Source organism: Camellia sinensis, chromosome 8 (assembly GCF_055761805.1).
Source record: "Camellia sinensis isolate YWXY chromosome 8, ASM5576180v1, whole genome shotgun sequence".
NCBI classification, from domain to species: domain Eukaryota; kingdom Viridiplantae; phylum Streptophyta; class Magnoliopsida; order Ericales; family Theaceae; genus Camellia; species Camellia sinensis.
Genome location: NC_138968.1, coordinates 119,578,081 through 119,650,169, shown reverse-complemented (window position 1 = coordinate 119,650,169; position 72,089 = coordinate 119,578,081). Strand labels below are relative to the sequence as shown.

The window sequence follows — 72,089 nt, the reverse complement described above, 5'->3', positions numbered from 1 at the left end:
GTTAAAAATGAGAATTTTGCAAGAAACTTATAGTTCCAGATTTGCTGTTCATCCAGGAAATACCAAGATATACCAAGATGTGAAGCAAACTTTTTGGTGGCCGAATATGAAGACAGAAATATTCAAGTTTGTGTCGCAACGTGTGTATTGTTAACAAGTGAAAGCAGAACATCAGAGTCTAACCGGACTTCTTCAACCTTTATCGATTCCCGAGTAGAAATGGGAACACATCTTCATGAATTTTGTTGTGGGTTTGCCAAGGATGCAAAAAGTTATGGATTCGATTTGGGTAATAGTTGATAGATTAAATAAGTTAGCATACTTTTTACCTATTTAGACTACATTTAATGTCGACCGACTTGCCGTATTGTATATGAATGAGAATGTTAGACTTCGTGAGGTACCGATATCTATTGTTTCAAATTGAGATCCAAAATTTGTTTCTAGATCTTGGCAAAGTTTACAAAGAGCTTTAGGAACTGAGTTGAAATTTAGCACGACTTTTCATCCTCAGATCGATGGGCAAATAGGGAGAATGATTCAGACACTTTAAGACATGCTAAGGTTAAGTGTGTTAGACTTTACAGAAAGTTAAGAGTTACATTTGCTGTTAGTAGAATTTGCTTACAACAATAGTTTTCAAGCTACCATTGGCATAGCGCCTTATGAAGCTTTGTATGAGAGAAAGTGTAGGTCGCCGATTTGTTGGATTGAATTAGGAGATAAAGCATTGATTAAGCTTATTCAACAAAGGATCAAAATCGCTCAAAGTTGACAAAAGATTTATGCCGACCAAAGAAGAAGAAAGTTAGAGTTTGAAGTTGGAGATCATGTATTCTTGAAAGTTTCACCCATGAAAGGAGTTTCAAGGCTTGGAAGGAAAGATAAGTTAGCACCTCGTTACATCGGGCCATTTGAAATTCTTGAGACAGTTAACCCCATTACCTACCGACTTGCTTTGGCACTAGAATTAAGCCAAGTCCATAATATGTTTCGTGTTTCGATGTTGAAAAAGTACATTCGGGATCCGACACACGTAATTGATTATCTTGGGATTGTGGTTAATTTACGAGAAGAAACCGATACAGATTATAGATAGGAAAGTGAAACAATTGAGGAATAAGTCGAAACAAATGGTGAAAATTGAATGGAAGGAGCATTATGGTAAAGATGCTACATGAGAAATGAAAGAGAAGATGAAAATCCGATATCCTGAGTTGTTTTTAGGGAAAAATAATTTAAGTTTGGCGAACCAAACTTCTTTAAGGGGGGTAGACAATAACAACCATCATTTTAACTTAGTCATATTTAGGAGAATTTACATGATTTTGGTTTGTTAAGCTTGCATTTTGTAAACTACAATATTTTGTCTATATGTTTGATCCTGTCTTGTTTTGATGCTATTATGCTTGCCTAAGTGTAAGATCCATGTTTTGCTACTTATCTTGTGTGTTGAACCTAGCTAGGTCACACCTTTAAACCTCTTACATCTAAGTCGTTGAGCGTCAACACCTAGGACTATTTTGGAACCATCTTGGTTGACTTCCACCTCCACCCTTGCACCCAGGTCGAGGTGTGCACTATCTAGGCTGAGGTGTGCATCACCTAGGCATCCGAAATCCTTGATCCTTAAACCTTATAGTTGAGTTCGGACAACGTTTTTCCAACTTGTGCACCTTAGCCAACACCTAGCAATCTTGTTCCATGTCTTGTACAACCTAGGTGGAGGTGTGTCACACCTAGGCCAAGTATTACCCCTCCTAGCCGAGGTCAGGGAGACCTTACCTATCTGAAGCCTATGTTTTGATTCATGATCCTTGTCTTGTTAGAAGTATCCATGCCACCTTACTTGTTGTATACACTTTAACCTACTCTTGTCCTTTCATTTAGACACCTTTTTGAGAAGTTTTGAACAAATGATGCCTCGTGTCCCAGTAGTGGGTATTAGTCAGTTAGTAGTTGAGAACCCATATCATTTTCCATATCTTTGTCTTGAAAAAAGAAGCTCTAGGAAGAAGAGGAAGTTCTTGGAGGAAGCTAGATTTTACCAAGCTTGATTTTTAGACTTTGAACCATTCGATTTGTATTTTGAGGTTAGATTCTTGATCTACTTTTTTTTTTTTTTTTTTGTGTTAATCTGATCACATTGCGTGATCTAGCATGATTCATGAGTCATGCATTTATTTAAAGATTTGTTTTAGAGAGAGAAAGTGATGTTCTTGTGTTATTAAAGAAAAGCTTTGTTTTGATCTAAAAGTTTGTATCAAATTCTATGTTTTTCTGTTGGTTTTCATGAAATCTTCAAGTATGGGTACCTAGGTTTATGTTTTCAAACTCATATCATGAAATCCCAGATTTTGAATAAGAAGTTATGATTTTAGCATTCATGTTCTTCATGCTTTTCAAGGAAAACCCAGATTTTCAAATTTCATTATTCCCTAAGTGTGGTCACCGAGACCCACTCTTGTCTAACTTCCACAACTAGGCCAAGCATCACATGTCACCTTGGCCTACCTTGCATAATCACTTGCACCTTGGTCTACTTGGCATGCAAACCTAGTCTAACCGCAACGCATCTTTACTGACACCTTATTACATCCCAGGCGGGCAGCCCATATCTCGGTAAGGAGACCACACCTCCGCCAAGACCTCCTGAGTTCACCTAGCCAGGCCATTTTGACCCAGCTTATTTATATGCATCCACTTCTAGACCTGATTATTTGTACCCAGCATGCCTTTCCAAGAAGAAAAACACTGACTTAATTTGCAGAATATGTTTTGCTCTGTTTTGACTTGATCTTGGGAAGAAATGCCAAGATCTATTTTACTTATTTGAAGCTTGTTTTGAGAGTGCATTGCATAAACATTTTTGAGCATCTCTTTTTATCTTCTTGAAGTGCATTCAATGGGATTTACCATGTATTTGTAGGTCTTGGATCCTTGTGCTAATCTCCACGTCCGAGGAGCCATTGTGAATGGTATTTTTAATAATGTTATGTTATAATGTTTTGGATAAAAGTTTTGTTTTGTTTTGGACAAATGTTCGATCAAGCATGAATGATTATCCCTTAGTTTTGTATCAAGTATAATGTTTGTTTTTTATGACATTCTTGAAAAGTCATTGTGTGCTAGAGGACTTTAATATAACTAGTACCTTTGTTTGAGATATCTTCTTTGCCACCAACGGGTGGGCTTGTCTAATCGATTTCGAGTCGGTTAACTGTGGCTTGACTTTCGTGTTCCTTTTAGATACGATAACCCTACAATTCGGACTCCTGTGATTCTGAATCTGATCTCAGAAGTGCAATGTGAAATAGATAAACACAAAAGAGTCCAAGTCCGGCAAATCTTTTGGAAAATCAATTTTGAATCAAAATGCCAAAAATGGACTGCTTTGCCAGATACAGAGTTGCCACCAAAATATTTTTGGAAAATTTAGCAAACCCGAGACTCGTGCCAAAGGCCACTTATCCGTCATCACCAAAGTGTCTCGGCTCGAGAACTTAGGTACGAGAGGGAAAGGTCATGGATTGAGCACCCCACTTACCCGATCAAAGATCGGCCTCTACTAATTATGATATGATTTTTATTTACATTATATGGTCTTGTTTCGATTATTAGACTATCATTACTATGTGTTGCACACAAGTATAGACTAATTTGCAAAAGTTGGAACACTTTGATTTCATGTTTGTTTGAAAATTGGTTTTGAATATGTACCACTTGAAAAAATGATCTCATATGCACATTACTCAAAATTATCCCAATTTAAGCAATTAGCCTTCATCCACAGGCATTTAAAAAGATATAGCACTTAAGTACTTAGCCTCACGATAATCATGCTTGACATGGCAACAATCACACGCATGCGATATGCTAAAGCAGTAAAGCTTACCCCAATTCCCGAGGCGAGCCAAAAGAGAGAATAAAAAGTTAGAAGAATGCATGATCTTAACTGATGAAATGTGCCTAATACAACACATGCAATATGCAATGAATAGGCTCGGCTACTAGTATGACATGTGAGTCAATTTGATAGCATGCAGTTTAAGCACGTTTTCAAAGAAGTATTTAAACGACAATGCTTGGTAGCTTGATGCGCCGAGCCTAATGCATGCAAGACGAATGGATGCTTTATACATGAGAAATGCTAAATGAAACATGATGTTCTATTATAACCATCTTAAGCGAGTAAATAAAAGGGAGAAAGACATGGGGTTGGAAGACATACACACATTATTACATATTTTCCCTCGCGCAAGAGGGTCCGAATGAATGAATTAGCTAAGCTACTTAACTAATTATTACAACACCGAATTTAACTAACTATTCTAGCTAATTAAATAGTTACAACACAAAATTAAATCAACTAGCTACTCTAACTAATTAAACTAACTAACTAGTTACATTGCGAAATTAATTAACTAAGTAATTAATTACAAGTTGTACAACAACATACTACTATTACCACAAAAAAACAAAAACAAAAACAAAAAAAAGTTTAACGGGTCTCGAGGAGCTAGGAACTGGCTTATGCATGGACATGAATTCCTCCCCCGAGAATGCCTCTACACTATTTTGGCACCTCAGCCTCTGCTCTGCTCTGTGAAGGAAGTGGTACTGCCTGGCTGAAAAAGGTGGCCAGCAGGCCAGAAGTGATGGCCGACTGCCCACTAATAGTGGCCTACCACCCAGTAAAGGTAGCCTGCCGGCCACTAATGTTGGGTTTCTCTTGCTGCAATAGAAAAATAAACAGAGCACAAACAGAGCGTCCTTGAGGGATGTTTGTCCACCCTGTCTCTTCTTATCATCAAACAGCTCAAAGGGGGGTAAACTTGATTCGCAAGCCATCAATCGACGCAAATTCATTGCGTGATAACTTATGAAACAAGGGATGCAAATTCAATAAATGCAAAATTAAAGACTCACGAACCCCCTCCCTATTATGATATTGATCAAGGAAAGTGGTTGACGTTGAAACTTGAACCATTTTCATCACTAGTTAGTATAAAATGCTTCAAGACTCAACGGGTTCAATTAACGTCCGATTGAACCCCAAACTATTTTATTATCTTACTCCAATTTTAACACCTCTTTTAATTACCTTTCCATTCATTAGTCATTTTAGTCCAAAATGAGCATTAAGTCCACTAATGGGGAGGAGTGTCAAACAAAGGGTTGTTTAGACATGAGAGAGATGTCATGTCGTTGGTAATGAACATCCGAAGAGATTAAACCATTAAGCACAACGATCTCTATCTCAAGCTTAAACAAACAATCGATTTGAAACGACTCTCAAAGAAAAGAAAAAGCCAAGAAATGAGAGAAGTTGCAGAGGTGATTATGTATGAACACAAGTATGGAAAGCATGAAATAAATGCTGTCAACTCAAATATGTTGGTGGCTAAGACCTAAACCACCAAACCTATGAGGAACACTACACTACAAGCATGCTATACAAAGCATAAATGAAACTAACACATAAAAACAATCCTATATTATCTCAAAACAGTGTTGGAATTAAAGTAAAAAACAGCTAAAAAGAAAGCTAAAATAATGGAGCAATTAAGCTAGCAAACAAAGCCAAAAGAGGGGTGGCTAACCCCTCCATTTTTGGGACTTTAAAACTACATTTTTAGCCTCTGAAAACCAATAATAAAAAGTTGGAAAAAAATTGAGGAAGTGATGGGAAACACAAGGGGAAAGGCTTAGGAGACAAGGTACAAAGAAGAGTGATTAACCCCTCTACCTTTAATAGCCTTAAACCACAAGCTTCAGCCCATAAAAACAGTTGAAAAATAGCTCAAAACTAGCAAGAAAAGATAGAGGAGAAGTTGTGTAGAGATGCTCAAAATTATACCTCTTGAAGCAAGGTAACTCTTTTGTTAACAAACCCACAAGTTCTCACACTCAAGGGCTGAGATTTGAGCTCGAGAACCTCAGCAAGAAGAGCTAAATTTTTGGTTTAGGAAGTGTAGAGAGAGAGTGTGTAGGTTGCAATATATATATATATATATATAGAGAGAGAGAGAGAGAGAGAGAGAGATTGCCAAGAATTTGGCCTTAAGGGATTTTTTCTAACCTTAAAAACATGAGGGAAGGTCAAGTATATATAGAAACATAAATTGATATCTCGGAAATATCCATATAGAGACAACTGGAGTGGTGCATGCATCTGTGGAGATAGTTATCAAAAATATCTGGTTTTTGACACAAGTGGCCAGTAGGCCACTAATAGGGGGCATTCGTACATTATTAGTGGCCGGCAAGCCACTAGTGGGCAACTAGACAAAAATTTGCTTCCAGGCTCGACTTCAAATGGGTATATCTCCCTCATCTAAACTCTGTTTTAGGTCAGTCTTGAGTCAAAATTGAAGCCCCAAAAGTATAATTTCCAATGGTGGTGGCCTTACAACTAAATTCTAAATATGCAAACAGATATGCCTATTTTAGTGAAGGCTTATCATTTCTATCATAACAGATTGATGCCCAACTTCTTCCACAACTAGTTTTCTTCCCATTTTCTTCAACTCCAAACCTATAAATAAGATGTTTTTAAATATTTTTCAAAGAGTTCACCCCCCCTTTCATTTATTTTCACATTGTCCTTACTCGGTTTACCGAAAAGTGTAATATTTTAAACGAAATGTGAGCCTCGGAATATCGTAGAAACATTTGAAAAAATATTTTGGAAAAGAGGGTTTTAAGGTCTAAAATAGTTTTGGTCTAAAATGGTTGTGGTCCATAATGGGGTGTAAGGTTGGGATTTGGAAGCTCTTCTTGTTGAAGAAATCGAACGTTTGTACAGCATTGTAGACACCCCATTTTTGACGGCCTTTACAACTTGGATGTTTTTTCAAGTACGCCCGATGACAAGTCTGTTTACTCGCCAAGTGCTTGAAGTCCTCAGTGGAATGCCATAACTTTGAGCCTTTCAAACCTTGCATCCTTTTTGTCTCATTTTTTGACCATGCCTTGATCTTTCCAGCCTGCAACCTCTGGTGGCCTGCTGGCCATCCCTAGAGGCTACCGGCCATCACTTTTGGTGTACCGGCCACTAATGTGGCTTGCCAGCCACCACTGATGGCCGGCCGACCACCAGTGTTTTCTGCAAATATTTTATGCCAACTGTGCCAGCTATTTGCAACAGATACATGCATCTGTCCACACGTGGAGGGCTGGATCTCCTTGTAGAAATTTCATGTTGTCTATATATAGGGACCCTCTCTCTCATGTTTTGAGGTTAGAAAATTTTAGACTCAAAAATTTTCCTCTCTCTACAAATTTTCTACACTTTTGCCTACAATTCCTACACTCTTGCCTATACACCCTTAACCAAATCCTCTCATCTTTGAGCTGAGGTGTTCTTGAGCTTGGTTTGAGCTCTAGAAGGTGTATTTGCTTGGAATTGTTGCTTGGAGCTACTCTTCTCTTCAAAAGGTATAATACTTGTCTTATTAGCTTGTTTTGCATATTTGTTTTCCTATATTTTTCCCACTATTTTGGGCTGTTTTGAGCTATAAAAATACTCTATTTTTGTGGGCTAAAATTGGTGTTCTTGGCCATTTAAGGTTAGGGGGTGGTTCATCCCTCTTTATTCCTTGTTGTTAAGGCTATTTCACCTTTGTTTCTCATTTTGAAACCATTTTTTTTGGGCCTTTAAACACTGATTTTCAGAGTATTTTAAGTGGTAAAAATTAGGTTTTGAAGTCCAAATTTGGAGTGGCTAACCTCTCATCCTTGTGTTTTGTTTGTTAGCCTAGTTGGTGCTATGCTTTAGCTTATTTTTCTAGCTTGTTGTAGCTTTATTCTAGCATGCTTTAGGCTATATTTTGGACTATTTTAACTCTGTTTTGGGTTGATTTTTGCATTTGAGTCTTATATTGCATAGTTGTAATGTAATAGTCCTCACAAGTTTGGTGCTTTACGACTCTAGACATCACTTGTTTAAGTTGATTGCATGTTTTTAGTGCTTTTCTCACTTAATTTCAACACTAATCTTCTCTGCAACCTCCCTCCTTTCTTGGCTTTTAATTTTACTTTGAAAATGGTTTCAAGTCACTTGTTGGCCTAAGTGTGGAATTGAGGTTTCATACTTAAAGGTTTAATCCCTTAGGGGGTTCATTACTAACGGTATGATACTTCTTTCATACCTAAAGCAACTTTTGTTTTGAGCTTTCTTTCCATTAGAGGACTTTAATTCACCTTTAGACTTAATTTGATTAAAGGATGGTTGGTAAGTTAAAATGAGTAACTAAAACTTGGGACTAACAGATGAGCAAGATAACAACTTGGTGTGTTCAATCGGACGTTAATTGAACACATGGAACTTGGACCATTTCATACTTGATAGTGATGAAATGATCCAAGTCTCCAAGGTCAGCTTCTTCCCTTGATCTTTCATGAAAAGGAGGAGGTTTGTGTCTCATTTTGCATTTATTGAACTTGCACATCTTGAATCACAAGCCATCATGCAATGAAATTGCTTAAGTTGGTGGTTTGTGGCTTAAGTTCGCCTTTCCTTGGATTTGTTCATGAAAAGGAGAGGTGAGTTGTGCAAACAATTTGTGAAATACCTTGTATATGCTCTGTTTGTCCTCTGTTGCAGCAAGATGAACCAGTGCATCAGTGGCCGACAAGCCACTTTCTATGGTCGGCAGGTGGCCGGCAGACCACCATCCATGGCCGGTAGGTGACCTGCAACATTCACCAGTGGCTGGCTGACCACTAATGTAAATCTCAGCAGAGTGTTGGTAAGGTGGAGTAAAATTGTTCTAGAAGTGTTCAATTATGCAAACAAAGGCTTTTGAGAGCCAAACGATGGTCTTTTCGGGTGGAGATCGAGCATGCACATACACATCCTTCGCTTCCCGAGGCAGAGTAGCTAATTAGCTTAGTTTAGTTACTTAGTTTAATTATTAGTTACAATTGTTTTGTAATTATTTAATTAGTTAGTTAGCTAATTAGTTCATTTGTTGTTGTAATAATTAGTTTATTAGTTTAATTAGTTATTCATTTTGGCTTGTAATAATTAGCTTAAATTAGCTTAGTTTAATTAGCTTAGCTTAGTTATGCATTCAGATTCTCCTTTGTGAGAGCAAAATGTTGTAATAATGTGTATGTCTTCCAATCCCATGTCCTTCTCCCTTTTATTTATCCGCTTTTGATAGTTAGATTAGGGACATATTTCAATTAGCATACCTTATGCTTGCATCCATTCATCTTATATTGCATGCACCGAGGCTTAGCGCATCATTCAAACTGCATTGTCATTTCAATACTTCACTGAACACGTGCTTAAACAGCATGTCTTGAATTGTCTCATATGCCATATTAGTAGCCGAGCCTAGTAATCACATAACGCATGTGTTGCATTAATTATTTGGCATAGTTAAGAACATGCATTTTTCTAATTAGTTTTCTTTTTTTTTGGCTTAGAGTACTAGGTGCGTTTTTAATGCTTTAGCATACTTGCATGAGTGTGAGTGATTACCATGTCTAGCATGCTTGCCATGAGCCTAAATGCTTACTTGCTAAAACTGCTTCAATGTCTGTGGATGAAAGCTTGTTGTTTAAATTGGAACGATTCAATAAATGTACGTTTTAAGCCCACTTTGTTGAGCGGCAAATTCGCAAACTTTAAGCCCACTTGAAGTGGAAAAATCAAACCCTTTTCGCAAAACAAACATGAAATTGCATTGTTCTAATTTGAGCAAACTAGTCTATGCTTGTATGCACGCATCACGTAGTAATGCTAGCCTAATAACCGGAACAAGAGCACATAATGTTGACAAAAATCATATCATGATTAGTATGATCGGGCGATCGGGGGTGCTTAATTCATGACCTTCCCCTCTCGTACCTAAGTTCCCAAGCCGAGGCAACTTTGGTGATAACGGACACATGGCCTTTGGTACGAGTCATGGGTTTCTTAAATTTTTCCAAAATAAAATATTTAGGTGGCGACTTTGTATCTGGCAAAGTAGTCCAATTTTGGCATTTTTTATTCAAAATCAATTTTTCAAAAGATTTGCCGGATTTGGACTCTTTGGTGATTATCAATTTCACATTGCACTTGTGAGATTAGATTCAAAACCGCAGAAGTCTGAACTGTAGGGCGTTCTTTTGATCTTCCAAAAGGGGGCGCGAAAAAGTCGAGCTACAAGCATAACTTTCATCATCGAGTGATCAACCTGAGATGCCCAAGTCTTAAGGGCAGTCAAAAATGGGGTGTCTACACTTTGTTTTGTCAATGAATGTTCATCCTTTGTATTATGTAGATGTTAGTAAACATCATTTGAAGCTTTGAAAGCCTTTGATTGATGAACTTGGTTCAGCCTTTGCTTTTGTTATAAGCTATGATATGTATTGTTTTGGTAAAATTTTGGATATCATTCATTCAAACCTTTATTACTTATTTCATTCACTAAGTTTTCAGCTCACCCCTCTCCCTTATATATATTAGGTGATGAACAAGAAAGTGATGTTGCCTAAGCTTTGTAAAAGATGTGTCTTGTTTCATGTTTTGTATTCATCTTGAAGATTATGTTTCTTAGCTTTATAGATCATTTCTTTTGTATGTTTTGGCTTGAGAAGCCTTGTGATCAAGATGTAATATCAAGCTTTGTTTTATTTTTATATCCAAGTTGTAAAACCATGTTAATATGTATGTCATCTCATTTAATCTATGCACACCTCTTATGGACTAGTTAGATTTAAATTTATTATTTTCACACATGTATATTTGTACTCTGTATGTGTGAATCTTTATAAGTTGGCCTTCGATAATCTAAGATTGTTGGCTATCATGGCATCATTTTGTTGGGGGCGAAATGGGGTCATGATAAAAACTCAAGGGCATTATCCGAATGAAAAGTCTTGACTTTTACATTAAACTAGGTGTTCAGTTGTGATATCCCAAGTCCTTTTAAAGCAAATTGAGTGCATTAATTGGTAAATTTCGTCTCTTATGTTGTCTTCATCATTGTTGAACCTTTTGAGTTTTGTGTGGTTATCCATTCTTCTTTGTGGTTGTTTCAGTTGGTGAAGCTTTGCGAGTTCTGAGATGTTTTCTTGTACTTTTGGGTGTTAGAGTGAAACTACAAAGGTGGGTTATGTTTTAAAGATGCTTTGTCTCGCTTCAAGTTGAGACCGCTAGAGCGGTCTTTTGGTCGCTCGAGTAGTGAAATCAACCTTCCGGTATCTTGTTTGCAGTCTGAACTTCTAGGAGTAGGTGTTCTTTGCTCCAGCAAAGTTTTAATAGCTCGAGCAGTCTTTTATAGAGGGGAGTGGAGATTCTGGGAGTTAGTATTTTTCGCTTGAACACAGGTTTGGTAGCTCGAGCGGTCTCCCAAATTTGAATTGTTTACTCGAGTGTAAGTTTGGTCGCTTGGGCGGTCTGTCCGCAGTCTGCTCCAAAAATTGTGCCAAATCACTTCAAAAGTTGAGTCTTACGCACTTTTCTCTCACTTTTCACGCCACACTCACTCTATAATAACTCTTACTCTCTTTTCTCTCATCTCTCTCTCTCTCTAGAAACCCTCCACCCATTTCATTTACTCCTTGATCTCTTATTATCGATTGAGATTTTAACCTTCGTGTTTTCTTTAATTTTGGAGAGCTCGTCAAGGGCTACGTTGTGTACAGTGGAGATCAAATTTTAACGCCATTGATTTCGGAACTTTTTATTTTCTCCTCTCAAAGTTTTAAGGTAGGGAGTTTCTTTGAATTATATATGATTTAGCATGTCTTGTTCATTTCCTTACAATTTCAAGTTCGGATTTTGGGTTTTAAAGTGTTAAATCTAGGAAATGTTCGAAAAGTGATTTCTTTCTCATGAATTTGACCCAAGATAAATTGTTTGTGAATTATGAGCCATCTAGGGATGCATGTACGAGGACATTTTGAACATGAAGGAAAAGCCCTCTTTTGAACAAACCCTAGATTTTGGGGCAATTTGGGGAAAAGTGAAATTTGGAAAACATCCATGGAATTGTTGTTAAATCCTTAATTGAAGAAATTCTTACTTATGTTGTTGTGTAATTGAGATACTCATGAAAGGGGTAAGAGATGAGGTTGAGTAATTATGATAATATGTTGTGCGTATGTTTAGAGTATGGAAAATGAAAACGATTGTTGATTGTGAACATGAGTGAATGTTATATGTCACATAGATTTGTATTATGTTATGATTTTTTTATTTTTTATTTTTTTGAAAATTATTAAACAATGCAAGTTTACTTGAACAAGTGTTGGGATTTTGGAGATACCTTATCTAATTATCCCTTATTTCATTCATTTGCATCATCTTGAATATTGTTTCAATCACAAGCATGTTTTGATAATTAAATTCATTGGTTTGAGGAAACAATTATTGTTATGGAAACTTTTCGGGATACATATGTTTGGTAAGTTCAGATAAGGGGTGTAATTGGTATTGTTTAAGTTGGCTTGAGTGTCCAGGGTGAAAGATCGAAAACATACTCAAGGGAGGTACCACGTGCCTTACGGTTAGGAGCCAGTAAAGTGGGGATTTGGTAATGCTTGTTATGCCTACTTACAAACACCAGCCTAGGGATTACCTCAGTCGTATTTACTACCCCATTGTCTAAATTTGAATTTCATGAAGAAAATGAACTTTTGAATGAGACATTGCATGTAGTTTCAAAAGAACTGGAAAAATGTTGACATTTGGACATGGCATGGCATTGCATTCATGTGTATGGACTGCTTAAACATATATACTTTGTTAAGAAATCTCTATTGGGTTTTGTGCTCACCCCTAATAGATTTGTGCAGGAGAAGATGCCGTAATCCTGCCTAGTTAAAGGCGTGGAGTGTATTGAGGGCAAGAGGCTCTCCTTTTGTGTGAATATTGGCAAGCCAAGGGCTTAATATGTTGGGTTGACACCTTTTTTGTATAACTAGGCTTAAATCTTAGAATTTGTAGCCTTTGGGCATTTACCTTGTTATTATTTCTTCCACTTTAATGTGATTACACATGCTATGGGTTCATCTTTTTAGGAGCTTGAATATTTATTGCATATGAACACTTTCGTATACTTCCTTTATTAAATGAAATACATTTGGGGAAATGATTAACCGAGGTTGGATAGTCCATTTGAGAGATTTATCATGTCCAATTTTATTTTATTTTTTTGGGACATTACAACTTGGTATCAAAGCTATCGGGTTTGAATACTTAGGCTCACAGGAAATGGTTTTACCACAATGGGTTCATTTCGCAAATTAGGAGATGTTCCATATTTCTAATTGTTATGTGATAACATGTTTACTTGACTAGATGGGTATGGGATTGAACTTTTACGATGTTGTTTGCATCTACTAAATCCCTTGAAGTCTCATTAGAAGGGCACTTGATCAATGCTCATTCCAATAAGAACTATCGGTGTTTTGTGGGACCAACATTATCTTGAATGGGTAACACGTATATGTTTATGTGACAAGGTACTTATGTGGAGTGAAACTAAGTGTTGATGTGAATTAAGGCATAATAAATATTTGGTGGGATGCGTGAGTTTCAGTTGTGGGCACTGCATGAATGGGTAGCTGAGGTTGGGCAAAATATTGAGACCTTGGCTGATTTTATGGAAAGAAACACTGTGAATTTCGCTATTGCCCACTGTAGGGTTTAGGCCGATTTTGGGGAGTTTGAAATTTTTGACTCACCATTGTCGAATCTTCCTGTATGGATGGAATAGTGGTGACAAGGGGTGTAATTTTTGTTTGTTCTTCCACAATTAATAAGCCATGAACCTTCCCAAGGTTAGAGATCGGGTCCATAGCGAGAATCTAAATGCAAAGAACATGATAAGGTTTAGTGAGGCCCATTAAAAGTTGGTATATACGTTCATTCAACACCTTCTTATGCCATGCCCATAATAGTGCTACATGTACATTTCGGAAGCAGATCGATATCATCAAGTTGGTTCCAAAGTGTCTTGAAGGTATTATAATAATTGGTGATACCAAGATTACCTTGTTGAAGATTAGTGATCTCCCTTTGAATTTTGAAGATGGTATCATGATTGCCTTAGTGAACCTTGACTCCATATCACACCAAAGATCATATGACGTGCAACAATCGGCTAAACTTGGTGTGGTCGTGTTGCTGATGTTGTTAAGCATCTATGAAAGGACCATCTTTGATATGCATTTCCAAAGAGGTTGAATATCTGGATTTGTGGGTTTCGGTAATGAGTAGTCAATGAAGCATAATTTATTATTTGCATAAAGAGCCATGGTGACAGCCTGACTCCAAGACCCATAGTTGGTGTAGGTCAAGGCAATGTTAACAAGGGTAGTGCAAGGATAATCAGCGGAGTGTAGGAAATGGGGAGAAGAAAGATCATAAATTAATTTCTGCACCTTCTCTTGAGCGTCACCCATGTCGGGAAAGACGGACTGAAGGTTGAAGTTGTGTTATTCTTCCAGTTTGCAGAGAGTGTTGTCTTACACGGAAGAACAACTGCGAGAACATAGACCTGGCTCTAATACCATGATAAATGGTATTTCTAATGAATATGATTTTATTTCTATGTATCTTAATGACAAAATATGGCTACACATACATAGGAAAAACATACGACCAACTATGATGAAAATGGAATGAGAATAGTTATATATAATTATGGAATAGATTTAATCCTAATTGATTATTGCTGAATATAAAGGATTAGCCCTTGATTGTCGCTAATAAATATATAACAGATTGTAATAACCTCGAACTGTGATTAGTCACTAATCCATGATTAAGAGTACCTAATCAGTAATTAAGAAGAAATTTTGAATTAATTGCATATGCATTGCATTATTTGTGTTATTATCTATCTGTTGTAGGAATATCTGTTCATATTTCTATTTTGTTCTGCGAATTGACAGCCTTATCGACATCCGAACATGAAATTGACTTGGTTTACGTGTTATTTGGAATTATTAGAAAATTCTAGAGGTTTAATTGGAATTCGATTTGGAATGAAATAATTAGAACAAATAATGCTCATTTGATTAGTAGTAAGCCTAATTAATTAATTTCCCTAATCAAGCTTATATAAGGCTTATATACCACTTGGATTCATCTCATCTTAATCTTTTTGAGCCTACTAAACGTGAGAGAGAGGGAAAGAGGAGACTTTATCTCAATTAAGGGAATTTGCTAGGAAGGTAAAAGAATTGAAAAGAATTTGAAAGAATTAGCTTGGAAACTCAAACAATTAGCCACCTAGAGCTCAATTGAGCACCTAAGGTAAGAATTCAAGCCTTTAGTTATATAATTGAGCTAACTAATGCATAGATTCAAGAGGTTGAAGTGTTTGAGTATGAGATTTGAGCTAGAAAATGAAGAATTTAAGTCATACTATACATGCATGCATAATTCATGGATTTTGAGTTTTTAATTTCAACAAATCCTTACATGCAAGGACTTATTTTTGTTCTATTATGGAAGCTCATTGTGGTTTTGCACTTTAACACTCCATTTGTACATGATTTGGAAGGTTTGAGTTCATATCAACACGTGCATGATATGTATACATATAATTCAAGCTTATTTTCGAATAATTCACTTACCTTTGGGCCTTGATTTTGTGTAATGATTCTTAATTCATGATGTTTTGTAAGTTTACAAGTATTTTCTTAAGTTTTGGGCCCAAATAATGTGTTTTAAGGCTTTGAATTTAAGTTTTGCATCATGAACAGCAATCTGGAAATTCTAGAATTTTGCAGACTTGCTAGAGCGATAGAACCTGCGCTCGAGTGACCACCATTTGTTTTGCACTTCCACTCGAGCGACGAAAAGTTGGCTCGAACATAAAATTCATGCTCTCAGAAGTTTTGTAAAATTTTACAGACCGCTCGAGCGACAAGAGTTACGCTCAAGCGAGGACCCTGTTTGCTCAGTCTTGCGCTCAAGCGACCGTCGAATGGAAAAATCGCGCAACCAGTACTTTTGCAGAGTTTATAGACTGCTCGAGCGACCAAAGTTGCCCTTGAGCGACCACCCTTATTTTTGAACCTCCGCTCGAGTGAAGGAAGTTGCGCTCGAGCGAAGACCCTATTTTCAAAAATTTGACCAAGTGTTTTAAAATACATTTTGGCATCCTCATTGCATCTTAGGCATTCTTAAGCCCTAATTAAGACATGATAATAAGGTTAAAGATTAGAAACACATCTAGACAAAGAAAAAATGAATTAAACGAATTCCGACCGTGAGTTTCAATATGTATCTGTTCTGTGTTTGTGTAGGTTACACGCCGTAGGCTACCTGGTTATCTACTCTGTTTGTCTACTATTGGAGCCAACTGTGAGTAATAACTTTGTAAAGCTATGTTCAATTATAAGTATTTTCTGAACAAATGATCTATTTTCTGAAATATTATTTTCTGCATGAATGAATGGTTGTCCAATATTTCTGAAATGTATTTGTGGCATTCTTAGTTTCAAGTGACATTTGGTGTCTATTCTGTTACGTCCCAATTACGGGCTAACTGTACATCTCATGAGCCAACAGTACCGTCTCCGTGCACGTGAGTCAACTGTATGGCTTTATGGCTGTCCCTTTATGAGTCAACTGTTTCTGATAATACTAATAAATGTACCACGTAAGATTAACTACAAATTCTGATTATGAGTATGATTCTGAATCTATTTTTGTTATAAATTTTGATTTCTGAACATGATTATGAATCCCACTTCTGTTAACTACCGAATTCTGATTTCTGTATCTGTTATGAACAACATTCATTAAAACCCTGCACTCTGTTATTATTCACTGGGCTACAGCTCACTGTATTATTTATGTATGTAAGTAATCAGGCGCGTGACCAGGCTTAGTGATGATCGCCTGGACTTCTGTTTTGTCAGCCAACCATTGTGCCTCCCGAAGAGCTTCCAGAATGAGTCAAGTGGTCGAGTTTTGTGAACCAAGTTTTCAGATTTTGTTTTTTTTTTTTTTGAAATGTGAACAAGTTTCTGTTTATCTATGCACTGGGCTAAGTCCCACTTTTGTTTCATTTGTATATGAGAGTGACGTACAACTAATGTATATATATATATGATGTCACATGTGTGTTTATAAAGTTTTAAATTATCTGTCCCATTTATGTCTGCACAGCTCAATAGACTATGTTTTATATATTTGCTTCCGCTAGCCCCTTATTTATATATTATTCTGTATAGAGGTCTTTGGTAATCCATGGATTATTGGCCAGTTACGACGCTAAAATTATAGGGGCGGGTTTGGGTTGTGACATAGATTTTCAATTCTAAAGTTCAGATAAGGATCGATTAATAGGTTACATTATATTTTCTTTTATTATTAGTTTTCAATTTCTTTTCTTCAAACATATAATGTATTGGGTGGTTCTATTTACACAACACTAATACTCTCAGTACACACTATTAGTAGATTAAATTTATATTCCAATAATATTCTTTAATGAAATGACCCTTAAGAACAACATGGGGTGTATTCTACCTATTCAAAAATTTCATATTTAAAAATACAAAATACTCTTCACGCACCATCATCCATATAGGGTTTAGGGTTTTTAACATATAAACATTGTATTTTTTCATCATCTTTACCATTAACATGCACTCATGATATCGTCCATTATCAATTAACTCACTTCATTCTCTTCTCCATTATACTTATTTTTCAAAATCAAAACACTATTGCCTTTGAAAATTTAAGAATATTAAAATCAATTAGTTTTGAAAAATTGCTCACCATAGATGACACTGAGATGGTTGATTCTGATTGAAACATTGAAAACGTTGATTTGAATATTGAAAAAAGTTAGCTTATGACTTAGCATTTTAGTTTTTTATATATCTCGTTCATATATTAGGAAAATGAGTTTGTTCGTTGTGCTCGGATAACTAATGTTGAACTTTTACACAATGTTCGATTATTTATATTTGAACAAAATTATTTTATTCAAATTATTAAGATCGACCACATATTAAATATTCATACATAAAAATTTAGACATTTTAAGTTAGTTCTGTTAAAATAAATTAAACTTTTATTCGTTGTCAAGATATAAATTTTGAACACATTAAGTTTATTCAACTCTGTATTCTTGAACATGACTAATTTGATGAATTTATTAAATTTTTTACAGAATTTTATACCCACCCAATGTAGGAATGTTAAAACTAATTGTGTTGTTGATTACAAAAGTGATTTTTTTACTAAAGAGGTACGCTCATATTTCATGATCTTCACCATCAAAATATACTCATGAATCTAGGGTGAGAATGGCAATTTGAAATGACGACGAGAAATGAGAGTTCAACACTAACAATGAAGATCAACATCAGCAAAGATGGAGGCCGAATAAAACATTCCGCCGACGAGATGAGACACGACAAGAGTTCAACACTAACTATGGAGATTAACACCAGCAAAGATGAGGGCTGAATGAAACCTCCGCTACGATGGAGATCAAGACCGACAAGGATGATCTCTGTTCTAAAGATTGTGGGGGTTTTTGTTGTGTGTAGTGGTGAAGATGAAAAGTTTTTGATGTGTGTAATGGTATGCATGTAAATAGTTAGTGGTGTGTTAATATAGGGTAAGTAATAGAAAATTAAGGTGTGAAATAAGATACTTTTAAACCCTAAACATTATTTTGCGTATGTACTAAGTAATAGTGTGTACTGAGAGTATTGGTGGTGTGTAATGAAATCACCCTAATATGTTATATGTATTAGACAGACATGTATATTTTTGAAGTGTCCAAAATATGTTCAAATCTATTTTTTTTTTAAATAGTAATATTACGAATTTTTTAGAATTATTCAAAATGTATATCAATTATTTAAATTCATTTCATATGTGAATTTCATACCATATTAATTTAATTTTCACCATATAATTCACTTTATTCCAAAAAAAAATGTTGAAAATATTCCATGAGGATTGAAAAGTATCATACTAGAGTGGTGTCTGTATTGGTGTATAGAGCCCTCGTTTGGCATCTTAGTTGGGAGGGCTATTAGGCTAAAATAGTCATAAAAAAATAAAAATAAAAAAATAAGCTAAAAGTCAATAAAATAAAATGTCATATCCAAACCACAATTATTTCATCTTTTTTCTCACAAAAGTCAAAAAACCTAACCCAAACGAGGCTTTTTAACCCCATGCTAAAATAGCCAAAAAGTTAAAAAGCCAAAAAAACCAACCCACTTTCCAAACGAAGCCAGAACTACCAACTTTTTCAGCTGATTTGTCTACATCACTATCATTTAATAAATAAAAATTGCCCAAAAAAACTTTAGTGATATATATTGAGAATGAAGGCCCCGTTTGTTTTCAGATGTAGATTGGAGGGGATTGATAGTGATGGGATTGATAGTAAGAGGATTAAGTAAAATTGTGTTTATTTTGATGATGATTATTAGTGTCGGAATTGTTAAATTATTTTTATATAAAATAATAAAACACCCCCCCAAAAAAAAAAAATTAACAACTTAAGCCAAACGGACTATTTTCTAATACCACCTATTTGTCCAAACTCGTAATCTGCTCTACTTAGGCTTTTCATAGTCCAAAAGGACTACCAAAAACTCCATAAACCAAACAAACATGATTTACAAATACTATTCATCACTAGGAGTCCACTTCACACTCCTACAACTGGAAAATAAACAGGCCGAAGGTTATTGTTGTGGAGCCTAGTGGAGACTTGTTTCACACTTATTTTAATAATTTCAATGGTTTATATTGTAAAATTTGTTGAGTAAATTATTTATGAAAAAAATTAAATTAATTAGATATATATAATTCAATAACAAAATCACATTTAAAAATAATTAAGACTTGATTATGGAGTTATGTATGTCCAATTAATTTAATTTTTTTTTATAAATAATATGATTGACAAACCTTATAATGACCCTGTTTGGTAGAGTTTTTTCTTAAGTTAAAAATTGATAATCAAAAAAAGCTATCCTTTCTTAGCTTGCAAATAATTTTCAACATATTTAAGTAATTTTTACCTAATAACCTAAAGCAGAAACTAAACTAAACAGTCTGACTTACACTCTCAAATAAAAATAAGCTATTACCTTCTAAAAGCTATAACAATAGTTGTGATAATCAAATTAGATACAGAAGAGCCCTCCTCCCATCAACAACCCTTTATCCTATATATTGATGCTATTTGTTACAGCTTTTAAAAGGTGTTTATAACTTAATCTTAAATAATTATCAAGCATTTTCATAATACATGACACTAATTTGCATAATAATATATATATAACACCAAATAATTTTACATAATATTTTTCATGTATATAACATTAGTTTATAATAAATTTCACATATTAAATCGCTCTCGTACTGTATTTTACTTTGATATTTCATTAGAGGTAAATATATATGTGTGTGTGTGTGTTAACTATAGTAGAGCGGAACAGTTTCAAAGATGGGCTATAAATTCTAAACCGTGGTTCAAATTAACCTGCAGTTAGCGAGTGAATTGGTACAAATTGAGCAAATCAGTGTAAATTATGAGATATTTTACACAGCTCTACTTTCGAAGGTGTGTACATAGCATTACCCCAAACATATATATAAAACAATGATTCATGTGATTAGATGGAATACAATTATTTTTAGGATAAACTATCAATAGATCTTAATAGTTGAACTTGATTCTCATTAAGTCCTATTAAAAGTTAGTCCTAGTAAAATAGTCGCTAAAAATAATATTTTGTGACGGTTTTTTGCATATGTTGCAAAAAATTGATAATTAGTGACTTTTTTTATCACGATTATTATAAATTATCCCTAAACTTCCAATGAATGACGTTTTCATATGACGAATTTTTCAAATTGTCGTTGAAAGTTGAAAATTAGTGACTTTTTTATGATATTTTTTTAAAACTGTCACTAAAACTTATAATTAGTGACTTTTTTTGTAACAATTTTTAAATTGTTGCTGAAAATTAACAATTAGTGACTTTTTTAATAGTATTTAATAACGATGCCGTTGATTATCATAGAACTCATTAGACAATAAATCTATCTATCAGAATTTACACGTAACCCTTTTTTTATTATTATTATAAAGATATGCATTATTTTCTAGGTTAAACAACCAGTAGATATTAATAGTTAGACTTAATTCCCATCAAGTCCTATTGAAAATAAGTCTTGGTAAAATTGTCGCTAAAAATAATTTTTTTTGTGATAATTTTTTTATATATGTCGCTAAAAATTGACAATGAGTGACTCTTTTTTGTCATGATTTTTATAAATTGCCGCTAAAACTTACAATTAGTGACTTTTTTATGACAAATTTTTCTCATAAGACCTATTAGATAATAAGTCCACTTATTAGGACCTACACACAAGTACCCCATATTTCTTTTATAATCCGAAATCTTTGGTGCAACTCCTTTCCAAACTAAAAGCTTAAAAAGCATTTCCCTTTATTTTTTTAATAATTTTATGAATTTATTTAAGTTAAATTTACACCATAAATAAAAATTACATCAAATATAACAAAACAAATTGTCGAAATCAAATTTTTTTTAAAAAAAAAAGACATAAGCAGCATCAATAAATTACAACAAACAAATTAATATACTTTTTTTTTTGGGTGTGGATAAAGTACTAAAAACTACTTTGTGGTCTTTGATTTTTTACGTTTAAGAGTTTTTTTTATTTTTATTTTTATTTTTATTTTTACAAAGATAGCGTTAAAGTACTGGAGATTATTTTGTGGCCTTTGATTTTTTAAATTTAAGATTTTTTTATTTTTTATTTTTACAAAGAGCGTTGAAGTATTGAAAACTATTTTTGACCTTTGATTTTTTAAGTTTTAGAGTTATTTTCTTCTTTTTTTGTTTTTTTTTTTTTTTTTTGTTTACAAAGATAGTGTTAAAATATTGAAAACTATTTTGTGGCCTTTGATTTTTTACGTTTAAGATTTATTATTATTATTATTATTATTATTATTATTATTATTATAAAGATAGCATTAGTAAGGCGTTCACTGCTAGTCCATCAGCTCAAATCCTGGCCAATACCTCATCATATCCGAATGTGTGACTACTAAATCATTGGGCCAAAACCCAATTTCTGTTTAAGAGTTACTTGAGTGAATTGTTATGATGGTTACTATATCCTAAGGGGTTGACTGAATTATAAAGACTTAAATAAAAAATTTAATGATATATTATAATTAGGTTCAAATTTTTTTAAATTAGTAATTTCAACTTGAGGGAGTATTTGAGCATAGTAAGTTCATTTTGAGGCTCACTTCGGCGATCTGAATAATTCACATTTTAGTATTCGTTATGTAGAATATTCATGTAAAAATTTAAGATGATCAGACATTTGTAACTATATATTTAAATTATATTTGTATTACAAAAAGTTATTCTTGAAATTAAAATTGCCGTCCATTTTTTTTTAAAACAAATATCATTCAAACATATAGCTACTAATATGGGATCATATTAATTTTTTGAATAAATAATCTATTTAAAGAGTTCTAAAAAATAAACCATTTGAATCAACGAGGCCCAAGAATCGTCATTTTCCTCCTTCTCACTCCACTCTGCACCAATTTTCCCAACTCCAATGAGGAAGTGGGGTCGGGATGTGCTTTCCCCTGCCCCGATTATATTTATTAAATATATTTATACGTATATAGTTAATTTTTTATTATAATAAAATTAAAACACTAAAATATTATATTTAATATTAATTTTTTGGTGATTTATTTTATTTTTATATTTTATAATTTTGATTAAGTATAAATCATTATCCGTAATATACTATATTATCAATAATTCTTATTAATATTCTTATTCTTCAACTTACAAAATTAACTTATCTCCTGACACACACCCGCCATCCACCGATTTACCCTACACTCAATATGATACGGGGTAGGAGTAGATTACTATAAAACCGTTTCACACCTGACCCGTCACCATGTTACTACTGCCGGCTCCAAAATAAATTTATCAAACCCAAATGCTATCTCAAGTTCGATGGCCAACGTAAGAGAATCCAATCTCCCTATAATTTGTCCACAATCTTCTTGTTATTAGGATCGTGTATTCATTTAGCTTTTACTATTAGTTGGGCGCATGACCAACATAAAATTTTTAAAAACAAAATAATTATTTCCTAACCGTTTCACTTATCATTTTCTTTTCTCTTTCTAAATTCTTATTAGAATCTATGATCCAAATACAACTTAAAAAGATATATATATATATATATATATATAACTAGTAGGTCCCAATAATTTGACCAATAAGAATCAAATTAGGATAATACCTCAATTTACCCAGGAGCACCAAATAATTTTCCCTTCCCTCCTTTCCTCTCCTATAAATTTTGAGAGTTGATCATGAAGGTTTTAAAAGTGAAATTCTGCAAGCAGTTTTATTTAGTAGGGATAGTTTGTTTTTACAGCATTTGTTTTTTTCTTTCTCAAAATTGAAAATTGTATGCTTTGATTCAGCATTAGTTTTTTTATGTCACACTACAACATCCATTTCGAAATTGATTAAAAGAGATTTTGATTTTTGCATTCAGGGACTACTCCGTTGTATTGTATGTTTGTTGAAATGGGTGACGAAGAATCGAAGAAATGGGTATTGATGGTAACAGCCCAGGCGCCAACCAATATGTCAGTGATAAAGTACTGGGGAAAGAGGGACGAAACCTTGATTTTACCCATTAATGACAGTATCAGTGTCACTTTTGATCCCCAACATCTCTCCACTATCACCACAGTCTCTGTTAGTCCTACTTTTCTTCAAGATCGCTTGTGGCTTAATGGCAAGGTACCTAACTAACTCTATTGTATCCCAACTAGAATAATTTCGAGATCCATGCAAAAGGCTCCTTTTATCTCAATCGGACAAATCTCGAATAGAGTTCGCCGGCGTGTCCTAAGGAATTGATAGTATTTAATGGAAGTTAAATTTGAGACCTAGAAGAAGTACAATCTTAAGTCCTAATCTGCACCCACTAGACTAACGATTGGGTTCAATATAATAGTATTAGTTAACAATTTACTTCCTACATATATAGATTTGCCACCTTTAAAAAATTTAGGATAAATTATAAATGTAATCCTTTAAATTTACTCAAAATACGGATTACTCCTGTAATTTTAGAAATTATAAGTACCCTTTATCAAAAAAAAAATTATTTAATAGAACTAATACCCAAAAAAAAAATGAAATTCCTAACTATTTTCTTGTTTAATAATAAAATTCATGTATTGTTAATTGAAATATATTGTTAAAAAATATAAAAATTGTTAATTTATTAATAAAATAGATAATTTATTATGTGAATGAAAACTTGAAGTGAGCAATTACTATTTTAATCAAACAGAAGATGGTCTATTTATAATTTATTCAAAAATTTAATACTCGCCCTCCGAAGATATTTGAAATCATTTAGAGCAAATATTTAAAAAATGATAAATTATACTTACCTCCTTGAGATTGGAAAGTTAGGATAAAATACATTAAACTTGGCAGTTTTGAAAAGAGGAAGGTCAGTGTAAATATGATCAATTTCTTTTTGTATGTTGTTGCTGGCTAGCGTAGGAGTTTTCTCTTTCTGGTGATAAATATCAGAGGTGCTTAAAGGAAATCCGGTCCTGCGCTGGTGATGTTGAGGATGAGAAAAAGGGTATCAAAATCACTAAAAAAGATTGGGAGAATCTGCATCTGCATATTGCTTCTTACAACAATTTCCCTACTGCTGCTGGTTTGGCTTCCTCGGCTTCCGGTTTTGCCTGCCTTGGTAAGGGACCATCTTTATATGTTTTCTTTTATGTGGATATATATCCACCCCAGAATTAACAGTCATCTCATATAATATAAGCAGATTAAGAAGATTCTTTCTTAAATCCGTCTGTACCAACAGTTCTATCACAGCTAAATATTAATATATGATATGAACAGTTTGTATCTGTTCTGTTGATTTTGTAGACTGTAGAGTTTTACTCGTGGTTACCAAAAAACACTAGTACTCTAACGATTTACGTCTAGAATACACATTAAAAACATGGTGCAAATTACAATTTTGTTCCGAACACTAAATTAATGTCCAAAGCGATCCAAAAAAATTTCCCTATTTATTCTGCTAGTATTTTTTTCCTAAGAAAAAAGCATCAAATACAATTGATTAAAATTTCCAATCGGTCTATAGTTGTATTTTACATGATTGGTTACTGTTAAAGTTACCCTACAGCTGTTGTTGCACAGGTTGACTATAAGAACTATTCTTTGTTATTTTCTGTTTGTTTGTTTTGGTGGATAGACCACTTCTGTATTGAAATCATTTTTTTGTGCCCCCACCAGATGAATTTACAAGGCATTTAACCTATTGTCAAACTTTATATTATAAGAGTTGATATTAGTTTCCTGAAAAATATAAATGCATTTTGTGCATTTTGTTTTTGCAGATGGAATCACATAGTTATAACTTTCAATCATCTGTGCATTTTCTTTTCATCTGCTTAAAGATTTTTTTTAAAATCCGCTTTCTTGTTACAGCTTACTTCCTGATCATTAGCGTATTACACCCAGAATTATTTTGCATGGGTATAACTGATAATTAGGTTGCGTTTGATAGAGCTTTCTAACTATGATTTGAGAGTAGGAGTTGTATTTTGAGTTTATGAGTTTTGAAATTATGATTTGAGTGTGAAAATTTTATTTGGTGAAAGAGTTTTGAAAAGAGTTTTGAATTGAATGGAGAATTTTTGATGTGACATATGATATTTAATACAAAAATTTACAACTCATAACTCAAAATTCTATTAAAACACGTAAAAAAAATTTAAAAATTCAGAAAATATTTTTTTCGAATATATAAAAATTAACATATGTTAATTGCAAAAAAAAAAAAAAAAAAAAATTGCACTGTTCCGCCTTTGATAGAGTTTTCAAAACTGATTGTGGAATTACATTTTGAAAACTCTAAACCAACGCCATGTGCAAAACATGTAGGACAATCTTCACTGTATTTAAATAGATTAAATTCTGTTGTGTACTAAACAACGACAAGAATGTTAAGACATAAAGGAAATGAGAAAATTTGTTTGATTACAAAAATCAAACTAAAAATAAATAAATAAATAAATAAAAACATATTTTATTTTGTTACAAAAACAAAATTAAAATCTGATTTAATAAACAAATAAAACCCGAATAATAAATTAAACAACTTACTTGATTAATTTCTTCTAATAAATATCTGATCAAATCTAGTGTTTGACACTGTATCCTTAAGACAGATTCGTCCTCTCCACGATGCTTTCAGAATGTGAACGTCTATCTCCCACGATGAAATGATCAACTACAAACAATAGTAGCACTACAAATTGTTTGCCTAACGAACACACTAAGTGTTTACACTCTTTCTTTTAAAAATTAAATGCAGCAAAATGTAGAGATTTATAGCAGAAAATGGAGTACAAAAATTGGAGTAGTAATCCAAATGGGGGGCTAGTCTATTTATAGGCAAAATTGTGGCTATTAGTTTTGAATTAAACATGTGCAAAACCTGTTCAATTTAAACAGATAGGCACTGTTTGGACAGGTTGAAAACTATTCGGTTTTAAATTTAAACAGATTTAAATCTGTTGGGTTCAAAAAACGGAAGGGACCTGTTTGGGTGTACAGCAAAAAATCGGACTAGTTTATTTCCGGTTTAAGTTGAATTCTGGATTTTATTTTACCAAAAAATAAAATTAAAATCAAATGTTTTTGGCCCAAAAAAATAGGTATTGGGCCGAACAAGCCCAACCCAACCACACACCCAAGCCCAACCCACCCAACCGGATGGCGGCGCGCGTGTGGTGATTTTTGGGTCCAATGGGTCTAGCCCATAACCTCCCTCTCTAAAACACTTGGGTACCCCTTCTGGCACAACCCAAGTTCCAATCCCATGCCTTATAAATCCACTCAAAACTTCCTGCCAAATCAACGTGGGACAAGCCTTATTCAAACCTTTAAGGATTTTCCACCAAAACTCCATTTCCATGGAGCATATTTTGACTTCAATTTTTCATTCACTCGGTATTGGTTTTGAGCAACCAAATATACCACGTGAATCACAATGCGGCATAGAACGTGTTATCACTTTGGCCCACGAAAATCGACGCACGGGACCCACCTAAAAAATAGACCAAACTTAGAAAAAAATTCTGGTTTTACCCAGAATTTTCCAACCATTTCCAACAAAACATGGGGTGGAAATATATTTAGAGAGGCTAACATTATATTTTCATTTGCAGTTTTTGCCCTTGCAAAGCTAATGAATCTGAAAGAAGATAATGGAAAACTTTCTGCTATAGCAAGGTATTTATATATTAGTTGATGTGTATCATGTGTTAATGGTTTGGTCTGACTGATGTGTCTTGCCTTCATGTTTTCCAAACAATCTAGTGCAGCTCTTACATTAGTCTTTTTTTATTACAGATTCTCACTTTACTGCTTTATGTTATTGTTGTTAGAGGGTTTCGTCAAGGTTTAACATCTCGCAGTCGATGCTCTTACATTAGTCTTCTTCACCATTTGATTTTATATTTTCCTTTAATTTGTCTAGTTTCTCATATATCAGGATACATGGATGCAAGTAGATAATGGTAGCCTTTCCTAATATTTTTTAACTCATATACAGGCAAGGTTCAGGTAGTGCGTGTCGCAGTTTGTATGGTGGATTTGTCAAGTGGTTCATGGGAAAAGTAAGTTTAATTTCTAGGGAAAATTGCAATTAAAATTATAAACTATTCCATGAATTTATAAATATTTTATGAAACCACCACTGATTGTAATTTTCCCTAATTTCTAAGGTATATGTTTGGCATCAAGCTTTTGAACAATTATTCTGACTCTTCTTTTCCTTGATGTGTCAAGAATGACAATGGAAGCGACAGCTTTGCTGTTCAACTTGCGGATGAGAAGCACTGGGATGATCTTCTTATTGTTATTCCAGTGGTATGTGCATTCTTTTGTTTGAAAACTAAGGTGACTGGTTTTTTATCAGTGAAAATCTTCCCTTTTTTTTTTCTTTTTTTGTGGCGAGAACGACTGTTCATAGAATTCCTAGCAGGGAGGGTCTTTGGTTTAAATGTCCTACCGTGAAAGTTGAAACAAATTGTTGCAAGGCGTAATTATTTTTATTAGGTTCAAGATAATTATAATTTCTTGTGTCATGTTCCTAGCAGGTGAAAAAAAAATCTCCAATTCTTCGTCTTTTAGTTTCATCCAACTTGAGTGAAAAAAGAGTAGCGAAAAATTTGGTGAAAGATTTTATTCATGCCTTATTTGATGCAAGTTTGATGAAAGGATTTGATTTCATTTTCACCATAATTTTGATCAAATTTAAGTTTGATGAAGTATTGGAGATGTTCTTAGATGAGGGTTTTTTTAATTTTTTTCATTTTTTTTTCCCCTCAAACCTTTTTTGATTTTGTAACCAAATGGTGCTTCTGTTGATTCAGGTAAGTTATCGACAGAAGGAAACTAGTAGCACCAGAGGAATGCGTGAGAGCGTTGAAACAAGTACGCTCATACAGTATCGAGCAAAGGTATTTCGTGGTCCTCTGACCTCTCAATGACACTTGAATTATTCTCCTTAGATTTTCCATAGAGAAGTCCTTGCAATAGCCCGAGCTTATGGGTTTTACATGATTCTAGATTTTTTCAGTTATATTGTTCAACCTGATAATGCATTATGATTTTATGGTCTCTTTTCCTTTTCCATTTTTTTTTTTTTATAAAATTATTGTAGATGAAATTTTCAAAGAATGTTGGCAGTTATCTTGGTATATTTTTGCATCCTTGTTCTGGAGCAGGAAGCAGTACCAAAACGCATTGTTGAAATGGAAGAAGCCATAAAAAATCGTGATTTTCAATCTTTTGCACGTTTGACATGTGCTGAAAGTAATCAGTTTCATGCAGTCTGCCTAGATACAAGTCCCCCTTTATTCTACATGAACGACACATCCCATAGGCAAGTCCTGTATTTTTTTCTTATCTTGAACTTTAGGTGGCATAATATCTTCTCTCTCTCTCTCTCTCTTTCTTTCTTTCTTTCTTTTTTTTTTTTTTAAACTTTAGAAGCATCATAAAAAAAATCCAATTCTAATTTTAACAAGCGGTTAATATTTCAGGATAATTACTTGTGTCGAGAACTGGAATCATTCAGAAGGATCACCCCAGGTTTGTGGTTGCTATGATAACAACCGATTAATGTTTCAAGATATGTATTTCACTGCTTTGCTAACCCGTCAATGTGTGAAAAGTTTGCTATGCGAATCAAAATTTGAACATGAACATTCTTCTATAGTTTATTTGTTATTATAATTTTTTTCAAATCTAAAATTTCGTACACTTACTGTAATGGTAATTCTGCTGCAATCACATATAAATAAATTGAGGCTTTGCAATAAGTAGTTTTATTGAACATGAGATTCCTTAATTTGGGTAAATTCTGAACATGATATTCATTCTCTCTCTCTCTCTCAAAGACTTTGAACTTTGATTGGACCCTCTATTTAACAAACCAGTGGTGGTTCGATGTAATTAAATTTCTACCCAACACTGCATAAAACACAATCGACAAGGATAGCATTTTAGTAGCTGTGATGAATAATGTCAGTTCAAGAAAATTTCATGCAAAAATTAAACTATGTTCCTCTGTTACAATTTACACCCCCTCAAAAGGAAACATAGAATAGAACTCTCTGATTAGTGTGTCAAATAGAGCATATTACTTCTCTTTTTAGCTGTAGTGTTCGTCAATGAAATCTGTTTTTGGTAGTCTCCAGTATATTTGTTTCAAAAAAGGGAAGAAAAAAAAATCATTATTGTTTTAGCTTCAGACTGGTTCGCCAAATGCACTAAAAAGTCATTATTTTTTCAAGAAGTTTGAATAATTTTGAGCTTTTGACAGGTAGCTTATACTTGTGATGCGGGGCCAAATGTAGTTCTATTTGCACAAAACAGAAAGGTTGCAGCCCTTTTGCTTCAGAGGCTGTTTTTCCACTTCCCTCCACCTCCAGATACCGATCTGAAGAGGTATTTAGTGTTAAAAAAGTTCACAAGTTATCTTGTAATTTTAATTCTTATTTTATTATCGCTGAAAAAAAGTTGTATATGAAATGGAATTAAGTGCAATCTTGAAGAGGTTTTCAAGAGGTTTTCTGACTCCAATGGCACTCCCACACACAGACTAGTTCTCTGATTGTTTTTCTGTTTCTCTTTTCACTTTGTCCAGTTATGTTCTTGGTGATACGTCAATATTGCAAGATGTCGGGATTCAGGACATGAAAGATGTGGAAGCTTTGTCCCCACCTCCAGAAACTAAGGATGACATTGCCCAGAAATACAAAGGGGATGTCAGTTACTTCATCTGCACAAGACCCGGAAAAGGTCCTGTTTTGCTGTCTGATGAAGGCCAAGCTCTCCTTAACCCTGAAACCGGGTTGCCCTAAGTAACTCAAGAGGGCAATGCCGTGGTTGATGTTTTTAGTTGTTGTTGTGGTTGTTGTCGTTGTTTGTTTTCTCTTGTATTTGTAATTTAGTTTTTCCTGTTTTGTCTTGTCAAGGTTTATTTATGGTTTTTCTTCGGCACAATGAGGAATAAAGTAATGAAGTGTTCTTGCAAACACAACATATTTTAAATGGTTTCACACACTAATAAATAGTATACATTAATTAGTTCTTTCAAGCCAATTTGGATCTCAAACTACTTGGAACATCTGTGTAACTATACTTGCCAAAATGGGATTCAAAGAAGTTGAACACTACTTTAAGGTGTGTTTGCCTATATGGATTCTTGGGAATAGTTTCTATATTATCACAAGCATTATTACAAGCATTATTACAATAGAGTAATGTCATACAAACTAATAAGTTTTACAAATCTTTCTTACCAACTGATATATATCTATCATATTATTATAGTTGGTCCAATTTCAAATTCTAATATTTATATAAATATACGTATATATGTTACATAACAAATCAATCATAAAATAGAGTCCGGATCCTCTCCAGTTCTTCTCTCCAGTCATCCCTTCGGTCAACGGTCAAGATTTAGCCACGTCACCCCACTCAAAATATGTGGCTAAGATTAGCTAAAATAAATAAAAAAAACCATTAACTTCTCACCACTCACACACACTCAATCACTCACGTTTTCTCTCTCTCTCTCTGACATCCCACCACGCTCTCTCTCTCACATCCCATCTCTCTCTCTCTCTCTCATTTCAAATAAAAAATTAAAAAACTATTTTAATCCTTTTTATTTTATTTTCATAAGATATAAAATTTTCGTAAATGTTTTCGTAAGATATACCTTTAAAATAAGACTAATATTAAATATATTTAATAAAAATCTAAAATAAATATAAAAAAAAGGTGTATTTGGTTTGCATAGATACACAGATTCAATTTGTGTTTTATTTGATTTGTACCTATGCATAGATTGAATTTCTGTATATTTTATTTCTTTTAAAAAAAATTATTAACTTGTTTGGTTAATAAAATTAAATTAAAATTCATTATTTTCATATGATTATCTTGTGAAAATAATGAATTTTAATTTAATTTTATTAACCAAACAAGTTTATAATCATATGAAAATATCAAAAACAATCTTCATTCTAAAAAAAATCATATGAAAATAATGATTTTTAATTTAATTTTATTAACCAAACAAGCTTATAATTTTTTAAAGGAAATAAAATATACAGAAATTCAATCTGTGTATAGATACAAATCAAATAAAACACAAATTTAATCTGTGTATTGGTGCAAACCATATATACTTTTTATTTATTTTAAACTTTTATTAAATATATTTAATATTAGTCTTATTTTAAAGATATATTTTTAATGATATTAAATTTATAAAGTTAAAATTTTATATTAAAAATTATATATACATTATGAAAATAAAATAAAAGGATTAAAATAGTTTTTTAATTTTTTATTAGAAATGAGAGAGAGAGAGAGAGAGAGAGAGTGTGTTTGAGTGTAAGTGTGAGTGTGAGTGTGAGATGTCAGAGAGAGAGAGAGTGGTGGGATGTTAGAGAGAGAGAGAGAGAGAACGTGAGTGATTGAGTGTGAGTGAGTGTTAGGATGTAAATGAGTTTTTTTTTTTTTAAACTAATCTTAGCCACAGATTTTAAGTGGGGTGACGTGGCTAAATCTTGACCGTTGACCGGAGGGATGGCTGGAGAGAAGAGCTGGAGGGGATCCGGACTCCATAAAATAGGGAAAAAAGTCAAAACTTACGTTCCCATGCCATCACTTGTTGTCTATTCACCGGAGATGCAATCCACGGCCCAACGTTCCGTCACACCTCGCTGTCGACTCGCACAGGTAATGTTTTTCGGTGGTCCTGTTACACTCCTTTGTAATGAAGCTTCCCCTTTTCAATAGGCTAATGAAATATAAGATATCACCTATATTTTGTTTACTAAAAGGTAGCTTCATCAAAGGAGTGATCAGCAAACCAAATGTGAATTTTAAAATTCAAATTCATAATTACATAGATACGATCACAATCTATAGTAATATTGGATTTCTCATATATGTATTACCATTAATCAAGTTATTAAATAATAATAGGGGGGTAAATGCGTCAACAAGAAATTCACAAGACTTATAGCAACATAAGTTTTTTCTAGGACAATATGTTGCACAAGTCTTCCAAATAGGATTTATAAATATTTTTTTTTTTTAATGCATGAGATAAACAAATTGATAGTGTAAATAGTCGTTTATGAAGAGATTGGCCCACAAGTATGATGGTGAACAAATTTTGAAACCATAACATTTATGATTTTTCTTTAATTAAAGCCTTTCACCTTTAATATTTATGTAAAATTATTTGATGACAAATTGAGTCTATATATAAACCATAACCAACCAAAATGGAAGTTTATTTTTTGAAAAATGGAATTAAAAATAATACAAAATTTGTGTTACCAAAATTAAAACAATATTTTGACTCGTAAAGTTTTGACACGTAAACTAAATTCTATCACATGGACCATACAAAATAAAACTCGAAACCTAACTCTACCTAAGAGTCTAAGACTAGATGGGAGCCGAGTAAGACTAATACTACATCTACTTAAATTCTTACTAACAATTTTATTAAAAACATAAATATCCAAATATCATTGATTTTTTGACAACTGTAAGAGGAGCTAATTTGAGCCCATTAAATTAGTTAGGCCCAATAGTCCAAGATTTGTGGGCCCGAATTTATCGCAAGTTCAAGATTGGTGGGCCCGGATTTATCGCCATCAAACGGGCTGAATCGTTCTAAGCCTCGAAGGGGTTCGGATCCACGAACTTAGAGACTTATAGACTTACTCGAGCCCGGACTCGAAAGGATATTGAACAATGCTAGAGATCCGAGGCACTCGGACTCGAAAGGGTTTGGATCCACGAACCTAGAGATCCGAAGCACTTGGCTTCGAACGGATTCAAACGCAATCTAGAAGTCGCTCCGTTAATGAGTCCCAGAACACTTGCGGGCTCGGGGCTTTCCGGGGTCTACGCATCAGAACCATGGGCGTAATGGAGTTCGAACAAAGGACCCGATCCCGAGGACGGTGAGTGGAGATAAATTCACTCTTCGGTTAAACTAGCCTATACCCGGGTCCAGGTGGCACGATCTAAGGGGTCCCTGAGACTCGGCAATATTTGCGGCAGGGCGTTCTCTTGAACTACCCCTGACCCTTATGCGGCAGGACATCCTCTGGGACTACCCCTGACCCTTTGGGATGATTGGGGATCATTGGTTAGGTGTGGCTAAGAAGAAGGGTTCGCCGAGGGGTTGATCTCCTCTTCGGGGTTCTTCTCATCCGCGGAGAGGTCACCCCCTCGGACAAGGTAGTTAGAGAGAATATTCTCCATGTGCCTTGCACATGGGCTCCATCCTACATCATGAGGTGTCTATAAATAGCACCCACCCATAGCTTTACAAGGGATGGATTTTGGAGAGATGACTCTTGGGAAAGAACTAATTTTCCTTCTCCATTATCAACCTTGAGAGTGAAAGTGGGAGATCCATGGGAGAGCCTTGCCATTATTCTCTCTCTAGCTATTTTGCCTTCTTCTTCACTCAATCTCTTATCTCCATCATCTCCTTTACTCTTGTGTTCTTGAGTTGAGACTATTGAAGAATCTAAGCCTCTCATCATTTTCTAGAGACTTCGAAATTGTTCTTCAAGGATCTTCGAAGATCTTCGAATTTTCCAACGGTGTTCTTGAACCCTCTCCTACAACAACCAATGACATTGAGCCTCTTATATTTTTAATAAAATTTTTAGTATATATAAAATTATTCACCAAGTAAATACGGAAGTTCCAAAAGAAGATGTGATGTAGCTTAATTGGGGTGAGTGTGTTTAACCTGCAAAATTTTGTATGGAAAATTTTTCTCTTGAGCCAACAATATGAAAAGAAGTATGAAATATTCCGGAAGACTCTATAAAACTCATATATAGACTTTTAAATATCTAAGATATTTGTATAGAGTATTTTAGAGTGAAATTTACATAATTCTTGTAAGGAGGTGAGGGGCTTATTGGGTGCGTTTTACAACTCTCTACTTAGATGATTGACATTTAATGCAATCTCAACCCTTCATTGTATCTTGAGGTCTATATAAAGGGATGATTAACATTTGATACAATCTCAACCCTTCATCGAATTTTCAGGTCTATATAAGGGTTTAAGAAGCTCATTCTCAAATATATATAGGTTAATGTTTTAGTCAGCTAAACCTAATGTCAATTCATAATCTCTTTTTCATCTCTTAAAATTATTATCAAGGATAATAACTGCAATAAAGTTAACATACTATGAACAAATTATACATCATTAATAATAACAATAATCTCACAAAAATAGACTATGTGATGAAAATAATAATAAATTAATGAAATTTATAATAAGAACTTATCTATTAGTAACTCACATTTCTTCTAAATTACTATCAGGATTGGAGCACTATAGTTTGCATTCATTGGTCCTAATGGTTTGGTTTTCTCACATTTATAGTTTGCTGATGGTACAGTAACTGAATGAGTGGAAATTATAACTATCAAGAGAATTCTTAGGTGCTTTGAAGTCATGTTAGGGTTGAAATTCAATTTTCACAAAAGTGTGGTCTGTGCTGAATTGGTGTATGATTTTACATCAAGATTTCCTTTGAAATATGTTGGACTACCTCTTGATGCAAATCGAAGAAGGAAAGCTACCTGGAAACCAATCTTGGACAAGAGCAAGAGCAAAAGCTCAGGTTGGAAGAAGTGATAAGACTATTACTTCATCATCTCAGTGAGCTCATGCCAACTGAATTCAAGAATCAAGGTTCACAGTTGTTGAATGCTCGTGTATCACAGCCAAGTAACAATAGCATCTCTAGGATCTATAACTGTGTAACAGATATGGAAGTTAGTTAGAGAGAAGTGGTTAGACTATATGTATAGATATATTATCTGTATGTATGTGTGAGTTAGTTGCTGCTGTATGTGTATATGGAAGAGGCAGCTATCTTTCTTTCGCTAGAAGGCTTACTCTTATCAAATCAGTGTTATCAAGCTTACCAACTTAGTGTCTATCCCTATTCAAAATGCTTGAAGATATAGCCATGGAGTACCTATCCATATTCAAAATGCCTAAAGATGTAGCCAAGGAGGTGGGCAATAGGGCCGGCCCCTAGGTAGAGGCGACCAAGACGTTCACTTCAGGCCCCAAATTTGGAAAAAATTTAGGGCGCTAATTAGGAATAGGTACCCTGTTGTTTTATTTTAAAATTTATGTCAAAATTACCTCGACATTAATTCAATTCATTTTTTTATTTTATTTTTATGTTATTATATTAGTTATTTTTCATGTTAAACTTTTACTCTTAGTTAAAAGTACCAAGTGTACAGCAAAATGATTTTTTTTTTTCTTTCCGCAAGTTAAATTGTATGACATTAATCGCTACTAGATAAAATTATTCATAAAATGTTTGATTTCAGTTCAATTATATTTCCTTATTAAAAAAATAAATTATAACCTATTATTAATTATTATTTTTGTAATAGAATGACTCTAGGTAACAAATAATACATATCTTAAATGAAAATATATACATATATATATATATATATCAATGGGAAAAAAAAAATTACCTATAAATTCCATTTTGAGAAATGGTAATCTATTTAGTCCCAAGAATTTTCTTATACACCAATTAGTCCCTTTGATTTTGGAAAGATAGATTTAATATATTATTTAAAAATTAAATTTACGATTATAACCTTATTTCTATTATGTTTCCTTCTCTTCTTTTTTTTCCCTCTTTTGTGCTAGAAAATGTAAGATACACAATTTATGATAATCAAATTTGAAATGAATTTTCATATGAGAATCATTTTTATTTGAAAAATATTTCAAAAGGAGTACAAAAATAATTTGAAATATAGGATTCTTCAAACATTTCAAAAGGAGACAAATGTATAATTTTAAACTGTAACACTCCTAAAAAAACTCCTTAGTATATTTTTTCCAAACATAATACTTTAATATAACACTCCAAAAAAAATCGTAGTGTATTTTTTCCAAACATAACACTCTAAAAAAATATCTTAGTGTAAGGCTTCTAATATAATACACACACAAAAACTCCTTAGTGTATTTTTTCTAAACGTAACACTTAAATATAATACTCTAAAAAACTCCTTAGTCTAATACTCTAATGTAGCACACAAAAAAACTTCTTAGTGTATTTTTTCCAAACATAACACACTAATATAACACTTCAAAAAAACTTCTTGGTGTATTTTTTTCAAATATAACAGTCCAATAAAACTCTTTACTACACACTAATGTAACACACACACACACACACACACACACACACACACACACACACAAAAAAAAACTCCTTAGTGTCACTACAAGAATTAACACTTTTGGCAATAAAAAAATTGGTCGCTAAAAGTCTATTTTTGGTCGGCAAAAGTTATCCGCGACCAATTTTTTTGGTCGCTACTTTGGTCGCCAATTGAGGGTCGGCAAAAGTAATTCGTGACCAAAATTTTGGTTGGTCAGCAAAAGTTGGATTTGCCGACTAAATTTTTGGTCGCTAATTATTTAATTACCGCGACTAATTTATTTTGTCGCTAAAACACTTTGGTCGCGAAAAGTCACATTTTGCCGACCAAATTTCTTAGTCGCCAATTGACACATTTCGTGACCAAAAAGTTTGGTCGCCAATCGTGACATTCCGCCACCAAAAAATTTTGGTTGGCAATCGTGACATTCCGCGACCAAAAAGTTTGGTTGCCAATTGTGACATTCCACGACCAAAAAAGGTTTTGGTCGCCATTTGTTACTTTTCACGACCAATACTTTTGGTTGGCAAAAGTGAGTTTCCACGACCAAGAGCTGTTTTGGTCGGCAATAGATGTATTTTTTGCGACCAAAACTCTTGGTCAGCAACTGTCATTTTTTGCGAAAAAAAATTATTTATTTGTCGCGACTAATAAATTGGTCGCCAAAGCAGGAAAACAATACATCTGTAATTCCTAATAATTCATTCAATCCATAATAAACCTATAATTTTAAAGTATCATTCAAATTAACTGAATCATTAACATTCAATCACAATACATAATTCATTAACATTCGACACAATACAACTATTCTAAGTTTTCATTCACAAGTCACATCCATCTAGCATAACAATTTGAAACATAACTATTTGTTATCCATGCACAGCTATCAACAAATAAAACTACTAATATTTGCTATCAACAAGTAAGGTGCTTAGCAGCTGCTTTAGCATCCTTTATGTTCCTAATGCACTCCACTGCCTCCTGATTTGTCATTACCTGATACCAAAAGTCCAGTCTGTTCAGAGCATACATTACAGGGAAAAAGAGAAATATACACAAAAAAAAAAAAAAAAAAAAAAGGTGCCAATAGAAACCAAACACGGAATGGGACACAAAACTCTGTGTTCCTAGCATAACTGATATGATATAGATCAATTGCAGCACCAAATTTCACAAGCAGCAATAGCTAGAAAATGTTTAATATCAGTTGAATCTGCATAGACAGTGAACTGATATGTACCAATGATAACAAATGATTTAGTAAGAGAATTTTAAAATTTGTAGACAAAGTAGAAATGTATATATATATATATATATATATAATCACAATCTACAATATAAACAGAGTAATTAACACCAAATGACCCATAATACAGTGATGACGATAGTTTTTACCTTATCCGCTAGTTGAAAGCTCATGATTGCATGATAAGGGCAGCTAGTGTTGTCAATAAACATTGCCTAAACTTGGATTCAGGTATTTGATGGCATAGATCACTGTAGGTAAGTCTGGAACTGGAAGATATTTAAAAACTAAATCAGAACCAGCATGGTTTATGCTAAAACCAAACAATGTATGCAGAGACATAAAAGTAACACCTACTACTTTGCATATTGGAAGGTTCCAGATCCTGCCAAATTTAAATAGTATCTCAGTGAGAATGTCGTTCAATGAAAAAGTGTCTGCGTGTGTGTGTGTGTGTGTCATTCAACCATTATTTAATTATCCACTCTATCAAGGGCTATATGCTCACATAATTAAATAATTCATATATTCCGCTTCTACCATTTCCATTTACGGTGATCATCACTTGTAGATGACTCAAGGTTATAATTTTGCATGTAATACAGTGGCATCAAAATGATAACCATAATGATATACTTGGTTCTATTGATTTTAAGGAAATGTAACACACAAACCACGCCTAGGCCAAAGAAGTCCAAACCCACAAACTTATCTCCAAAAGGGCCTGACTCACGAAAGAGTGATGGAGACTTATTGGCTCACTAGGGTGGGACAACTACTGGATGTGGGCCGAATACACTTTTTTGTCCTTTGATCTTAAAGAAGTATAAAAGAAACAGAGAGAAACCATATCGGAACAAAAATAAGTCCAAACTCATGCACTACCTCCAGAAGGGCATAACACTAAGATGACTGGAGAGTTATAAGACCCACTAAAGTGAGACAACTATGCGATGAGGGACGGGATACACTTTTCTTTCTTTTGTTCTTAAGGAAATCTGCAAACTGATAAACTACACCTGGCCCAAAGAAGTCCAAACCAACACACAAACACAATGATATGCAAGTATCTTGTTTCCTTTCACTTTGTTTATCTCCAGCTGCTTCAGTAATGAATTCAATTGATAATAGAATGCAGCAGCATACCTCCTGCAAAATATTTTTCAAGACAGAATGGGTTACTGAGAGAACCTCCTGCATAAAGAAGCTTTGTATCTTTTCAGCAAGACCAGAAACATCCCCAATCAACGCATAAGCATCAACCACCTATAAAGCATTGAAACACTCGTATCAAGAAAAAAATGAAAACAACAAGAATGCTGAACAACAATTGTTACTTTCTTTTTTCTTTTTACCATTGTATTGGCTAAGTTACTTGTACTGTGTTTCGTGTGTGTGTGTAAGCAATGGACATGTGTGTCCCCCATGCATCAGAAGTGTGTCTTGGTCTAAAACTAATAAAAAATAATAATATAACACATTTGACTATATGCCCAACACATGTCAGGAAGTGTCCGATGAGCATTGGTTTGGACATGGACATGCGCCTTGGAAGTGTCCATGCTGGTAACAAGTCCATTGAAAAAACCAACCACGTAATGAATGCATAAAAAGATGTCAGAGAGAGCAAAACACATCAAACATTGCAACAATGATTAATCCCCAATCAATAATTACTATAAGAAAAGAATTGTAGCAATTATTTAATAATATCCAGTTTTGACTATTGACTAATGATATCTAGAACTGAATATTGATATGAACAATAAAATATTCCAAAAAAAAGTAAAACCAAAAGAATTTTAACCTAGAATGATTGAAGCAGAAATTGCATTCCTGATGCAAAATCCAAAAAATCAAAAATAAAAAGACCAACATGTGGGAAACAGAGTATAAAAGCAAAGAAAGAATTGAGAATTGTAACCAATTTCCCCAAGAAATAAAATTGACAAGACCAAGCATCTTCTGGTTGATATAAAGTATACGGATCATTATATACGCCGACAAGTTGAACATCTCAATAACAATACCAGATGATGCAATTAAATCACCATACATGTTCCAGAGTACATTTCCTTATATTACAAAGAAAACCAGGTATCAATTTATAAAAAAAAATAATTATTGTCCTAATTAGGTCAACAATTGATCCAAACCTAGAGCCCGCTTGAGCGCTGATCGAGCAAGGCAATTTGGAGCTTTTTGGAAAATAAAAACATGCTCAAGGTCGAGCTGGAATCAAGCCCACTTCATGTGGGACCTTCTGGAGTTGAAACTCCAAGAATCCACGTAACCAACTCACTTGGGTTGTTATACATGCCAATACAAAAGTTGTACATAGTTTCTAAGAATCCCATACTTTTTTTAAGAATTAGAAGATCCACAACCTCCATATTTAAATTGCAAATGAAAATCTCATTCCACAAGTAATTTAGTTTAATCTTTCTACACCTATATCAATCTTTAAAATGGAGAGTAAATTAAAAATTTGGAAAAAAAAATGCAGAGAGTTGTAGAATTCTAAAGAAACAATGTAAAATTTTAGGTGAGAGAAGACGGCATGACAATTCCATGACTATAATGATGGATTTTGTTCTAGCAAACGTGGGTGTTTTGCAATGTTTAAAGTGGTATGGATTGAAGCAAATAAGATCGTTAGCTATAAGACACCATTTTGGTTTCCTCAAATAAATTATTGGTGAAGTTCAAGGATGTAGTGAGTGGTGATGGGTGGTGCATGGTGGTAAAAGACAACAATGGTAATTGTTGTGGTGATGGTTATAGTGTGATCACTTGCTAAAGATGGTTTTGTTGTTTGGTTGTTTTTGTTTCGGCCATGTGGCATGGGTGTCATGTTGGATGGTTGGGTTTGATGAAGAGCGGAAAAGAGAGAGAGAGAGAGAGAGAGAGAGAGAGAGAGAGAGAGAATTGAAAGATTAGGCGACAATGGTCTTGTGAGGCTATGGTTGCGAAGTGTGGGTGGCAGTGTTTCGCACTTATCATCATTCATGGGGATAATAATGGCGCGTTTGGGTAAAGGGAGATGACAGCATGGAATCACCGAGTTTACTCAAGAAGTGAATCAGTAATTTAGGAATTTATTATTCGAAAAAGTCATTTTAGATAGAAAGGATAATATAATAAATTCATTGCTTTTGTTAGAGTTGTTTTTGATAGGGTGGATCAATGTAATTTTTTCAAAACATAGGGGTGTGACATAATCATATTAAACATCAAGAAAGGTTCGTGTAATTCACCCTTTATTTTATCAGTCATAGTCTTGGTTCCTTAAAGATGAAATTTTAATATTCAAAGGTCATGTTTTCTAAGTTGTCCTCAATACCTATTCAAGACAATAAAAATATTTTCAATTTTGAAACCAGACCTTTTTCATCCCCTCTTCCAACCACACGACCAAATAAAATAAAACTTGTAATCCAGCCTCCAAGTAATGTGATGTAATAAGATTTAGTTGTCTATTAGAATGGCCAGCTGTGCATGAGCTAACCATGAGTGCTTAGTTGGGTCTTTAGTCTACAAGTAGGCGGTTTAGGCTCATTATAATCAGTTTGTGACATTTTGAGATTGTATCTATTGAGCTAAGTGCTCTTTATCCCTAATTTCAGCATTTTCTCTCTTATGGAATCCAATTCCTAAATTGGATTCATCATTATGTCTCTACCTATAAGGGGTCTGTTTAGTATAGCTTCTCGTAAGTTGAAAGGTAATCATCATAACGAAGAAACTAAAAGCATCCTTCTCTCAACTTTTCAATAATCAACTTTTTCAGCTTATTTAATGTATTTTTGCCTTATAAAATGTAAGTAACTACACCGAATACTTTGGCACAAATTCTCATAATAAATAAAAATTATAAGTAGCCCAATAAATGGCCTCAACTTTATATCCGTTCTTATAAAAAAAATAAAAAAGCCATTTATATTCTTTTCATCACATTACACCTCATTTCATTTACATCTGTTTTGCTTTTCTAATAGCTGCTCCCTCAAGCCTACATGTTCAAAGAAGTTACATGCAACTATGTGCTAATTGAGAAAATTAATTGTGGTAATTTTTTTTTTGAAATACCTCAAGACATAATGATGCAGGTAATACTAACACATGAGTTGCCACACATATTTTTACTAAGCACACCACTCTTATCATAACTGCAACAAAAGTGTACCCAAACGACCTAATCTGCTAATGAATTTCGAGGAGTAGGTAAAGAAACCCAATTTCCAATCCAACCAATAAAATTCAGTCAAACCCCAAATCAACACTAGTCAAGGTAAAAAATAAAACAATAAATAAAAAGATAATTTTAATTAGATGCATAATTCCCTCTAAGTTCACCAGCTCAATTTAGTCTATTAATCGATATGCAAAATAGAAACCCAAGTCAACACTGATGATGTTGATCAAAATTCAACACTAGTTGTGAGTTCATTAACTCAATTTGGGTACCTAAAAAACTACATTACTGAAGAAACCCATGTAGCAAAATACAAACCCACATAAATATGTATGTAAAATAAGCATAATGAGGGATTAATTAACTCGGGACGATCGGAAGTGGAAGGAAGGAGGCCGAGAGATCGGGCAGAGCGAACTGAGCTGAGAAGCTTCTCTCCGACCTTGGAGTAATCCATTCCGCCCCCTTGGAAGAAGAGCAATGAAGCGAAGAACAAAACCCTAGTTCCCTCGAAACCCCCGTCGCTCAAAGCGAAGAACCTCCTTTGCTAATAAATTTTAGATGTGGCCTTGGTGGCAAATGAGGTAGTATATATATAGAGAGAGGGAGGGGGGAGAAACAGGGGTAAAAAGGAAAAGAGGGTTGATGGTGGTTGTTCACGATGAGAAGGAATATACTCACGAAATGACTTCTGAGGAGTCCATTAGCAAAGGAGGTGAGAACAATAATTAATTCCATTAGCAAAGGAGGTTAGAATTGAAAACAAGATTGAAAGAAATCTAAATTGAAATCTAAATCTAATTCGAAATTAGCTACACATATTTGTATGTATAGAGATATAGAGATATATATATATATATATATATAGAGAGAGAGAGAGAGAGAGGTTTCCATTGTTGCACTTTGATTTGTAATGATGCGCGACAGTGGAAGATCGAGGGTGAACGACGGTGGAAGACCGACATTGACTGTGAACGGCGAATCAACGATGGTGAGTCTGAAAGAGAGAGAGAGAGCAAGAGACTGAACTTGTTTGGGTCTATCTACATATTGATAGAAAATAAATTGGGCGGTAATGTAAGAGTGTATTCCCACCAAAAAAATGAAACTGTGTTTTTGAAATTGTTTAACTTTATTGCCGACAAAATGTTTTTTGGTCACTAAAAATAAGTATTTTGCCGACCACATTTTTGGTCGGCAAAGATCAAAAGTAAAAAAAATTCATTAATATTTGGCGACGAAAATATTAGTCGCAGAAAAGGTATCTTCGACGACATCTTTTTAGTCGCCAAATCTCAATCAACGACGACTAAAATATTAGTCGCTAAATATATTAATTTGGCGACTGATTTTTTTGATTGCTGAAAATAAGTTTTTGGCAACCAAATTTTTTGGTTGCCAAAGAAAAAAATAATTTTTGGCGACCAAAAGACCATATTAGTCGCAAAAAAAGTACTTTCGCTGACAAATATTTTTAGTCGCCAAATCTCAATCAACAGCGACTAAAATATTAGTCACTAAAAGTACTAATTTGGCGACTAATTTTTTTTGGTTGCTGAAAATAAGTTTTTGGCGACCAAATTTTTTGTCGCTAAAAAAAATGTGACCTTCCGTGACCAAATTTGTAGTTGGTCGGCAAAAGCATACCACTGTCTGCGACCAACTCATTTTTTAGTCGCCAAAATATAACCTTCTGCGACCAATAATATTTGGTCGCCAAAAATAAAGATCAATCGCGACTAATTAATATTTGGTCGCCAAATGTCATTTTCTTGCGACCAAAATTTTTTTGGTCGGCAATAGTGGTCGCAAAATGTGTAAATTCTTGTAGTGTGTATATTTTTCAAATGTAACACTCTAATATAACACTCTAAAAAAAACTCTTTAGTGAACTTTTTTCAAACGTAACACTTCAATGTAATACTCCAAAAAAAGGATGTGGGATTTTTCAAACCATTTCAAAAAAGAGTACAAAAATTCCTTAGTAAGTTTTGGACAAATGTATAATTTCAAACTATGAAGGTTACGTTTGGAAAAAATACACTAAGGATTTTTTAGTGTTTTTACGTGTGTTATATTGGAATATGTTACATTGAAGTATTATGGTTGGAATTACATTGATTGGAGTGTTATGTTTAGAAAAAGTACAATAAGAAGTTTTTTTTTTTTTTTTTTTTTGTTAAATTAGAGTGTTATGTTTGAAAAAGGAACACTAAGAAAAAAAATTTAGTGTTACGTTATTACGTTTAGAAAAAATACACTAAAATTTTTTTTAATGTGTTACATTGAAGAGTTATGTTATTGGAGTGTTACATTAGAATATTACATTTTTGTTCGTAATGTGAGATTTGTTCTAAAATGAGGGAAAATCTAAAACTTCTATAGTACAAATTGCCCAAATATATAATTTTACATTTGAAGAAACCCACTTTTATTTCTGAAAAATTAAACCCACTCATGTAAATGATTATCCTTTTGTGTAATTTTCACTTTAATAAAATTTTTGGGCTCCTAAGAAAAAAGAGAGGACTAAATAGTTCACAAGATCATGATTTGAGATTTATTAATGTTTTATCCAAAAATATATATGTATATATATATATTAGTCTAGCTTGCTAATTTCATATAAGGTTTGTGTGGATATTAGCAAATAAATAAATAAAAGTAAGTACTTAGCATTTTATCCAATCATTTTTTTTTTTTCTTTTTCAAATTACTTTTAAATGGGCCCAATTTCAAAAGTTGGCCTTAGGCCCCAAATATCTCAGGACCGTCCTAGTGGACAAACTTCAAGCTTCCTTTTTGGGGAGACACTGAAGTAAGAAGAGAAGTACAGTTGGAAGGAGATATCAAAAACTAAGAAGCAAGGAGGATTGGGAGTAAGGAATATTATAATTTTTAATGAATGCATATTCTCTAAATTGTGGTGGACGTTCTGTTCTGAGAAGGGAGCTCTTTGGAGAAGACTTATATACGGCAAATGTAGTGGGAGATCAGGAAACTGGTTACCTTTGCAGGGAGATATCAACAATTGCTCAAGAATTTGGATATAATGTCTACTGCGTCTAGTAATCCTTGTCTACTCAGTTATTTTCTACACAACTCAAAACTAGTGATTGATGATGGAAATAGTTTGAACAGTATTATTATCTCAATTATTTCACTGATTTATTCAAAATATACTTGAAAAGTATACAAATTTTGTTAATGATATGTCATAATTTGAAAAAAAATATTTGAACAAATTAGTTTAAAAAAAAACTAATTGGTGCACACTAAATGACACCGAATAATACACTAATAAGTTGAGCAAATAGTTTTTTAACGAAAAAAAAAAAAAAAACGCACACACACACTAATAGGAAGTGCAAACAAGTGTGACCTCTCCAAAAAAATAAAAAGAACAAGTGTAAGTGCAAACCAATTAGAGTGGCAAACCAATAATGAACCTAATAATGCAAACTCAGAATCATTAGTCATCATCTGCTGCATTACATTAGCATTTGAATTAAGTTTTTCTTTGTTCTTCAAAACTGAACAATCTTTCTTTCAATGCCTTTTGTTGTAACAATATGTACACTCATCCTTCACGAGGTCCAATCTATCAGTTGAAATTCCCATTAGAACAAGGGCTACTACATCCCTTACTAGCTTTCATTTCTTCAGACTTGCCTCTAATTGTCAAAATTTCACTAGATGTGTCATTATGGGCCTATTTATCTTTCTTCATGTACTCATTGTTAATCAAAATACTCATTATGGGCCTGTTTATCTTTCTCCATGTACACTCTTATTAATCAAAATATTAGATACATTTTCAAAACAAATTTCATCCTTACCATCTCACAAAGTAGTGATAAGATGATCATAGGTATTGGGAGAGAATTCAACAACAAAAAAGCTTTATCATCATCTTTAATTTCAACATCTGAATTCAGATCGGTAAATATTCTATTATAATCAGTCAAGTGTTCAAACATAGATATCCCTTCCTCATATTTGCATCAAAACAGTTTCTTCTTCAGGTAGAGTCAGGTGTGGAGCTTTGTTGTCGATGGATCTTGGCAAGAGAAAGGAGGCAAGGCTGGATATGCATGGGTGTGTTATGATGAAGACCAGGTTATGGTAGGAAAACACGCTCAGGAATCCCGTTTGCCATCAGCCCTTACTGCTGATGGTTGTTTGGCTGCTATTTAGTGGGCGAAAGACAGGAGACTCAACTGCGTGTCCATCGTCACAGACTGTCAAGTTTCGGTTAATACTCCGAAGGGCGTTTGTGCTCCAGATTGGAATATAGCTTCAATATTTAGTGATATTAGGTGTAGCAATGCTTGTTTTAACTTCCTACATATTTCTGAAGTTAGTAGGTATGTGGTGGAGTCGGTCCATAAACTGGCAAGTGTTTAGTGATATGTTTTATATATATATATATATATATATATATGTTTATCTTTTTTTCAAAAAAAAAAAAAAAAAACAAAAAAGAGTCAATTCTTTACACTTTTTTTGGGTCAATTCTATACACTCCTGATCATAAACTTGTTTTCAAGTTTTTTTCACAAATTGTTAACCATCATCTCTCACATAACAAAATACTTTGAATCTTTTACAAGGCAAAATCCAATAGTGCCACAAGCCTGACGATTAATTTTTTCCTACTCTTTCTATGCCATACTTTCAAATATCCAAATCTTATTGGATTAACAAGTCCATGACCTCCAACCAATATGCCAAATTAGTTAGTACCATCAAAATTTTCAACTTCAACTTCTGCGTTGGAAATCATAGACCACTACTCAAATTTGCTAGAAGATTTCTCTTCAGCCACCTTCCTTTCAACTTTCACAAACCACCAACAATGAACACAAGTTTCACAAAGGCCAAACCCCAAAACTCTGATACCAATTTATTGTGCAGAGAGCCTCTTGAACATCCAACCACACCAAGATTGAAAGATATAAATATGAAGAAAAAAAAAACACTAATATCATAAAACAAGTAAGAGTGAGTGACAATCACAAACACACGAAACCAAGATTTATATAATTCAGCCTAAACCTACATTCATGACCATCAACAAATGAAGAATCTAATAGCACTGATCAGTTTATGAGGTGAACTATCTGCCCAATTATTCAAGGAGATGGTTTCGCTATGGCTTTTATCTGCCCAATTTATCAGTTAAACTATGTTTGGAGGCATCAACATCTGAACAACATTTTTTTTTTTTTTTAATCAATGAAAAAAAAAGAATTTATTAGAGACAAAAACGAAAGGTACAATGAGAAAGTCTGGTGAGAATTGCATCATAGCTTGAACTATACTTCATATTATTTTCATCGATAGAGAGGGAGTTTAGGACAGGAGATAACAAGCTCTGGTAATACACATTTTCTGTGCTGCTGAAAAATACATGTTTCAAGGTTTGCCCTTTAGACTTCTCACTTGTATACAAAATTAGTTACACTTATTTTCTGAAATTGCAAGAAATTTAAAATTGCATTTCTTATTTCAAGGTTTAGCCTTAAAGTTCTAAAGCAACTAAAAATGACAATCTTCAGGGACATTCAATAAAGTTTGACCGATTCAGAGAATAGTAGCATAACCCCTGCACAAGAATGACATGCACAAATCCCAAGACCACAAAACCTGACTGTAGTCATTTCATCCAAGGCCGCTTCTCATTTCTCCCCAAGTAGAAGTGACTTGACAATTGCCTCACCCATTCCATCAGAATGTGGAAGCAGGTGTCCAGCGCCAGGTAACTCATGGTACTGTATCCAGGGAAGTTTTGTGGCAATGTAGCGTTGTAGTTTAACGGGTACAAGGCCATCTTCATCCCCCTGCCAAAGATGAACTGAACCTTCATTGTCAACAAAAGGGTTTGTAAGATCCATAGGATCAAAATCCCAACTCCCAAATCCAACCATCATGTCGCGATGCAAGGATTCGAATTCTCCTTGTTGCATTGCATACGCCTGCAAAAACAAGCAAAAAACTCTGAATCAGTCAACCAATTCATTTAGCTCACACTATTGCTCCAATGGATATAGATTAAGAAACGTGGACAGTTCTACAAAGGTAACATGTTGTGTCCAACAAAGACACCGACACGACACGACACGACACAAGACGAGTCAAACACTTCTCAACACTTAGACACACATAAAACACATTACAAGTTTGAATAAAATAACTTGCAATCCAATGATAAAATAAAAACCAAACCAATCAAACCAAGCCTTAAGTTCCATCAAATGGGGTCGGCTACATGAATCCTTCTTCTTCACGCGGCCCTATCAAAGGCGATCTATCTTTTGAGGAGAGTAATAGAAAAGTATAAAGAAAAGAAAAGAGACATTCATATGGTGTTTATCGACCTTGAGAAAGCATATGACAGAGTATCCCGGGATATAATATGGTGGGTGTTAGAGAAGAAAGAGGTGACAAAAGGTTATATTGACGTGATTAGGGACATGTATGAAGAGGTGGTGACCACTATTAGATCGCCAGCTGGAGAGACAAATGAATTTCCTATCACTATAGGGTTACACAAAGGATCTACCTTAAGTCCTTATCTTTTTGCTTTAGTTATGGACGAGTTGACGATAAATATTCAGGATGGCGTGCCATGGTGCATGCTTTTTGCAGACGATATTGTGCTAGTGGATGAGACTAGAGAAGGAGTTAACACAAAATTAGAGATTTGGAAAAAAACACTTGAATCTAAAGGATTCCGGATAATGATAAAATAAAAATAATATAAATTTATATTTGTTTTATTTTTTCAGACTTCAAATATTATTATATTTTATTTAAATATTCACAAATATGACATGTTATAATTATTTGTCTTTATATATAACACATAATAAATATATATATAATTATATATTTTTCATGAGTCCCCCATGTGTTGTCTTATATTTCTTAACAATTTCCATATCAGTGTGTCGTGTCTAACATTTAAAGATTTTGATTTTGGTAATGCAATCATGCCAAATTATCCATAAAATGATCGAATTTGCAAATTCTTGATCATAACAACTAATGCACATATATAGGCACTAACACGGATGTCCTATCGATACCCATCTTCGTAATACAACAGGAAAAGTTAATAGTACCTTGTGCTTTTGATGCGCTGCAAGCTTTGTAATAAGTTCTATATCTTGCCTGTTGAGTTTAGGCCTTCCAGCTACAACACTTGAAGGGGGAAACCATTTCTGAGTGTTCCACCAATAAGTGAGCGACGGGGCGTAGTGAGCGACTCGAAGAGCCCATTGGTCTTGTGGAAATTGTTCATAATAGGCTTCTTTAGTTAAGTTTGCAGGAAAACCAGGCAACCAGTAGTTGACAACCGGAGCAAGTAGTGCTGCACCTGCTAGACTGTGAGCACCCAAAATATCCGACTTCAGAGAAATTTTGAAAAACACTTTTCATTGCATAGAACTCAAAAAATCAATTTGTTCAAAACATGTGCTTCCTTTCTTCGAATTTCCTATATACTTCCTGAATTTAAATTACCAAAAATGCAAAAGTTGACATAATGCTTAATCTGTCATCATGGTGAGAGTAGTGACTACAGCTTGGTCGCATCTTACCGCTGAGGAATGTACTTAAGGCAGCCCCAAACTGCCTGTCCTCCCATTGAAAACCCAATTACATAAAACTTGGATCCAAGTCCCAATTGATCGGCTAGCTCTTCTATATCTAAAGCAAAACTTTTCAAGGTTCGTTTTGGATCCGGATCACTTTCTCCATAACCCGGTCTGTCAACGGACACAAGATACACACCAAGTTCTTCAACTATTCCCTGAAAAGATCCATGATGAACTCATATGAAACAACCACTGAAAATACCTCCCAAATTTTAAAAAGAATAAAATACATCTATGGTCCCTAAAGCATGCATTTTGTCACTTTGGTCCTCCAAGTTTCAAGTTTAGTCAATTTGGTCCAATTTTAAATGGGCAATCTAAATTCTTAAGGAAATGATAATAAAGTACACCCATAGTCTCTAAAGTATGCATTTTGCATCATTTTGGTTTCCTTATTCAATTTTGTCCCAAAACACTGTAAAACTATGTTTGGATGACTAACAGCTAGAAGGGGAATGAAAATTGCATTAATGAGAATCCAATACCCAGTAAATCTAATTCTGAGATAATCACATCTAACTATTTGGATAATTTAGGAATCTTAGTAATCCCCCTCTAGAGTTCTACCATCCATACAAAGCCTTATAGTGGTTACGGATGAAGTTGACAAGATTGAAAGTTTGGGGGGCCAAAGTGACGCAAAATACAAACTTTAGGAATCATCAGTGTATTTTATTATATTCTGTTAAAAATTTAGGCAGTTGTTTATAATTGGAGCAAACTAACTAAACTGGGAAACTTTGGAAACGAATTTGACAATATTGAAACTTGGAAGGCCACAGTGACATCAAATGGATACTTTGGGGACCATATGTGTATTTTATCCACGTAATAATAATAATAATAATAATAATAATAATAATAATAATAATAATAATAATAATAATAATAACAACAACAACAATAAATTAACAGATCAAAACATAACCAATGTTGCAATTCTTGCATCATGTCTGCAAGAACCAAAGCCATGAACCAAGATGATCTTATAGTTGGCTGTTTCTTTTGGCACCCGATGCTCCTTATAAGCCATATGTCTTCCATCCCTAAGCTTTATTCTTGGTGCAGTAATGGGTGGACCACCTGGGGAGCCACAGGTTTTGGGAGGTGGAGGACACATGGTCTGATATGCCCATGCTAGCAACCCAATCAACAGAACCACAATAATTCTCTTAAGCATCCCTAAAGAAAAATATAAAATAAATAAAATAAAATATAATTCCTTTTGAAGATAATTATATATTGGATAACGCGAACTAAGGCCTTATGGAGCATTGACATCAAATACTTATTGTGTGGAACATTGACATCAAATACATTTTTTCCCAAAAAAGAGGGGGAATAATTATACTTAGATATAATGCATATGATCAAAATGCTTATTGTAAAATCCACAGAGAAGTTTGAACTAGACATCTTATCAAAATAATTTTATTTGCTCAAGAAAATTATTGATCGTCATTCATCACAAATAGAAAACAGTCCTTGCCAAAAAAAGCTCATTGATTCTGTTTTTAAAAGGATAAATGCTAATTACTTGTGAATAAAACAGAATGGAGAAAAATACTCAATCTGCGAAGCTTGAGTCAGCCGCTTATCAAATATGAGATTGGAGCTGGCATGAATACCTTTCTTTGGACAGCAGCTAATTGGGATCCTTTGGGCCCCTTGGTGTTTGATGACTTATTCATCAGAGGGCATGGAAATAAATAAGAAGCAGGAACAGATTGTGTCTGATACCCTTGTAACTTTGCAGCCCATGATTACAAGACCTGATAGAGTGGTTTGACTTCCATTCCTGATATTCCAGTCCTTATACAATGGGAATCTACTACTCCTCAAATCAGCTTACGCAAGCTATTAGAAGCCGCAAAGGAACCATTGGCATTAGCCCAATGGCTAGAACCCGTGTACCTCCTCACTAGGAGGTCACAAGTTCACTGGTGTCCAAAACCCGTGTATCTCACAAGAAGGTAACAAGTTCGACTCCCCCTTCCCCCTTCCCCCTTCAATGTAAGGGCAAAAAATAATAATAATGTAGTTCATTGGTGGGATATTGTATGGTTTAAGCAACATGGGTGGCCCAACCATTTTGGGAGCCTTAGACAATCTCAAATAGAGGCATTTTAATCTTACTAATCCATTTAATCTTTTGTGTGACATAATTATTCTTACATTAGAATTTTATCAATTTAATTTTGAAATTTTTTTCCCTACAGAAACAACTGTTACCAAAACAACTGTTACTAATATTGTCAACTATATTTTGTAAGCAATACATTCATCCAAAGAATACTCTAAACTTTTAATATAATTTTGTATGTACGTCAATTAGAGAAATAACACACACTTAGGCTTTGCCAATTTGGGGCAATATTAGGGATCTTTACAAAATAAAAGAGTATATTATTAAGGGTCTCAAAATTTTTGGGCCTTCTCAAATGTGAGGCCTTACAATGGTAGGTCCACCCCTAAGCAGAATATCCCCCCAAGTATGGTTTTTGGTTGATTGGTTGGTATGTCATGGCAGATTAGCAAACCAGAGATAGGATTATTGATTGGGGAATATGTGTTGACTTTACGAGTCTATCTACCTTTATGTGAAGTAAAATCCCATAATCATCACTTTTTTCTACTGTTACTTTTCAGCTCTATATGGAAGATGATTCTTTGGAAGAATGATATAAACAGAGAGAACCTCAAAATTAGGAGATCATCTTTTTCTACTGTATGTTCAAAAAAAACAATTAAAGAAAGAAAACAGAATGGTTTCATATGCTAAAGAAGAAAACAAAATTGAACAAAATTCAAAAGCACAGCATCAGCATAGCATGATCAAAATGGATTGATTCAATTTTCATAACAAGTCCATCACTTTTTCAATTTGTTTTTATCAGTGTCTGCACTAACATCAAACATGTTTACCAATGATCAAAAATCCATTATTTGTGCTCAATCAAACATCAACCCTTTATCAGAATTGGACTAAAACATAAAGCAAAACACAAAACAGAGAGATCCAAGTATGGCTGTAAAAGAATAAATAAATAATAAAATTACACAAACCTAGCAAATGAAATGGTTTCATTGAGAGAGAGAGAGAGAGAGAGAGAGAGAACCTAAAACAAGATTGGGTGGTGGAGATGGGCTGTGTTTGTTTCTAGTATCTTCCTACTGATTCACTGTGTTTCTCAGAGGCCTTTAACACATACGCATGTGTATTGTCTATGTAATCAGACGCTTGCCAAGATCAAAATGCTGCAAAATCTACAAAAGTCAAGAGTTTTGAAGAAAACCCAAACGAGGGTTCACCCAAAAAAAATTGGAAAGAGAGAACTCCAAAATCTTCCAGACAGTAGTGACTTTCCACTTTGGCGACCAGGTATGAAGAAGTAGTTGGGAAATGATAGGGTTAATTAGACCAAGATTTTTTTTATATTATTAGTGAATATTATTTTTATTTCTTTTATTAAAAGTGTTAAAGGTACTAAAAATTCTACTAAAAATTTTATCAAATGTGTACTTGGGATCCACATAAAACTCACGTCATGTGGGACATTTAGTAAAACTTTTAATAGAATATTTGGGTCATTACTCTTCTTTTATTTATGAGAGTTTTATATTTTAATCTTTTAATTATAAACATATATTACTTTTGTTTTTTTGACCACTTTTAAAATGAATATATTTATATATTTTTATAATTGAGAAAATTAATATCTATAAATTTATATATGAATAAAATAATATCTATTAGAAAAAATTATCCAAAAAAATTTAAAGATTTGAGTCTTATAACAAAATGAATTATATATTTTTAATTTTATTAATTTAAATTATAATATTTTGATTTGTTTTCAATGTAAATCATTTGTTTATTTTTATTAAGTAAAACAGATGGAAAAACAATCTTTTATTCATTAAATTCAATAAAAAAAATGTGTTTTAGACATTTTTCATAAACTTATATTGAGTATAATGGCTAAAATATTTTTTTCGTTAATTTTACTTAATGAAAATAAGAAAATGATTTAAATTTAAAGTAAATTTAAAAAATTAAAATTAAAATTAATAAAATTAAAAATTCAATATTTATTTTGTTATTAGACTTATATATATATATATATATATATATATGTATATTGTAATTTTTCCTATTTATTAAAAATTGAATAGGTTAACCTAAATCAATAAGGCCTCCAACTGCAACTAATCAGTGACATCTGATATCTACCAGAATAAATGACTTGTAGGGCACATGTAGCTTCTTTCAGAATATGGATGGGTGGGTTTCACATTATTCAATCCACTCCTGTTGAATGAATAACATTGACAGATAATATTTGTTATCGGATTTATTTTATTATTTTAATTCATATTTTTTTTTATATTTATGTAATAAATATTACATGTATACATAAGATTTATTATATGTAAAAAAAATAATAAAATTCATCATATATACCACATAAAAAAAAATGTATAGAAGATAAAGAATTTTGATGAAATATTATTGTTATTTTGGGTGTACTCGGCAAGTCCACGCATCCCATATTGCTGTATGAGAGATCACAGCTCCACTACATAAGTGGACTAACTCTCTTAAACTAGTATAAGGCATTTTAAAATCGTGAGGGGTTAGCTATTGGGTTCGCCTAACTCCCAAGCGGACAATATCGTGCTAGTTAGAGAGGGTTAGCTGCTTCATTTGGCACCGTCTATAGGAACTCCCTACTCAGACAGCCAGTCCACTAGAGAGTTATGTGAGTGTACTCGACAAGTCCACGCATCCCACATTGCTCTATGAGAGATCAGAGCTCCACTACATAAGTGGACTAACTCCCTTAGACTAGTATGAGGCCTTTTAAAGCCCGTGAGAGGTTAGCTGTTGGCTTCGCCTAACTTCAAAGCGGACAATATCGTGCTAGTCAGGGGGGGTTAGCTGCTCAAGCAGCACTGGGGAGTTATGTGGGTGTACTCAGCAAGTCTATGCATCTCATATCACTCTGCAAGAGATCACAACTCCACTGTATAAGTGGACTAACTCCTTTAGACTAATATAAAGCCTTTTAAAGCAATGAGAGGTTAGTTGATGGCTTCACCTAACTCCAAAGCAAAGAATATCGTGATAGTCAGGGAGGGTTAGCTGTTTCATTTGGCGTCGTTTATGGAAACTCCCTGCTCAGGCAGCCAGTCCACTAGGGAGTTATGTGGGTGTACTCGGCAAGTCCACAAATCCCACATTGCTCTGTGAGAGATCATAGCTCCACTACATAAGTGGACTAACTCCTTTATATTAGTATGAGGCCTTTTAAAGCCAAAAGGGGTTAGCTGCTAGCTTCGCCTAACTTCAAAGCAGACAATATCGTGCTAGTCAATGAGGGTTAGCTGCTTCATTTGGTGCTGTCTGTAGGAATTCCCTACTTAGGCAACCAGTCCATTGGAGAGTTATGTAGGTGTACTCGGCAAGTCCACGCATCCCACATCGCTCTATAAGTGATGACAGCTCTGTAAGAGATCACAGCTCTGCTACATAAGTGGATTAACTCTCTTAGACTAGTATGAGGCATTTTAAAGCCGTGAGAAGTTAGCTGATGGCTTTGCCTAACTCCAAAGTAAACAATATTGTTATAGTGTTTTAGCTGATTGAAATTGAAAGTGTTATAGGATGATTCTATCACAATGTTTATTTTTATGTTTGATTTCTTAAAAAAATTATAAAATATTTTGCGAATAAAAATCATTATTTAGTATTATAAGAAGGCTAAGGGTAGAACATCTTTGTTTCTAATTCATTTTAAAGTAAGTTGGTTTAATTGGAATTTTGAACCTCTCACTATTTTTTTTGGAGTAAAGATATTCGCAGTTAATTAGGACATTTAGCTTAATGGTTGTGTAACACCTTTTCTAGTGTGAGATCTCAAGTTCAACTCATATGAAGAGAAGTTTGATACCTTTGTGGTATAGTGGTTTATTTCTCTCTCATTGTGGGACTTGGTGGGTTTTAATTATTGGTTGTTAAGGGTGGATTGTACGTAGTTGTTAGGTTTGGGCTTGGTGGGTTTCAATTATCAATTGTTAGACTTTCTAACTATTGTGGCTAATGTCTATTCGATTATGTAAATATTTATTATAATTGTAATTACTTTCCTATCTATTGACAAAAAATAAAAATAAAAAATAAAAACTACACACTAGTTGTTCGATAAAATTGAAAATTAAAAACTAAAAATTTGCTTGGTATAATGCTTAATTTAATTAAGTTAATTTGCAATGCCAAAGAAGGTTGAATTTAAAATTTATTATTTTTTCTTATACTCTTTGTATTTATGGTGGTGCGCCACGTGGTGGTGTGGTGGAGTGCAGATGTGTTGGAACATATTTGAAGGTAGAGTCCCACATCGGATAAAGAGTAAAAAGAGATAGGTCTTAATATAAATTAGATGACTCTCCACTTATAGGCTTAAGCTTTTAAATGGGTATGAGTTCCAAATAATGTATGTTGGGTCTTGATATGGCGCTTATGGAGTTTAGAGTTTCTCCCTGATGAATGCGCTTGTGAACTCCCTAATTTCCAAACAACTGGTATAAGAGCCAATGGCTAGTGATCTATGGGCAGGCTCTCCTAAAGCATTGATGTTGTTAGCCTTGGGTTGGAATGGAGACTCTCAATTAAGTAAGAAAAATCCATGACAACTCTTGATGGAGTAAAGGAAATTCCTAGTGCACGTGGCAAGGTTGGACACGACAAGGTACGGGTGGCGCACGATGGAGCACAGTGGCTCACGATGGAGTGTGTACAGGTGGTGGAAGCAATACTTGATGTTGGAGAGTTACAGATCAAGATTATGGGAGAATGTGTATAATCTATGATGAACCTGCTGTGATAATAGATCTAGACTCGAGAGAGAGTAAGGCAAGACCCAATGTTTGGTTCACACATGAGAGTTGTTGGAGCATGTGTGAAGGTAGAATTCCATATCAAATAAAGAGTAAAATGAGATAGGTCTTAATATATATTAGATGGCTCTCCACGTATAGGCTTAAGCTTTTAAGTGAGCATGAGTTCCAAATAATGTATGTTGGGTCTTGATATGGCATTTGTGAACTCTAGAGTTTCTCCTTGATGAATTTGGCCAATGTTGATGTGTGCTTGTGGGCTCCTCGATTCCTTAACAAGGTGGTCATCACAACCATGATGATTGTGTAATGATAAAATAGTAGTGGTGATAACGGTAGTGTTGGCATGATGGTTTCAATGGTAGGGTGGTGGAGGAGGTAGAGTGATGACAATGGTGATGGTAAAGATAATGACGTTGGTAATGGAGTAATGAGTATGTGATGGTGGTGGAGGTGATGACAACGTGATGGTGTGTAACATCCCTGAATTATTAACACAAGAAGAATTCAAATTACCTATCCTCAAGATCAAGTTCTAACTCAATGACTTCCATTACAATATATGTACATGAAGCATATATGTAGTCTCACCACTAACATCATCATTAAAGCTCCAAACCTCGAGTTCATTACATTCCGAAGATTTACAAAAAGATAATCCACATGTGATTATACATTCAGCATTCCTAGTATATGAATCTATAACATGTGGCATAATAAATCAAGTGTAAATAAATGCCCTAAAGGGCTAGAAGTTCCAAGGCTTAAGTCCGGTTACACAAAAATGGTTTTTGAACCCATACATATAAAGCCCTTAGCTTGTAAAAGATAATTACAACAAAGAAAAGAGCCTTATGCTCTCAAAACATATCTCCACACCTCTAACTTGGTGGGATCACCATATCCTTTCCTGCACAAAGCCCAATAGGAAAAATATTCACAAAGTATATACATTTTATACAATTTCACCGGATGAATACATATGTTATGCCATGTTCAAAACAAACATATATCTCTACCTTTTGAAACTTTTGTGCAAAATGAAATCATGAGAATTAACAATTCAATAATTTCAATGTAGTTTAACGGGGCGGTAAATATGACTCAGGTGATCCCTAAGTTAGTATCTGCAAGTAGGCATAACAAGCACTACTAATTCCCACTTTACCGGTAAAGGCACGTAGTACTTCCTTCGCGTGTATTTTTGGTCTTTCACCATGGACACTCAGGCCAACTTAACCAATACCAACTACACCCCCTATCCGGACTTACCAACGTATTTATCCAAAAAACAAATCAATATGATCTTATTTTACAAAACAATTTCCTTTATGCAAAACAATAATTAAAATCAATCGCATCAATGCTAAAATGACATGGGGATGCAAAAATGCCCAATGCATTAATATAATCCATTTTTAATTTCCCCCACACAATTCTCTATTTTTGATCACTTTCCACATCTCTTATCAATGCAATATTAATACATTACAAGAGATAAAATGATACAACATTAACCTTCAAGCATTTTTCATATATTAATCATCATAATATAATTCTAAAGGATGATATAACAATCCCAACATTTATATATTCTCCAAATGTTAATCTCTATTTTTCCATTTAGTCATTTCAAGACCAACCAATAATAAGTTATACAAAAAGCTTCAATTTAATCATTTCTCATTTTCTTTCCATGGAATTTCCTCTTTATACGCAATCATAGGAATATCTCAATCACATATTCAACATAATACTAGACAACCATAGATTTCATAACATCTTATCATTTTTCCAAAAAAAAAATCCTCAATTTCTAGGGTTTCCACAAGACTAGGTTTTTTTCTCATTTTTTTGAAAGGATTTTTCCAGGACAACATCCCTCCTTAACAATATAGTTCATACCCTCCAGAGTTTTTGGAAAAACATTGAGAAAACCCACTTTTAAAATCATCAAGAACTCATGAGCCAAAATCAAAGTTCAATACTACAAGAGGAAGTTCTAAAATCAACATAAACTTGTAAAAATGTATATATAATTCTAAGACAATTCCTACCTCAAGCTTCGAAGAGGAAAGAGAGAAAAATCCTAAAAATGAATGTTGATGAAAACTCGATTTGATCAGTGAGAACGTAGCTTTCGTCGCCCTCTTCGATTAGGTGTAAAAAGCCCTCTCAAATTCTTGGTAGATCTTGCTAAACCTTAGAAAGAATATTGAAATTTGGTGGGTTTGTAGAGAGAAGGGAGAGCAAAGATGGATATATATATATATATATATAGAGAGAGAGAGAGAGAGACAGAGAGAGTTGAAAAAGTGGTCAAAACGCCCTTTTGGCATCAGTTTTGAGAAGAAGGGACACGAAATTCGAGACTGACGTGCCAAAATCCACACGTACAGTTCTAATTCCACACAAGCAGAATCCCAAATCCGCACGAGCGGTTTGGTATTGCTTTTCATGAGCGGAATGGTCCAAAGGTAGCCTAGAAAATTCAACCAAATCCACTCAAGCGGCTCCTAATTCCACATGAACGAAAATTCTACTCAGAAAAACCCCTCCACTGAGTGGTTCTGCTCGAGCGGTTCCACCAATCCATACGAGCGGTTTTGCTAGGCAGCCCAAAAAATGATTTTGCACCCCAAGGCAAGTTCTAACCCCCAAAACTCAAAATTTTCAACTTGGAAACATTAAGGAAGGTTAAGTAAGAGTAGAAAAAAATTTCAATGACTCAAAATGATGAACAAAACACTGAAAGAAATACATTTTACTCCATTACACAAAACTATTCAAACCCAAAACTCGGGACATCACATGATGGTTGTTGTGTTGTGGTAGTGGTGGGGCACCAGCAATTGTGTTGTATAGTGGTGACGATAGTTGTGTTGATGGTGATATAACAGAGTATAGTTGTGAAGACAATGATAGTGGAAGAGGAAGGTGATAATGGTAGTGGTGGTGGTGGTGGTGGTGGTGGTGGCAACGACAGTGATGATAATGGTGGTACACTTCAACTATAACATAATCATAAGAGGTCTGCAATTAAGTAAGAAGTTTGTGTTAGAAATTCAACATTTAAAAGTAAGTAAAAAGCTCTGACTTTAAAATTTTAGCATATTTTATGAAGTGCTTAATTTATTTTATTTTTATCTACATTTGACAGGGTGATTATTCAGTACTCCCAGAGTATGAACACGTGGTGCTCTATAAGGTTTTGATTGGTGGAGAGACACAAGGGCCCACGATTTATGTTGGAAATGGGGGGGACAACACGGGACTAACTAATTGGTGATTGGTTTGGAGTGTGGACACGTGGTGCTCCGGGAGTATTGAATAATTTCCCCATTTGATATTAAAATGAAATTTAATAAATTACAATCATAATATTAAATGAAAGAGAGAAACCACAACAATAAATACCTGTAGACACCCCATTTTTGACCGTCCTCAAGACTTGAACGTCACCGTTTGAACACTCGGTGATCATCCATGTTTGTGTTCGTTTGGAGTTCCCGGAGGTCTCGGTTACGCGCCTTGCCTCAGGATCTCTGAACTCGACTGTTTAGTGTTTGGTTTTGGCACCAAACACTTGTGTTTTTTGCCTTGAAAGGCGGGGAATGACTTGTTGGCCATCCCCACATTCCACCGGCCTTCCCCTAGCATCATCGGCTGCTTATGGGTGCCACCGGCCATGGTTTCTTCAAACCAATGGCCGGTCGGTACTATATTTGGCCGGCCGGCACTTTATTTTTCCGGCGACTTCTTTTGTTGGCCGGTGTGACTCCTTTGCACCCTTGAGGCATGGTGCATGCCAACTGTGCCAGCTGGAATGCACCATCACTCCTCCCCGTGCAGTTTTTGGCTGGTGTGAACCTTTGAACCCCCTTTCCTTCTAGAAGCTTGAACCCTTTGGCCAAGCTTCTTGGGGAAGCTGGGCCAGCTGTTTTAGCTTCTCCAAGAAGCCAAGACTCCTTTGCACCCTTTGCCCATTTCCTTTAGCTTCCTTGAGAAGCTTAAGTCTTGGCCCTTTGCCAATATAAGCACTCACCCTCTCCCTTTGTTCAAGGTTAGAGCTTTTAGACCAAAAAACCAGAGCTTCTATATCTATACATCTGATATATCATCCTCTCTCTCTATATCTCCCTCTCTCTCATCCTTAGGGTGTGTTTGGAAGCCTAAAAGTGCATTTTGACCTTACTTTTGCACTAAAACACACACCATTACACCTTGCTCCGAGATTGAGAGGCATTGAGGGTTGTTTGTTGAGGTTTTGGACTGATTTTGATCAGTAGAGAGTGGTTGGATCATCTGTTCTTCAAGGCTTCTTCAAGGGTGAGACACTTGCTTTAGTTTCCCCAATATTGCACTAGTTTTCTACCTGTCTTGCATGCTGATTTAGGCTTTGTGTTTAACATGAAAAAGTCTTGTATTTTTGTGCTTAACATCTTTCATTAAGGGTGTTTTGGCATTGGGGGTCGAACTCCTCCCCTTAGGCCTCTTTTGGCCTATTTTGGTGCCCTTTTCTTTAAGCTTTGTTTACTTTGTTGTGTTGGTCTTCTCACCACTGAAATCCAGTGGATTTTCAGTGGTAATGGAGTGATTTTGAAGTCTTGTGTAGGGGAGGGACACCCCTCTCCCCTTTGTCCTTCTTTTACCTTTGTTTTGGCTTAAAAGGGCAACATGCATGCTTGATTATTTTTGGTCCCATTTCAGAAGTTTTTTGGGTGTTTTGGGTCATATTATATCTCTGTCCAATGGTGGTTCGTTGACCCTTAGCATGCATTTTATACTTGCTTTGAAATTCTCTATCTTGCCTAGAAGTGTGCTATGTGTTTAGCCTAGCATATCCTCTTGTTTTGACTTAACCTTGTGAAGTATTTGGCCATGTTTTGTCATGCTTAAAGTCTGTTGGCCACTGATTTTGTCATGTTTGGCATACTTGATATAGCTGCTTTGCATTTTGGTTTGTAAGCCTTGATTGTATGGGTCACCAACATGCTTAGCATAAGCTTGTTATCATCATTCGGCATCATTTAATGTCATGTTTCAGTCCATGTAATGTGATCTTACATTATCATTTGCGTCTCATTCATTGCCTTGAAGTGTTGTAGTTTTGCGCCTTAAAGGGTGGTCATTATGTATGCTACCATGCTTAAGCATTTGGGCTGCCATATCATGGGGCCGCGGGGACTCATTTCACATGTTAAAAACCTTTTTTTTTTTTTTGTTGCTTAGTTCATGCCATGAGTGGCCTTGTTAGTGGTAGCAAAGTGCTCCACCCTGTGCCTTAGTCCTTGGGCCTATTGGCATGCTTGTTTGCATTGGGTGTTTGTCCACTTTTTGGACATTTTTGGCCACTGTTTATGGCAAGGTTGAGGTCTGCCATTTATGGTTTAAGTCCACCATTGCATGCTTATCATATGCTTGTTGCTTACTTGGCTCATTACATGTTGTCCCATGCTAGCCTTAGGGCATACTTGTCCATGTTTGCATTACATTTGCATCTCATATGATTAGCACTTTGCATACTTAACATGATAGGTTGCATCATATTTGACATGTTTTGCATCTTAGCCTCATGTTGCATCACTTGAATCACAAGTGCATACACACATTACATTGTTTGGTTTGGGGTGTCAAACCAAACTTGAGGGATGAGGGGTGTTTGTACTTCGAGTGACAAAACACACCTCAACCTTCAGTCACCGAGGCCCTTGACTTTGGCATGATAGGATCTTGGTCCTCATTTGTGTGTTGCATGCATTTTTACATTGAATTGCAACCTTGGCTCCTTAGGCTATCATGCATCAAATGCACAATTGATAACCCGAGGGTCAAGGGCCATACTCCCTTGAGTCCGTTACATGATTGGGAGAGTAGCCATGCATACACTTGCTTGAAATTCCATGCCATACACTGTCTGTCCCTGTTGTTGTCAAAAACCAGATTCTGCAGGGATTTTTGGCCGACCGGCAGTATAGAGTACCGACCGGCCATTGGTGAATGGCCGATTACTTCATCAATAGCCGATGCATATTTTCAATGGCCGATGGACATTTCCTTCAGCCGATGGTGTTTCACAGTGTTCAGGGGACCTGCCCCAGGACTTTGGCAATTTTCAGAGAAGCAGGGCAGTGTAAACCGAGGCGGCAGTGGTATGGTACGGACTTTCCGGGCGAGACGGGTTCGAGCATGCATCATTCGCGCATCCCGAGGCGGGGGCTGTGGCCACCTTTCTTTTTTTGCATTCATTCTATTAATTAATTAGAAATTCTGTAAATAATTAATGTATTATTTATTCGGACTGTAATATTTATTTGGACCCTCCGAGTGAGGGCAATTGTGTAATAAGTGTGCGTGAGTGTGTGTATGTCTTCCAACCCCACGTCTTTCTTCCCTTTCATTTACCCGCTTATGATGGTAGACTAGGGCATATTTAAATTAGCATACCTTATGCTATGCATGCGTGCATTCACACATTCGTCTCGCATGCACCGGGCTCGGTGCATCATTCTAAACTGCATTGGTATTTCAATTCCAAATTGAATACGTGATAGTTATAGCATTTCACATGTCATTGAGTATTAGCCGAGCCTATCTTAGTCGCATCTTGCATGTGTTGCATTAGTCATCTTAACATGAACTAGGATCATGCATATGATTACTAACTAGTTTTTGTTTTGGCTCGAAGTACTCGGTAAGCATTTATGCTTTAGCATACCGCATGCGTGTGAGTGTTGCCATAACAGCATGATTACCATGTGGCTAGATGCTTATGTGATAAACTGTTTGAATGCCTGTGGGTGAAGGTTGGATTGTCTGAGTTGGAAAAACTTGTTGAAATCCGTATTTTAGCCTACTTGCGAGTAGCAAATTCCAAAACATTTTCCAAAAACAAACGGATATGTAATACTTATTCCCAAATTAGGCAATCTAGTCTATACTTGTTTGTTGTGCGCATAACATAGTAATTCTAGGCTAATAACCGGTTTAAGAGCACATAACGTTTTCAAAACAGAATATCACGGTTAGTAGAGGCCGGTCTTCGGACCGGGCAAGAGGGGGTGCTCATAGCTGACCTTCCCCGATCGTACCCAAGTTCCCGAGCCGAGGCAACTTTGGTGATAACGGACACGTGGCCTTTGGCACCAAGTCAGGGTTTCCTAAATTTCCCCATAAAAAATATTTAGGTGGCGTCTCTGTATCTGGAAAAGCAGTCCATGTTTGGCACTTCTTTTCAAAAATCTTTTTCTCAAAACGATTTGCCGGATTTGGACTCTTTGGTTCAGATTTAGAACCGCAAACAAAATCGAGTCCGAACTATAGCGAGGGCCCCTCGCGAGCGTGTGCTACAGTTTCTGGCGACTCTGCTGGGGACTTTAGAGAGCTTGACTCGAACTCGTGATATCCTGTTTTGATTACACTTATGAGTTTCTTTGCATTGCATGTGCATTGGTGCGCCTAGGAACACAGTGTTTGCCATCTGCCATTCCTGAACGGTTTGCCGGAGGATTGTCTTGCCAAGGCATGACCATAAGGCTGACCGGTTATGGGCTCTGACAGTATGGGAACACAAACCCCGGTTTTACTGGGGCACCCTTTTTGACCATTCGACCTAGGTCATATTCGGATCCATAATGACCATTCCAAGTTAGGACGGGTTGCTTACCCGATTATAGGTTGTTTGAAGCTGCTGCGTGCGTAGTGAATCCCTAGCTCCTGACAAAATAGGACAGGGAAACCTTACCCCAACATAGGGGTGTTTTGGTTCTCTTTACTTGCTATGTGCTTTTAGAGTGTATCCCTACAGGGAAAGTACATATCAGTTTGCAAGTTTGAGTATCAGGCCCGAGGGCACCAATATTAGTGTTGTTGAGAAACCAGTTATCTGCGGGTATCAGGTTCAGTTTTTGGGGACAGTGATTTCTGGAGAACAGTGATCAGTAGTAGAGTACAGTTGTTCAGCTGCACCCGTGTTTGATCCATTTGGGCTGAAATGCTGCTTGTTGTCTCTTTCAATTCGGACAGCTGGTACAGAATAGCTTGTGTTCCCCTTTGCTGGGGCAGGACTTATGATGACGCAGAATTCAGAAGAGATCGTGGTTATGACAGCTACGCTAGATCAAGGGATCACCCTGCGGGATGAAACCAATGTTGATGCATCGCATCCACCCAGGTCGTCTGTCGCGCACCCGGTCTGGACCCCCCAGTTGTATCAAGCTCGCGAGCCCACTACATTCGAGCTGATGGGAATGATCGGTGACCTCCAAAGATCCGTGGCCGATCTGGCCTATGGAATGTCGGCTTCACCGCCAGCGGCACCGTATGCCGGGAATTTCATGCCACAGGAGCCCCCGCTACTGGGGCGGATTGTGATAGAGCTCAGCCAACCAGAGGTTGCTGCCAGCTACAGCAACGACGTGTCAGCAACAACCGGCCTTCGCTCTGATATAGTAACCCAAACCCCCAATCAGGCTGAGGCTAGAGGCAAGGACAAAATGAAGGTAGATGCCGATCCCATTGAACAACTGTTGTGGGCAATCGAGGCTTTGAAAGCCGGGGGGATGAACAAGCAACAGATATCTGTAGTTGTGACAAGAGCTGTGGAGGATGCTTTCCCCACTCCACCTGAGGGTAGTTCAAGTTAGTCGGAAAATCGGGATAGGCCCCGTCATGCCAGAACAGTTTCTCCTATTCCCGCCCCTGCACCTGGGAAAGATCAGAAAGCCAAGGCAGTGCCTGCCGACCCTTTTGCTTGTGCGGCTAGTAAGAACGCTCAGACTTCAAAATACCTGCCCCGAGGGCGCAAGGTCTTTCATGCTCTCTACATGCCTCTGTCTAAGGCACTTCAGATCCTTTCCGAGAGGGGACACTTTAAACCCTTGGAGCCTCGGCCTCTCCCGAAGAATCTCCCTGCTACGTATGATGCTGCTCAGTACTGCGCGTACCACCAGCAGACAGGCCATGCTACCGACAATTGTTTCCGCCTCCGTCATGAGGTTCAAGATTTGATTGACAACGAGGTTATCCTCCCGCCCACCTCAGCCAAGTCCGTTACCACCCAGTTATTGGATTTTGGGGACACAGATACTGCAAGTATGTAATCAGAAAGTAAACCACCTGCGGGCGGCATTTGGTATATTTTGGATGTGGCGTCTGACACGCATTTTTGAGCATCTGTGAACGCTAGCTTTGTAAATTCTGGTTCGGGTATCGAGTCAGTCTTTTGTTTTGAGTCTGTCTCTTTGTCTTGAGTCAGTCTTTTCGCTTAAGGGTCCGTCTTGTTGTAGCGAGTCAGTCCCCTTTGTATAGAATACCAGGTGATTCCGGGGTTGTTGCCTCGAACATCGTTTTGTCTTGTAATTAGCCGTTTTTGTTTTTGAGTCTGTTTCTGCCGAGGGGCCAGTTACATCAACAGATCTGAATGAAACAGCTGTGGCTATCTCATTTTCATGCTTGTTTTCAGTATGAGTTAGTTGTGCTAGAGGATTTGAATGGGCTGACAGTACATCTCGCCTGCTCTCCTGCACGCCAAACTCATTGCATTAACCTAAGTTTTTCAAAAACCTCTTTTGAACACTACGGTGATAAAAACGAAGAGGAAGGAATTCCTCTGGTTTTGCAAAATTTTGATCATTTTTGAGAGAGAGGGAGGCATGCTAAGCCTTTCTATGAATGAAATTATGCTTGTCGGCGTGAGTACTGAGAAGGATCCTGGCTTGATCCAGATTAGTTCCACACTATCTTCAGCGCGAGCGATTTGTCGCTTTCTTAAAAACCTTCAAAAACAAAATGTTTTGCGCGGTCCTGTGAAGACTTGTTTGGAATTGCTCTTGAGATTGTGCAGCCTAGGATCGCTCTCAGCCTCAAGATTCGACCTGTTTGTGTTGAACCTCGAACTTATTCGGAACATTCAACGGTCAACTGTCAGAGGAGGCCCGTGTGGCCAGTTTTGAAGCAGCCTTCGAACAAGAGACACCGAAGCCGAATCAAAAAGATTAGATCTCACCAGAAGAAGCCCACGGAGCAACCATGATGGATTCTTCTGCGAATCATTGCAACAGCCGTTCTCCTAGATACAGAGAGGCTTCAACTTCAAAAACCATTTGGCATGGACTTGTTACACTTTTACCCTTTTGAGAGGCTCGCTGGGCCGAAAACTCAAAAGGGCGACCTAGGCAAAAGTTAGAGCAAGAGAAAAAAAAGAGAGCAAAAGCAAAAAGTAATAATGCAAAACAAAAAAAGAAAGAAAAAAAAAGAGAACGAAAAGATACAAAAAAAAAATCAAGAAAAAAAAGAAAATGAAAAGAAGCTCGCAAGGTCGAAAACCCGCATCGGGCACCTTGGCAAAAGTTAGAGCCTGAAAAGTGAAGGTTAAAATACCCGAGTGTACCTTAACCGAAACTACGTAAGGCTTGATTCCCATGTTTGGGATACGTAGGCAACTTCATCCTGAAGTCCAGCCCCCAATGCTTTCATAGCAACTAAGTCCATGCAATGGTTTTTAATCATCCTTGATTCCCATGTTTGGAGTATCTAGGCAACTTCGTCCTGAGGTCCAGCCCTCAACACCTTCAAGGTGACTGTGTCCATATATTGGTTTTGACCATCTCCGTCTTCTCAGCATCCGAGGGTTCGTTCACGATCATCACTGACGAAGACTGTTTACCAAATGCTACGACACCATCCAGACAAGGGGCAACTTTCCGTTGCCATGAGTCGCCGTTCAAACCAGGGGCAACTTTCCATTGCCATCCACCCCTTTCAAGCCAGGGGCAATTTTCCATTGCCTCCGATCCAAGGTTGCGCATCTCAAAGAGTAAGTTCCATGCTCGTTGAGCATTGACTGTTTGCAAAATAGTTTTTGAAAATTTTTACTGAGGTTGACTATTTTCTCGAAAACTATTCCATTTTCCAAAACTGGACCTTTTTCTTGGACCCAAAAAGGAAAATTTTCAGTGCTCATAGTCTGACTTGCATGGTTTTCAAATCAAAAATCGAACAAGTGTGTTAATCCGACTCTCATCTTGATCAAAACTGTTTTAGTAGAAAACCAAAACAAAAAATGGTCAAAATGATGAATTAGGGGCACAGTTGAGTCAGGCGTTCTGTCTTTCCCCCGTCGTCAACATACTTGCCAGGAGGGCACTCTACCCACCAGAAGAAAAAGCTGTGAGCTAACGGCATTGGGCATGAACCCGCAACTTCCTATTCATTCATTAATCACCTTGGGAGGGACGAAAAATGAGAGAATAAAGAATAGAGAGGTGTAAGTTGAGAGAAAAAGCGAGCCAAAGGGCTTTGAGAGAAAAACCGAGCCTGAGGGCCGAGTGATGTGAGAATCACAAATCAGAAAGGGTGGGAAATATACCCGGAGGAACTGGCTCCTCGAGATTTGAGGTCTTTCGTTGAACATGTCCGCATGTCGTGTTTTTCGTTTCGTTCACCTCAACTTTTGTTTTGGGTCTTTTCCGAGCGTGTCTCATTGTGTTTAGGTCGTGTACCCTTTTGTTTGAATCCTTCCCGCTGTGTTCAGTTGTAGGCTCGATACCCCGGTTTGAAAAATCCTTCTTCAATTTCAAAAATTAATCATTTATGCTCAGAGTGCTGTGCCATTCTCTACATCTGTGCGAAGCAGAAGAAGAAGAAAAATTTGGGGCATCTAAGCATGCTTCAACTTCAACTGGTTTCACCCCCGTAGTCCGTCTTGTCAGATTGGGCTGTTTGTTCAGGATTTGTTGTGTGCAAAATGAACCAAATGCTGTGTTACGGGCTGTATGCAGATTAATCCCCAGCAGAGTAAGGGCTGTGTGTCCAGAATCAGGCAGTGGGTTGCTTGGGTTATTTTGCTATTGGCTGTTTAGTTATCTGATTATTACAGTGCAAGTGTTCAATTTTCAAACAACCAATCAATTTCATTTACATTGAGGTGTAATATGGTGTGATGCAATGCAAAGTATGAAATGTGAAGATATACGGATGTAAACACTTTTTCAGATAAAAAAGCCTGTTTCATTTCATCATCTTTTTAAGTACACAAGTTTTGGAAACAAAAATCTGCCTGCGGCAGTACAAAGTATCCTAACTACCAACAAAAAGGAAAAGTACAAGAAAGAAGAAAAACAACAAAAATCTGCATCCATGTCAAGCAGCTCCGAGAGCTATCAGTCCATCCTAGTCCTCTTCCTGGACGAAGGCCCAGGAGCATCATCAGCATCGTCATCAGAGCCCGAGCCAGTGCCGCCTCCGGTCTCCTCCTCCGATGACTCCACCTTCAACTCTGCCTCCGCCTCCGACTCCTCGTCATCATCATCATCAGGGACTGGAGCCCGCGAACTACTCCCGACATGAGTACGCCCCACCCTAGTGCGGGGGAATACTCTGCCCTCCCCATCTCTTCCTCGGGCGGGGACGGAAGGTCCAGCTGGAGCACCTCCTACAACGGGAATCTGGAAGGGAGGCTGGAAAAGTACATAAAAGGCAAATGCATTAGTATACTATGGACAGTTTATCAGTGCAGAATGCAGTGTATGAGTACGGTGTGTGAATACTGTGGACAGTTTATCAGTGCAGAATGCGGTGTATAAGTACAGTGTGTGAATACTGTGGACAGTTTATCAGTGCAGAATGCAGTGTATGAGTACAGTGTGTGAATGCCGTGAGTAGTTTATCAGTGCAGAATGCAATGTATGCAGTGTATCAGACGCTGTGAGATCAGTGTGTCAGGTGTTGTGTCGTGCATCAGATTACGTGAATCAGCTTGTAAGTGATTTGAGGCCGTGATCAGAAGAACATACCGGAATACTATAGAGGGCCAGGAGATCGAAGGTCCGCTGTAGCATCCTCATCATGGAGGCATTCAACTCCACAGACTGCCGGGTGTACTCGGAGGACGCATGCGAGAGTACAAGATGTATCAGTATTCGGTGGAATATTAGATAAACTGTAATAAAATACCAATGCAAGATGCAAAATGGAGTAATACATACCGGAGGCAAGTTGGGGATATCGGCTAACTCATGACCAGCCGGGGGAGGAGCAAAGGGGATCTGGTAGGTCGCCCCATCCTGCCCTCTGTATGTCAGTAAAGTGGGCAGAGAAGGCCAGCTGGTCCCCCGCCCTCTCTGAACTCCACCCATGCCGTGGACTCGAGCTCTCCTCGACGCTCCTGCTCCAGCCCCCGCTCCCGCTCCAGCTGCTGGCGCCGCAGGTCCCCCTCTCTCGGCTTGGCGACCATTGCTCAAGGATCGCATAATGTAGGTCCAGACGTACTCCGCGTAGTCGCCCTCGCCTCTGTGATGCTCTACACCCCAACCAACGGTGTAGTCCCTCATCTGCTCAAGAGAGAATCCCTCTGTATGCCTCATATGTGTAGGAGGCGGACCCGAAACTATCTGCTCCGGTAAACCCAGGGTCTGACGCAAGAAACGCTCACCCAGGTACCAAGCTCGACAGACCGGGCCCTCCAACAGAATCCGGCAACGGGTAGTCTCCTCTGCGCCCTCATAATGATCCCTCACCACGGCCGGCAACGGAGCCCAGGGCCGCCAGGTGATCTGAAATGAAATGCAGTTGGTTATCTACTGATATTGAAAACATACGGTGCTAAGTGAAGCCTAAGCAAATTCTAAACATGAACATACCTCCGCGGCGATGATGGTGTCGAAGTAGCGACGGAAGAAAATGAAAGACTCTCGTGGCCTCCGCACACATCGCACGTCAAAGCGATGAGAAAATGGGACACCGAGCGGGGTCTCCACATCAGGTATTGGGGAAAGCCTGGGAAAGTAGGCATACACCCACAACTACAGAACAGATATAAGTATGACTATCAGATAAAGCAAAATACATAATAAAGCAGAAATGGCAGAGCCGTGTGTTGTGCAGTGTATTGTACAGAGTATACAATGTGTGCAGTATACAGTCAAAGTAAAGCAGAGTATATGTGTGCCGCGTGTGCAGTATATAATCAGTGAGAAGGCAGACCGTAGTGTGTGCAGTGTACAGAATACAGAAAATGTGAAGCAGAAATGTAAAAGGGGAAGAAGATATACCTCTCAAGCTCGCCAGTAGCCGTCGAGAAGCTGTCCGCTGAGGCGGGCAGAAGAGCTCATATAACCATACAATGTGGCCAAGCCTGCGCCACCCCAGTCATAATGGCGGATCCGCCTGATATCCACCAATGCGCTCAACAGGCACAGAGGCACAGTGTTCGCCCGGTCGGCGAAGAGAGTCGTTCCGAAAAGGAACATGAGGAAGCCCCGCGCATACTGGTCCACCTCCTCTGGGGTCATCTGCGCCTCCTCCGCCAAAGCTGGCTGGATCCGGAAGTGGCTCTCAAACCAGGAGTACCTAACGAACCCTACTCGAGCGAGGGGAGGCTGAGTGCCGAGTAGGTACAGCTGGGCGGCGTCCCACTCACCCATATCGGTGTCGAAGGGGATCGGATCACCCCCTACCCTGATGCCGATGAGCATCGAGAAATCGTAAGGGGTCATCGTCATGTCCCCCGCAACGGAGAAGTGGAAGGAGTTGGTGGTATCCCACCACCTCTCCACTAGAGCGGCGAGCAAGGGCCTGCAAGTAGTAAGTCGGGAGAGCCCCCTGCAGAAGATACCAAAACCGGCCTCGTCGACGATGCGACGAATAGCGTCTGGAAGCTCTAGGTACCAATCCCGAGCGACGATATTCCCATACCCGCGGATGGTATGGGAATCCCCTTGTAATAAAAAAAAAAAGAGCAATTGCAAGGCAATATTCAAAATGCAGTTTTAAGAAGCATACAAGTATACAACATGCGTGCATGTTTTCAAATTCGAACAGACATCGGGTGCCGGTGTGCTTACAGTGAACTACAACGTGTGATGTGTCAGCGTGTTTGAGTGGTTCAGGGCAAATACAGCACGTGTGCATGTTTTCAGACTCAAGCAGATACCAGGTACCAGTGTGTATGCAGTGAATACAGTGCGCGCCGTGTGTTTGGGTGATTCAGGGTCAGTGCAGTGTGTGTGCACGTGTAAGTTTCAAACAGATAACGGTTGTAAGTTTGTGTGCAATCAACTACAGTGTACAGTATATTGGTGCATCCGGACTAAACAGTTAGAGAACAGAGTCAACTAATGGCAGTTATGTTTTACATTGCGGAAAATAAT

The 72,089-nt window shown here is 36.0% G+C and overlaps 2 protein-coding genes, 1 long non-coding RNA gene and 1 other non-coding gene across 4 annotated transcripts; 2 read left to right on the top strand and 2 right to left on the bottom strand.

Annotated features, from left to right (window-relative positions):
• Positions 1-23,410: 23,410 nt before the first annotated feature.
• On the top strand, positions 23,411-30,692 carry LOC114319126 (diphosphomevalonate decarboxylase 2). The gene is made up of 10 exons (XM_028266125.2): positions 23,411-23,838; positions 24,616-24,814; positions 27,315-27,378; positions 27,701-27,764; positions 27,937-28,017; positions 28,524-28,610; positions 28,878-29,035; positions 29,196-29,244; positions 29,978-30,102; positions 30,302-30,692. The coding sequence occupies exons 1-10, from the start codon at positions 23,608-23,610 to the stop codon at positions 30,516-30,518; spliced, it is 1,275 nt and encodes a 424-aa protein (XP_028121926.2). The 5' UTR covers positions 23,411-23,607; the 3' UTR covers positions 30,519-30,692.
• A 6,967-nt stretch (positions 30,693-37,659) lies between these two features.
• LOC114319189 (uncharacterized) lies at positions 37,660-41,838 on the bottom strand. Its single transcript, XR_014338099.1, has 3 exons — positions 39,331-41,838; positions 38,334-38,453; positions 37,660-37,934 (listed from the first exon to the last, which is right to left on the bottom strand). It is a non-coding gene; the product is annotated as an uncharacterized LOC114319189 (long non-coding RNA).
• Positions 41,839-47,688: 5,850 nt separating this feature from the next.
• LOC114319145 (putative lysophospholipase BODYGUARD 2) lies at positions 47,689-53,463 on the bottom strand. Its single transcript, XM_028266139.2, has 5 exons — positions 53,160-53,463; positions 50,969-51,222; positions 49,984-50,195; positions 49,507-49,768; positions 47,689-48,357 (listed from the first exon to the last, which is right to left on the bottom strand). The coding sequence occupies exons 2-5, from the start codon at positions 51,218-51,220 to the stop codon at positions 48,061-48,063; spliced, it is 1,023 nt and encodes a 340-aa protein (XP_028121940.2). The 5' UTR covers positions 51,221-51,222; positions 53,160-53,463; the 3' UTR covers positions 47,689-48,060.
• Positions 47,929-48,032, top strand: LOC114319202 (U6 spliceosomal RNA). Its single transcript, XR_003649330.2, has one exon. It is a non-coding gene; the product is annotated as a U6 spliceosomal RNA (small nuclear RNA).
• Positions 53,464-72,089: the final 18,626 nt, after the last annotated feature.

Coding starts and splice junctions, on each gene's coding strand:
- LOC114319126 (XM_028266125.2), top strand. CDS start 23,608: ATGTTTGTTGAAATGGGTGACGAAGAATCGAAGAAATGGGTATTGATG. Junction 24,815..27,314: donor TTCCGGTTTTGCCTGCCTTG/GTAAGGGACCAT, acceptor TTTCATTTGCAG/TTTTTGCCCTTGCAAAGCTA. Junction 27,379..27,700: donor AAACTTTCTGCTATAGCAAG/GTATTTATATAT, acceptor ACTCATATACAG/GCAAGGTTCAGGTAGTGCGT.
- LOC114319145 (XM_028266139.2), bottom strand. CDS start 51,220: ATGCTTAAGAGAATTATTGTGGTTCTGTTGATTGGGTTGCTAGCATGG. Junction 49,769..49,983: donor CTTAAGTACATTCCTCAGCG/GTAAGATGCGAC, acceptor GGGTGCTCACAG/TCTAGCAGGTGCAGCACTAC. Junction 48,358..49,506: donor CAGCGCATCAAAAGCACAAG/GTACTATTAACT, acceptor TTGTTTTTGCAG/GCGTATGCAATGCAACAAGG.